General features: G+C 36.7%; 6 protein-coding genes across 11 annotated transcripts in view; 3 read left to right on the top strand and 3 right to left on the bottom strand.

Moving 5' to 3' along the window:
• The first annotated feature begins 8275 nt into the window (after window positions 1-8275).
• On the top strand, window positions 8276-10263 carry LOC127976720 (complement component C1q receptor). The gene has a single exon (XM_052581333.1). The coding sequence runs from the start codon at window positions 8442-8444 to the stop codon at window positions 10116-10118; it is 1677 nt and encodes a 558-aa protein (XP_052437293.1). The 5' UTR covers window positions 8276-8441; the 3' UTR covers window positions 10119-10263.
• A 5809-nt stretch (window positions 10264-16072) lies between these two features.
• On the top strand, window positions 16073-22155 carry susd4 (sushi domain containing 4). Of its 5 annotated transcripts, none has more exons than XM_052581334.1 (9): window positions 16073-16157; window positions 16699-16863; window positions 18130-18333; window positions 19048-19221; window positions 19344-19535; window positions 19952-20143; window positions 20989-21133; window positions 21215-21600; window positions 21716-22155. In XM_052581334.1, exons 2-9 carry the CDS (start codon window positions 16734-16736, stop codon window positions 21751-21753), a joined length of 1461 nt encoding a protein of 486 aa, XP_052437294.1. In that variant the 5' UTR covers window positions 16073-16157; window positions 16699-16733; the 3' UTR covers window positions 21754-22155. The 5 variants fall into 5 exon arrangements, with proteins under 5 accessions (XP_052437294.1, XP_052437296.1, XP_052437295.1 ...); XM_052581336.1 differs by having other exon boundaries at window positions 16078-16157; window positions 16728-16863; XM_052581335.1 differs by having other exon boundaries at window positions 16115-16261.
• Window positions 22156-23438: 1283 nt separating this feature from the next.
• On the top strand, window positions 23439-36365 carry hhipl2 (HHIP-like 2). The gene is made up of 9 exons (XM_052581323.1): window positions 23439-23818; window positions 28953-29605; window positions 30680-30823; window positions 30943-31274; window positions 32441-32567; window positions 32752-32897; window positions 32988-33069; window positions 33974-34056; window positions 34975-36365. The coding sequence occupies exons 1-9, from the start codon at window positions 23465-23467 to the stop codon at window positions 35514-35516; spliced, it is 2463 nt and encodes an 820-aa protein (XP_052437283.1). The 5' UTR covers window positions 23439-23464; the 3' UTR covers window positions 35517-36365.
• A 6494-nt stretch (window positions 36366-42859) lies between these two features.
• marc1 (mitochondrial amidoxime reducing component 1) lies at window positions 42860-48760 on the bottom strand. Its single transcript, XM_052581343.1, has 7 exons — window positions 48417-48760; window positions 47588-47758; window positions 46640-46805; window positions 46149-46289; window positions 46007-46068; window positions 44454-44525; window positions 42860-43145 (listed from the first exon to the last, which is right to left on the bottom strand). The coding sequence occupies exons 1-7, from the start codon at window positions 48665-48667 to the stop codon at window positions 43031-43033; spliced, it is 978 nt and encodes a 325-aa protein (XP_052437303.1). The 5' UTR covers window positions 48668-48760; the 3' UTR covers window positions 42860-43030.
• A 2362-nt stretch (window positions 48761-51122) lies between these two features.
• Window positions 51123-57721, bottom strand: kcnk3b (potassium channel, subfamily K, member 3b). Its single transcript, XM_052581342.1, has 2 exons — window positions 57254-57721; window positions 51123-54022 (listed from the first exon to the last, which is right to left on the bottom strand). The coding sequence occupies exons 1-2, from the start codon at window positions 57534-57536 to the stop codon at window positions 53154-53156; spliced, it is 1152 nt and encodes a 383-aa protein (XP_052437302.1). The 5' UTR covers window positions 57537-57721; the 3' UTR covers window positions 51123-53153.
• Window positions 57722-59120: 1399 nt separating this feature from the next.
• Window positions 59121-68674, bottom strand: part of ezra (ezrin a) — a 14939-nt gene continuing 5385 nt past the window's right edge. Inside the window, exons 3-13 of one of the 2 annotated variants that reach the window (XM_052581330.1) lie at window positions 67470-67565; window positions 66099-66373; window positions 64560-64643; window positions 64328-64474; window positions 63945-64041; window positions 62726-62889; window positions 62365-62495; window positions 61781-61941; window positions 61550-61642; window positions 61168-61431; window positions 59121-59935 (exon numbers count right to left, since the gene is read on the bottom strand). In XM_052581330.1, coding sequence (XP_052437290.1) covers window positions 59771-59935; window positions 61168-61431; window positions 61550-61642; window positions 61781-61941; window positions 62365-62495; window positions 62726-62889; window positions 63945-64041; window positions 64328-64474; window positions 64560-64643; window positions 66099-66373; window positions 67470-67565 — 1677 coding nt within the window. In that variant the 3' untranslated portion in view covers window positions 59121-59770. The remainder of the gene's footprint in view (window positions 59936-61167; window positions 61432-61549; window positions 61643-61780; window positions 61942-62364; window positions 62496-62725; window positions 62890-63944; window positions 64042-64327; window positions 64475-64559; window positions 64644-66098; window positions 66374-67469; window positions 67566-68674) is intronic. The other variant, XM_052581331.1, reaches the window with a different exon arrangement.

Genomic DNA, 68674 nt, shown 5'->3' with positions numbered 1-68674 from the left:
TTAATTTCAGAGCAAAAGGAGCATGTGGAGGTCCAATGCACTTTTCCAGTACTTTGTGCACCTCAATTATATCTTTTTCAGGAATAAGGAGAATCTCTTCCTTAGAATAATTAGAGCTAATAAATGTAGGCGCAGCCCATGGACATGTGCCAGCAACAAGTTTACTCCCTGACTCCACCACAGTCTCTCAAAAGTACAAAGAACTGGCGACTGCTAAGAGAGGGGACATGGTTGAAGAAATCAAGGGGGTCATGTCTTTGATAAATGTGGGCATGACAACTGACATGTGGACGGATGATCACCGTAAAATAAGCTACATATCAATCACATGTCACTATGTCACACCACAATATGACATGAAGGGCAGGGTACTCACCACAACAAGCTTCCCAAATGAGGCCAAAATAGCAGACAATATTCGAAAAGAGTTGCAGCAGCAATTTGTCTCAGTCCTTGGATTTCAAGCCTCAGTGATGAATTGCGATGTCTGGGTAACCGATCAGGGCGCTAATTATGCTGCCACTCTTCGCCCATACCGGCACCTGAACTGTCAAGACCACCTGTACAACACTGCCCTCCAACATGCCCAGAAGTAGCAGAGACCCTGCTAGCCATCAAGGCTTTAGTCTGTTATTTAGGCAGTCAGGTCTGACAAGCCGATTGTCAAAAACTGTCAAACAGATAGCAGAAACCAGATTTAGCACCGTATTTCTCACCCTGGAGTCAATTGAGTCAGTCTATGCAGAGTTACAGGAGATACTTCAGAGCTATGGTGAGAGCCAGCAACTACACGATGTGTCCCGTGATATGCTGGCTTTCCTTGTGCAATTTCTGCGCCCGTTCTACGACGCACAAAGGGAGTTGGAGGGGGATCAATTCCCAACACTGAACCTCGTCGTGCCCTGGCTTCACAAGCTGAAACACCATTTATCCGCCAACGACACCTTGAGTGGATAATAAAGAAAGTCCACATCCAGCCACTTTACAAACTGGCCATATTCTTATAGCCAAAGTTCAGTCAGGGATGAAATCTTTCAGCTGGCCAAACGTCAGGTAGCCTTCTTCAGAGAGGAGGAGACAGCAGTGCAAGATGCGGATCAAGCAGCCGGTGAGTTTTTCTTTTAAGTATGTGTATTATTATTTAATTATTATTATATTTTTGTGATTGTTGAGGACAATAATCCTTGATTTTGCAATTTTATGCAATGAAATTGCATGAACCTCCAAAAACTGTGGTTTGATGAAAAAGAGAAAAAAAGGTGATTCCCTCAACACCCTGTTTCTCACTAGGCTACTACCTTAATGTAAAGAGTAATTTCTGATAAATTCCTATGATAACCAAGCATACTAAATCACAGAATAGTTAAATCCTCGTTGTGTTTTATTTCAGACCTTAATTAACACATGGCTCAAACTCTGTAGCTTTACAAAAGGAATATTCAACCACTTCTGTAAAAATGGACAGATAAAATATAAAAAAAAAATTTAATGTGTGCTTCCTGTTTTACAGAGGTAGCTATACAAAACAGACATCTTCTGGTAAATTACGTGCTTCCAATGCAGAAAGTGCAATCTCTTACTGCAATGTAAATTATGTTAGATACTACTAATATACTTACAACTGTAAGATTTTGGTACTGTTCTGTAACAAAAAAGTGCAATCTTACAACTGTAAAGTTGCATCAACTTCTGAATGAAACTACAACAGTACACTGTGAAAATGAAAATTATAACTGCGTAGCCTCTAACACTGTTAGTAGCATAGTGAGAAAAGGGTGTGGGGGAATCAACTTTTTTCCTCTTTTTCATCAAACTGCAGTTTTCACAAGTTCCCGCAATATAATTTGTAACAAATATAATCTGTAACGAATATAATCATGTAACAAATCAGGAAACTGCTTCGCGCGGTCTTTTGCACTTACTTTTGTCAGCAAAATGAGAATGATTTGCGTGCTTCAGGTTTCACCCTGGTTTCACAGCAGTATTTGCAGATGAAGTGACATTCAGCCAAGAATGGTGACCCATACTCAGAATTTGTGCTCTGCATTTAACCCATCCAAAGTGCACACACACAGAGCAGTGAACACACACCCAGAGCAGTGGGCAGCCATTTATGCTGCGGCGCCCGGGGAGCAGTTGGGGGTTCGGTGCCTTGCTCAAGGGCACCTAAGTCATGGTATTGAGAGAACTGTACATGCCACCCACAATTCCTGCCAGCCTGGGACTCAAACTCACAACCTTTCGATTGGGAGTCCGACTCTCTAACCATTAGGCCACGACTTCCCCAGATGATGTTCACGTCGCGTAATTTCATCACTTAAAAAGGTACCCATGGGGGAAAATAATAGCGCTTTACTTGAGTGAAGTAAACGCAACATTTTTCAACTCTCCGCTAAGATATATGCGAAATACAGGGATTGTGAAATCATGCTTACACCGCATATTTTGCTTGCTGAAATCGGCAATTTATGCGGCGAAAGTGCATTGTATTTGAAAAAATGCAACCCCGCATATATATGCAGTGTTTTTCTGATTATGCATTAAATCATGCGATCGCATAATCGCGTTTTTCTGGAGGGACTGTTATTTTCGTTTAACTGTTGAAAACTACTGATGTTTTTAGTTTGATTGGACTTTATTTTCGTGTAACTGCTGGAAACTAAATGGAAAAAAGAATGGCCATGTTCTGTGGTGCATTTTTGAGGTAAGATAACCTGCAACTTTGTTTTTAATCGTTTAAACATTTGTCTAAATTAACTTAATAAAGAAATGAAAAGAAACATAACTAACAAAACTGACCTATTTTAATGGCTGCAAATAGGGCAGGCTGTCACTGTGTAATAAAAAAAAAAACGGGCTCGTGTCGGACACGGGCTGATAATTCTGATGAGCTAACGGACACGGGTCGGGCTAGGGCCTGAGCGTCTCGGGCCAGGGCCGGGCTCGGGCCTAGATTTGAGGCCCGTTTAGGGCTCTTAAATGTTTGCCACTGCACAGTTCTGACAGCAAGCCAGCCAAGTACAGTAACAAAATAAGTCACACAAAAAATTCTGAATAATTTAAAGAGTGTAATTAGAAAATGTATCAAGTGAGTCATCTGACTGAATTTATGAACTGATAAATCTAGCTTATATGAAGTACAAACAGTAGACTGTATGTTGAGCATTTCTTTTCTTCTTCTTTTTTTTTTTTTTTTTACATATTTTTATTGAAAGACATGGGCCATAACAATAACATTTCCACAAAAAAAACTAAACATTTTATATATATTTTAACTATCTTCCCACTCCCATCCACAGCATCCAAAAAACAAAACAAAACAAAAAAAAACTGTTACACAGGAATAGTTATTATACAAAGGCTTAAGACAGACATGTCCACATATTTTCAAATAAGCACATCATATATACACATTTGCCCTTTATACTGTAGGTTATTCTTTCCAATGGAATACAATGTGACAGATCTTTTAACCAATGATCAATACATGGACCTTCTATGTTCTTCCAGTAAAATGCTACTAAACGTCTTGCAATAACGAGACAAATGTCAATCATTTTAGTGTGATAGCCTGATAATGATAGGCTTACAGGAATTAAACCCAAAGCACACATTTCAGGGGTCATTGGAATTAGTTTTGAAATTATTGAAGAAATTAGTGCTGTCACTTTTTTCCAGAATTTCTTGAACACCTCACATTCCCAGATGCAATGGAAGAGTGTTCTCTTATGTTTTTGCCATTTAAAACAGATATCTGGGATTTCTGGATTAAACCTGTTTAACTTTTCAGGGGTGACATATGTACGCATTACCCAGTTGTATTGAATCAGCCTAAATCTAATGGTAATTGACAAATTCTGGGCTTTAAGACATATCTGGCTCCATTCTGAATCTGGAAGGTCATATTGCAAATCTATACCCCAAGCAATTCTCTTGGAATCAGATGATTCCTTATTTATAAATTTGCAATAAAACAGTGAGATTTGGTTTGTACTAAGTTCCTCATAAAACATAGACTTTTCTCATTCTGTTAGTAGAGGTCTAGATAGTGAATGATTTTGCTTGACATTGAAATAACTGCGAATTTGCAAATATTTAAAAAAGTGTTTCATTGGGATTCCAAATTTTTCATTTAGGACATCAATGTATCTCCCTCAAACAAATCCCCAACCTTACGAATGCCCTTTATTGCCCATTGTTTAAAGCCAGAGTCATTTTCTCCTTGCCTGAAGTCCCTATTGCCCCAAATAGGAGAGAGGTAGGAAAGAGTTGGGACTACTCCCAATGTGTGCTGAACATCATTCCATACTATCAAAGTATTTTTAACAAAGGGATTTTTGGTAGTCTTTTTTAGATTTTTAAACAAGTCAGAGTACAAAAACATATCCATCCCTACACCTTTTGCAGCTATAGATTCTATTTCTACCCAGGGTAATTTTGGCTGTAAGGAGAACCAATAAGTGGCACAAGTCAACTGGGCAGACCAATAGTACCACTGCAAATTGGGTAAACGTAAACCTCCTATGTCATAAGGGAGATATAACAATGTTAGGCAAAGCCTTGCACGTCTATTATTCCAGATGAATTTGGTTAATTTTTTTTTCATATAAGAGAAAAAGCCTAATGGTGGAGAAAGTGGAATAGAACTAAATAAATATAAAAAATTTGGGAAGAATGTTCATTTTTATAATGTTTATACGACCAATTAATGAGATTGGTAGGGAGGACCATCTGTCTACAGTTTCACAGACTTTGGTTATAACTGGGTTGTAATTGGCAGAAACTAACTTGTCAATTGTGGGGGTAATAACTATTCCTAAATATTTGAAGCCATTAATTGCATTTATAAATGGATGTCCAACTGGTGGTTGATGTCTTTCCTGGGTATTTAAAAACAGTATTCATGATTTGGTCTTGTTAATTTTATAGCCAGAGAATTTTCCAAATCTATCAATCAGTTGGAGCAGTGCTGGAACGGATCTTTCAAGCCTTGTTAGAAAAAGAATAGTATATTCTGCATATAGTGCTATTCGGTGATCACGATCTTTAATTTGAATGCCCTTGATGATAGAGTTATTTCTGACTGCAATTGCTAAAGGATCTAATGCAAGAATAAAGAGCATTGGCAACAGTGGGCATCCTTGACGTGTGCCCCTATATATATTAAAAGGTCTTGATACTGTATTATTAGTCCTAACTTCTGCTAATTGTTTCAAATATAAAATATTGACCCATCGTAGAAATGAATCTCCAAAACCAAAACGAGTCAATACTTCATTCATATACAGCCACTCTACCCTGTCAAATGCTTTTTCCGCATCAAGTGATAAGATACATGTGTCATGGGCTTCCCTTTTTTCATACAGAATGTTTAAAATGCGCCTAATATTATGAGTAGCCTGACCATTTTTAATAAATCCATTTTGGTCTAAACCTATTACAGATGGAAGACATTTTTCCAATCTTGACGCCAAGATATTACAGCAACGATCTTTATATCTGTATTAAGTAGAGAGATTGGTCTGTATGACTTGCAATTGGTAGGAGACTTTTCAGGTTTCAAAATGAAAGTAATTAAGGCATTTCTCAAAGTTGGTGGAAAATAACCATTTTGAAATAATTCGGCATACATTTCCTTCAGGGGGCCAACCATTTTATTTTTAAAGAGCTTATATATGTCAATTGGCAGTCCGTCAGGGCCAGCTGATTTGCCATTCTTCAGCTTTGATATAGATTCCATGACTTTCTTCAAATGTACGGTCTAAATCATTTTTATCTTCTTCTGATATAAGTGGAAACTAAACTAGAGATCATTGAGAAACCGAGTTTGGTCTTCAATAAAATGTGCCGATTCATATTTATTTAAATCTTAATAAAACGAAACAAAGGCATTATTAATCTCTAAAGGATTAGATGTTATTTCTCCATTCAACATTTGAATACTATTAATGGCTTTTTCTGTGTCCAGTTTTTTTTTAATCTGCCATGCTAATAATTTCCCTGCTTTTTCTCCATGTTCATAGAAAGATTGTTTCAATCTTATTAAACTGTTTTCAGCTTTGTTATGGAGAGAGTGTTATACTGAGCCCGAAGTTTAAGAAGTTCATGATGTATTGTATTTGAAGTGTCTAAATAAGCCTTTCCCTCTGCAATCTTAATTTCTTTTTCCAATAAATCTAATTCAAATTTTTTCAATTTTTGAGCTTGTAAAACAAATGATCTGACCTCGGATATATGCTTTGAATGCTTCCCACCTTATAGTAGCTGTCGTTTCATTTTTATTCTCTTTGAAAAAATTATCTATATGTTCTCCAATAAATTTGATAAAATCACAATCAAGTAGCCATTTCGGTTGGAGGCGCCATCTGCGAGTTTCTTTCATATCGCATATTGATTTGTAAACTAAAGACACTGGTCCATGATCCTTCTTCTTCTTTTTTAATAAATGCTACAATTATCAACAAATATAAAATTATTAATTACGTACCCCCCCCCAAAAAAAAATGCTGCACGGTGTTTTTTCTTTGCTATAATGAACGTGTTTGAATGATTTACAAACGGATTTACACAAGCCCATGTCTCCAGTTCTCCAGCAGAGGTCACTGACACTAAATCATTGATATTAAATCCCATCATTATCAGATGTAATCGTCATATCTTTATGACAGTATCCTTTAATGTGACAGTATACTTTAACTTTATTATTTTGAATATTTATGAAACATCGAGACTTGCTTGTTTTGTTTTTGTTTTTTGGAATGAACGTTACTTAAAAGTTCCCATTATAAACTGTTACAGAAATCTAACAATAAAGTTGGAATGTAATAGCCTATTTATGCACGCTTATATTTGTACACCATGAATTGTTATATGAGTTTTTTACAAAAATGAAGAGTGTGTGATACTTTTTTGTGCAATCATTTTAAAGAGGTTATGGATCCCTGATAAATAAATAAACACCAAAAAGTAAGGAAACTATTAGACTACTAGAATCAGAGCTCATGGGACAAAAGCAAATGTTTCTTTGCCAATGGAAGATTTCTGTTTTAAAACAGAGAGAGGGAGAGAGAGAGATTTGGGGAGAGATAATGGTTAATCTGTGTTCTAACCCTAAATGTGTACTAATTATGATTATGAGCCTGGACTTCACTGCCATGACTCACTAATAGCATCCACATCCGTCCATCACAGTTTAATATGCGTATAGGCCTATATGCTAACATAGCCAATTCTGTAAAGACAATGCTAGGAAAGCCCACAATTCCCAGTGACTAAGAAAAATAAGCCGATTCTTTCACGTTGACATTGGGTCTAAAGTGCCCACCGGACGGGTGTCTTAGGTCATTTCCTGCCATTCAAACACAGGCGTTGTCCTGCTCAACACAAATACAGGATGTGATAGTTAGCAAGATTTATCAGCAACGGGCAGGCAACAGACATGACATGTTGCATGTTTGTTCCCGTGTGAAATACAGGGAAAAGAAAACATAACTAACTTTTGTGCCATGTAGTCCGTCTTCAATCTCTGTTTGGGGCTACTTGTCACTAGGGCTGTAAATACTAACAATGTTTTTTTATGTTGGTTTCAAACATTTAGTTCATATTTTTGTATGTTATCCTTTTAAATGTCTTTGGTATTTCACAAGTAATTTTGTTTCATATTAGTATAATTTTTAGAGGTTTCTTTGATGTCTTTGGTATACATATTGTTATATGAGATCAGTAAAATAATTCATCAAGAAATATGTGCAATATCGTCATTACAACAGCAATTGTTCCCACTATGTCATAACTTTAATTTGTGAATCATAATCCATGAAAATACATGCTTTTCTACAGGTTTCATCTCTCTTGGTCTTGTTCCAAATGATCCTTGTTATTGTTTAATCTTTATTTAGAATGCTATTAACAGAAGAACATCAATATTTCTTTGTTAAAGACTCATACTTGCCAGCTTTTTAATAGGTTAGACCGGGCACTTACAGTATATGACTTTTAATAATGTCTCTCTGTAGTCTCTATTATATAGTAGGTCATCTCTCATGGTTAATATAATGTGAATATGATTCTTCATGATAAACTTTAGCATTGTGAAACTTGAGTATCGTAAGAGGAGCTACTAAAAGTATCTGTCTGCTCTATAAAATACACTTATCGTAAATCAGATTATCAGTGTGCATCTAAAACTGTACTGATGTGTGTGTGTCACTTCTGAAACATCTGGGGAAGTAGTGAAAACAATAAGCAGCTTGGACAGTTGTTTTTTGGTTAGAACTCCTCTGAGAAGAGACAAATGAAGCCTGCTGCTTAAAATTGATTTCCTCTGGAGGTTATCCACTAAACAGGATGCATCAGTTCGAGTCCTGTTCTGACACGAAGAATTTCTTCTCCATTCTCTGAGATGAACTGAATATTTTCTCCTCAAAGCGAGTAGTTTTGACATGAATGATACTGACGGGATGATGCGCCTACTGTTGGTGATGTTGTCCTGTTATGTCGCTGGCGGGACCGATCGAGTGAGCACAACGTGCACCGAAGAGGCTTGCCTTACGCTGCATTTGGAGGAGAGACGTTTTGATAATGCTTCAGAAGACTGCATCAAAAATGGCGGCAAATTGGTTACTATGAGAAACGAAAATGAACTTCAGAGCATCAAATCGGCTCTTTTGGCAGCAGAGGAATTCAGTATCCTCAGCTCGAAACTTTGGATCGGACTTACGTTGCAGAGAGGACACTGCACTGGTTCCTCTGAGGAGTTACACGGCTTCAGATGGACAACAGAGCCGGCAGATTCCAGATATTCCAACTGGAAAAGGAAACCTTTTAGCACGTGCACAGAAAAAAGGTGTGTGTCGATTTCACTGGAAGATGATCTCAAGTGGTCAGATGGCTCCTGTAGAGACAGCTCGTTTTATATGTGTAAATTTCTCTTTAAAGGCATGTGCAAACCGGTAGTGCTGGAGAAACCAAGAGATGTCAAATACAGAGTTCCGTTCTTATCTAAACCGCTCGATCCTAATGAAAGGTTAGCGATTTTACCACACGGCACAGTGGCTGAAATACAGTGCGGCGGGTCGGAAGATGCAGAATATGTTTTATCAGTTTGTGACAACAAAAACGGTCTTTTCGGCTGGACAAATTCAGAGAGTTTTTGCGCACGAAATAAAACCTGCAAAAACGGAGGCTGTGAACACATATGTTTTGAGACTGCAGAAGGAGGTGTTCGTTGTGACTGTCATGAAGGTTATTACCTGATGGATGATAAAGTGAGTTGTGCGCTCAGAAATAACTGCGAAAATTCACCTTGCGAATCAAAGTGTGTACCGACTGCCACTGGCTTTTTATGCGCATGCGCGGAGGGATTTTATTTGGCTGAAGACGGCGTCAGTTGCGTTGATATCGATGAATGTCAGCAACTTAAACCTATCTGCGGTGAAAACAGGTGTCACAATACGCCAGGAAGCTATTTTTGTAAGTGCAATCCCGGCTTCAGCTTTGTCGCTGGCAAATGTGAAGACGTGGACGAATGCACTGAACTCAGATGTCAACAGGGCTGTCTCAATTCACAGGGTTCTTTCTACTGTTACTGCCACGCAGGTTACAGCCCAGCATTAAACGATACCGATATATGTGTAGATATCGATGAATGTATCAGCAGACCGTGTGAAGACATCTGCGTTAATACCTTGGGTAGTTTTAAATGTTCCTGTAGGGAAAACCTCATTTTGGCTAAAAATGGCATCAGCTGCGTCCCGGATCCCGCTGAGAAACCACAAAACTCTCCATCTTCAGATCACGGAGAAGCGTTCATCACTAAACTGAATCAGTTTCCGGTCACTTTTGGACCGACAACAGTCTACCCCACTCCAGTTGCAAACGCAAAAACGGACTTTAGTAAACGCAAAGAAAGTTTTCTCGGAAGTCCTTGGATTTTGCTGTGCGTCTTGGGTTCGGTTATCCCGTTGACTGTGGTCATTGTGGTAATGTCAGTCTTTGTCGTCTACCGATGGAAACGGTCAAGACAAGCCGCTTTAAAAAAATCCACTGCTGACAACTACTGCTGGGTTTCATCTGGATTGGACAAAGAGCAGAAAAAAATGCAACATTCAACTGAATGATTAAATTAAGCCCAAATATGAATGTTCATTTTCTGTCAGCATCCAATTAAAATGTTATTTTATCCTACTCTAATGCTGTGTTTTCCCGTTGACTTCTAATGTTGGACAGATTAGTGAAAACAATAAAACCACACTTGGATACTAAGTTGTAGACTGTTTGTGTTTATGTAGTCGTTTTTTACCACCATTTCTGTTTTGTAGCCTTTTGTTTGCTGTTAAACCAATTGGTTTGTTTCATAATTATTTAGCTGATAATGTCAAGAGGGGCCCATGTCATATATTATCAGAAAAGGGCAACGTTTGTATAGTAAACATTGTAGCTTATTTCTTTCTGGTAATGGAATAATGGTGGAAGGTTACAGAATGTAGGGGAGTGGGGTAAGATGAGCCCACCCCCTGTATGTTGCCAACACTTCACTTTTATTGTCATGTGACCACATATTTTGAAACCACCCATAATTTCTGCCAGACTATGAAAAAAAGAAACACACAGGAGGCACCCAGTTACTTTATAATAGTTTTTGGCTTGTCGAAGTAAAATTTTAGTATAATGGCTGTTACATGGGATGCCTAAAAAATACCGTAATATAACGGCACATTAAATAACAGTAATTTTCTGTAATTCAAAAATACAATTTTTACTGAGATTTTCTGTATTTTCTTCCATTTTTAATGTTCAATAGGATTTTTTTAACTAAATATCGTGGAAAATTAAGTAAAAACCATTTAATTAACATCAAGTTTGAAAGGTGCTTTAATTCAAATAATCAGCCGTTAGTGACCTATCTGCAAGAATAAACCTTCTTGACTGCAAAAATATACCAATACAGTTTGTTCAGGACTGTAATTTACTAATATTCTTTGTTCAGAACTTCAACGATATTCCAGTAAATAGATTATAGCACAACTGCAACAATATTCCAATAATTTGTCCATAACTGCAATAGTATAAAAAATATTTTCTACAAACGATCGTGACTGCAACAATATACCATTTCAGTTTGTTCATAACTGCAACAGTATATATATATATATATATATATATATATATATATAGAAACATAACTGCAACAACACAAAATTAAAATGAACTGTTCAAAATCCTCACAATATAGAAGTTTGGTAAACAAATTACAAATAATAATTAAATTGTCCTTAAAACTGAACCACATGTGAACAGATTAATTCATCTTGACAGCAGATGAGGCATGACAAAAAAATTATTCAACCATGAAACCAAATAATCAGCAAGTATTTTAAGTCTTTGACACTGCCAAGAATTTCTGCTTGGCAATATAGGGAGATCTGACACTCTGACAACCTTTGGACTGACTGCCGATTTCTTTCTCAAAGTGGACTTCTCCACTTTCGATCCCTTCTCAGGGTTCATCTTAAAAAGGCATCTGTTGAATGGAAAAAAATCCTTCATGGATTGTAACATATGCTGTGAATATATAAAAATATAAGCAGAACAATAAGAAATTGCAAAGGGCATGTTTGTGGTGGACGTTTGCTATAAAGGGAAGTCGTGGCTTAGTGGTCAGAGAGTTTGACTCCTAACCCATGTGGGTTCGAGTCTCGGCAATACCATGACTTAGGTGCCCTTGAGCAAGCCACCGAAACTCCCAACTGCTCCCCGGGCACCGCAGCATAAATGGCTGCCCACTGCTCTGTGTGTGTGTTCACAGTGTGTGTTTGTTCACTGCTGTGTGTGTGCACTTAGGATGGGTTAAATGCAGAGCACGAATTCTGAGAATGGGTCGCCATACTTGGCTGTATGTCATGTCACTTTCACTCTGAAAACGGTGTGCAATGGGGTTTGAGAAGGGCGACATTTTCTCTTGTTCAGTGTATTTGTGTCAAGCATGTCAGCCTAATCAGCAGCAACATGTATATAAACCATGTGGTATTAAAGAGACAGCTTGCACAATGTAATTAACATCAAAACAAATTCACAAGAGCAAGTATATTGTTTGCACGTTTATTTACGTTAAAGGCAAAATTTAGAATAAATGCCAATTTAATTAATTTGTGCCAATCTAAATTTTTGTTGCATTAACCCATCCAAGGTGTACACACACACACACACACACACACACACACACACACACACAACTGGAACAGTGGGGAGCCAATTTACAGTATTCTGTGGCGCTCGGGGAGCAGTTGGGGGTTCAGTGGGTGGAGAGAGCGCTGTACACCCACTAAGACTAAAAATCACAACCAGGGGCGACGGACTGGGGGTAAAACCAGTAGGCTTACCAGGGGGGGGGGGGGGGGGGTGATAATTTGACAGTGAAAGTTAAACTGTTGGGACCACAGTCAACCACTACTATTCACGCGTCCTTTTCGTCGAGATCATTGTGCGTTTCAGAGAACGCGCAGTGCGTGCATCATCAAACTGTCATCAAACTGTACGTGACCAGTCACTCGGGAGTAGTTCTTGGCTCCCTCGCGCGGAGATTCCTGTTTACCTTTATGTCCGGAATGGGGTTTCAAGCTGTAGAAATATTCAAAGCTTTCAACGCCATATCCTCATTCAGTTCAAGTTGATGTAGCTACCACTTAAAAACAAAATATTATGGATTTTCATAAACAAACGATTTTGTGCATCGTGATCATTTCGTCGTGCGTTGGAATGGTATATAGCTGTGCTTGTTCACGAGATCTAAAACACTGTGCAAAAATTTACCAAATGTCAGTGGACTTTCAAACGGCTCAGCAGAATTGCAGACAAGAGGGCGGTCAGTTATTTAAGCATATCCAGTCGAATGCATCAAATGAAGTTGTCAACTATCTCCTTAATAACCTGATCGGACACTTCTGGACCGGACTCCGTCTACCAAGCGACAAGTGTTTAAATAATACGAGCACATTACGCGAAGGCGAACAGATCACGGAATTCACCAACTTGGAGACCGAAGAAACATGGTGCGCCCCACTCTGCGTGTCTGTCTCCAGCGACGGAATGCGGACACCGAGACCATGCACGGACAAACTGGATGGGTTTTTGTGCGAGGACTCTCAAGGAGATCTTTGCGAAGGAAATGCGGTCGTTCTGGATAATGAGCAATGTATGCTTGGACCCTGTGAACATACATGTACTCCTCTAGAATCTGGATACAGGTGTTCGTGTATAGCAAGATTCCGTCCAAATGCACGAGATCCACGCCGCTGTGATTTCTATTGCGCCACGAGAGTTTGTGAAGCGATATGTTATGCTACGTTGATTGGAAACTCGTGTTGGTGCCCGCCTGGTTTCATTAGAAGCCAACAAAACTGCGAAGATATTGATGAATGTGAATCAAATCAAGGCTGCGCACAGATGTGCCTAAATACGATAGGAAGTTATAGCTGTGCTTGCTACGAGCCGTTCATCCTCGTTAATGGAACTGAATGCATTTTTGCTTCTAGTCGATATGATGGTGATGTATTCAGAAAACCGTCACATAATTCTATAGCAAGTGGGACACTGTCGACCCCAGGTGCTGGGCTGATAATATTCATATTAGTGGCTGTTTTTGCTCTAGTAGTACTTGTGAATTATCTGCACAGTCGTAAAGCAACTGTACAGGAATGCAATCCACCAGATTATAAAGAGTTTCAAGAAAGTATACCTAAGGAAATAAAAACTGTTACATAAGTGTTTTCTTAAAATAGATAACTGGTGGTAATGTCTCTGTGTATATATCAATATGTTTGTGACTGTATAGGCCTACATTCTGTGAAGAATTACACTTGTTTTTTAGTATTTACTTGTTTGGTCCCACTTTATATTTGGTGGCCTTAACTACTATGTACTTACATAAAAAATAAGTACAGTGTACTTATTGTGTTCATATTGTATTGTAAAACACTTTTGCTGCTTTTGAGGTGGGATGGGGTAAGGTCAGGGAGAGGGTTGGAGGTATGGGTAAGTTTAAGGGTGGGTTAAGGTGTAAAGTATGGGTCAACAGTGTAATTATAAATGTAATTACAGAAATTAAATACAGATGTAATTACATGTCGTTTTATATATATATATAAGTACAATGTAAAAACATGTATGTACACAATAAGTACATTGTACTAAATTATTAATTAAAATGTAAGTACATATTAGTTAAGGCCACTTAATATAAAGTGGGTCCAATTGTTTATATATTTGTTTATATTTTTGTATTTTCTATGTAATGCCTTATGTTTGTATGGAGTTTGTTATATGATGCTACTACAATACTTTAATTGCCCCTTCTGGATTTTGTATATATAAACTGATCTGGCAGTATTGTGCTCATAATTGAAAATTAATGTATTAATTGATGTATCATTAATGTATTAATGAAAATAAATTATATGATGCTGCTCATTTAGGCCAAATATTTGTGTAGGATGTTGGGTGTTACTAAACACACACACACACATACACACACACACACACACACATACACAAGCAAGTCTTGTTTACATATGTAACCCTTGACTACAAAACCAGTCATAAGTGTAAATTTCTCGAAATTGAGATTTAGAGATGATCTGAAAGCTGAATAAATATACTTTCGATGTATGGTTTGTTAGGGTAGGGCCATAGTTGGCTGAGATAAAACTATTTGAAAAAAAAAAAAAAAAAAAAAAAAAACCTAGCTATTGAGAAAATCATATTTGAAGTTGTCCAGATGAAGTTCTTAGCAATGCATATTACTAATCAAAAATTAGGTTTTGATATATTTACGGTAAGAAATTTACTTAATATCTTTACTTGATATCCCAGTGATTTTTGGCATAATCCATATCTACAAGGTTGTTTTTTTTTTGTTGTTTTTTTTGGGTGGGCTATTTCGAAAAATACCCCGGTGACATAAGACATATGTTCCCATATGTTATCCTACATATTTTTTCTTAAGTTTTTATTCCTTGATATCTGACAAGATTTTTCCAACTGAATAGCTGGTTTAGCTTTGTTTACCTAAATTGTTCTGGAGTACATTACCAAGTTATTGAATTTTAAAGACAATACATTTGAATGGATGAGATAAAAATATATATATATATTTTGCATGGTAAACATCTTTACTAACAGCTGTTTTATATTTTTATAGGATGCCCCCTAAATAAACGAGATGTATTTATTATGGGACATTTTCTTTGCAAACCTTGAAGATTGATCTGCTGCAGAACAATTACGTGTGGTGCCATTAGTTATTTAACTGTCAACAACCTTAATGACGTTACAACTAAACACTGAATGCTTTTTAGTTGTGTGATATATATATAAAGTTCTCTAATAGCCTAAATAATCACAGTATTTATGTTTGCCAGTGATCCATTCTATTTCAGTGGCTAACTATCAGGTGATTTGTCTGTTAATGAAACTGCACCATAAAAGGAATAGGTCTGTATACTTGCGTAAAAAAAAAAAAAAAACCTGAAACTGTCCCTAAGACACTTGGGTGGCAATATAATAACTTAGAACATTAAAGAGACCTTTCTACTGCCTCTGAAAACACCAGAAGAGATGCCTAGGGATTCTGATTACCTTCATGAACATGTCATATTCCTGCTGCAGATGTGGCCAGAGCAACAAAACTGCAGTGTCTGTAATGTAAGAGGCCTCAGACAGTGCTACAGGGATTAGAATTCAACTCTGCAGGAAAGTGGATCTCGTGGTCCAGATTCGAGGATCCCTGTCTCACAGCAAGAAGTGGCAGATCTGGTTCAGTCCATGAGAATGAGATGCACTCTATATGCTACTGTAGCCTACTTTAAACACTGCAACTTTCAATGTGGACTGCTCCAATAGGGACAAAAAGTTCTCAATTGTTGTATATTTTCATACAAATATCTACCTTTTACTTTTTGTGTTGTTATGCTTGCTTTTGGCAGGTACTCCTCTGTCTAAAAACGTTGTTTCCCTGTTACTCATAATAGGCCTACTTCAGTACATTAGTACTTTGACCTGTATAATAATTCATCAACACATCACGAGATAGCCATGCAGCACCAAAGGCGGGATAATTTTGCTTTCAATACTTTCCAGTGAAGAACGGATCTACAACAGAAGTACGCTATTATTCCATTTATTATCAAGATCGGTTTGACTATCTTTTAAGGAAAAAAAGAGCGAGAGAGACGCCGGCAGAACTGATTTTTAATGCACAGCATCAGTGGGTATAGATTTAAGAAGAAATTATGTGTGTGTGTGTGTCTAGAAAACAGCGAGCACTATTTTTAAAACAGCAGCATAGCGTTAGTGGACCTTGGTTTTCAACGGGGAAAGGTAGACCAGTGACGCATATGACGCATTTGACATCATCATCTTGATCATCTTACATTTAGACAGCATCGTTATGTCGCGCGAGCCTTACTCTGATCTGGCTAAGACATTTGAATAATGCTTAATAATGCGTGCTGGATATGTGATACACGCGTTTCCGACAAGACTGTTTTGGTATTTAGGAACTGAAATGGGGATTTACTGCTCATCGTGTTCTGTGCGTCGGCGAGGAGATTCTGCAGGGCTGAAAATCCATGATGCAATCCTAACAGATTTCATATTTTCACGTTTTACATAGCTTTTTTGTCGTTGTCATCATCATTTCAGAGCATTGTGACCCGATGAATTTTATTCAGTGAAAGATGGTTCATCATGGTGATAAAGAAGGCAAGAATTCTGCGTTTGGACATCCTGTCTACATCCAGATTGTTCTCTCGATTATCCTCCTCCTCCTTCCTTTTCTGGTCACCGCCTTTCCTGTAAACACAGTAGGTAAGAGCATAAAAACTGCAACTATTGAATTGATACGAATATGCGGGGCTTAATTCCTTTGTGGTTACACGCTGAAATTGGCTGAAGAACCTGGCCCATCATCTTCATTAGAGGTTCTGTTCCCCATGCCACAACAGTTCCTCCATGACGATGCTGCTTTACAGTAGCTAGGCTATATAGAATAACCTTTGGTCATGACTAAGCAGGACATTTAAAACAAGCGAGAACAACACATGAAATTCCAGACATCATCTATAGGGCACCTCCAGTCTATAATAACATTTTATAAAGGTGATATTTATGTAACACTGAGTAAAACTAACCTCTCAGCAGAAAAGTGTTTTGAGGTAGAATGCAAATGCCATATTGAGTGTGATGTTGGAGAGACTACAGTGACAGTTGTAACACTTTCACCCAACAGAAATGAGCTACGGGTGACATCACTATCATGCGCTCACCACCTCCTGAGGTGATAGTAGTTGCAAGACTGTATGTAAAAATAGAAAGAATAATAATAAAACAAAAAAGAACACATTTCCATATTTATTATGGATTTGATTTTTATTTTCTGATCATAATGCATGTTAAGTTACTGAACTGGTAACTTATCTGAATAAGCAGAATCGCCATGACTGACCAGACAGGTTTTCATACCTTTAGAAGTTCATTAATAATAATAATAATTGACATTTACAATGTTTATTAATTGCTTAAAAATAAATTGAGGATGATGGGTGGCTTAACAATTATTGTGAACAAGTCTCTTTTTTTAAATGCTCCAGAAATATATATCAAATGTTATTTTATTATTAGTATTATTATTTTATTATTATTATTATTATTATTATTATTTGCTGTTTCATTTTTTGTTCTCAAAAATAAGGACTGTCAAACATAAAATAAATAAATAAATAAAAATCAAGACGTCAAGACGTTTTTAATCATTTTAATAAAAAATGACAGAAATGACATAAATGACATAAATATCTGTTATGCTGAATTACAGTGGACCATTATTTCACCATAACATTTTTTTTTTTTACAAACGTTAACATTTAAGTAGACATTTTGCTAGCATTTAATATACTGCCTATGTTTATAAAATCACTCAATTCTATTTAATGCAGTCACCAAAATGGGATGTCTTGTCAATTTAAAGTTTTGAGAGATATGGACCAAAGACTACAGATACCAAGATTTTTAAAATGATATTGACACAAGCTTTGCTTTAAATACATGATTTTGTTCTTCCCCGTGAACTTTTAGTGGAGCAGTTCTGCAAGGATCCCGGTGTTCCTGAGCATGGAACCAGAACTCCAAGCAGTGGTGTGTTCTTTGAAAACTCTGTGGCCAGGTTCTCTTGTGTGGATGGTTATACTTTAAAGGGGCCACCCAAGATTATCTGCACGCGCTTCCATAATGGATCAGTAGGCTGGAAACCAAGCCTTAAACCAGTGTGCCTTTCAGAAGGTGAGGCTACCCCATCTTAACCTTTTAATTATCAGCGTCCTGATAGCGATAAATGGTTCTTTAAATCCTTTTAGCAGGCTCCTACCCCAGTAAATGGTGTCAGGTGTCACATTACCAAATTTGCTACAATATTTTATCATCAAAATATTTTCTAATCTTTTTCAAAACCAATATTGTTGAGTCTCAAGGTTTCATATTTTGGTGCTTAGATGTATGTATTTGTGACAGAAAAAAAAACTGCATCAAAAAATTTAATAAAAACTCTGTGTCTATTTTTGCTTTAATGCCTAAACAATATCAGTTTTTTTTTTTTGTGATGTCAACTTCAAATTTGGAATATAACTTATTAAGACACATGGCTTTGATAGCAATTTTAGATTCCAAAATATTTGTCAAAATATTTATTTTAAATAAAAAAAATAAAAAAACATACCATATAGTACTTTTTTACAGTAAACTTAAACTTTTATAACTTTTTAAACGTATTTTTTTTTAAATATTTGCCTTCAGCAATAATCTGCTGATTGTCTTCTTTAAAAGGAGATTAAGCCTAGGTCTTCCAAAGCATTCACAAACCACAGCGATTTAAGTCTGGATGCATTTTCACAGTTAAGAGGTTATAAATGTTTAAATTCTTTAACTCTTTAATAATTGCTTAACTAATCGAATTACAGTGGCGCAGCATTTTTTATGTAGCTACTCTATCTTTCAAAGATTGTCTTCCTCCATTCATCGAGGATGCTGATGTCACAAATAAGACGTACAGGCCTGGTGACAGCCTCATTATTAGCTGTCATGAGGGATTTCAGATCCGATACCCTGACACAGAAACAATGGAATCAGTCTGCCAGGCAGATGGGACATGGGATAATCAGCCAACCTGTCAAGGTTTGATACAAGCCATTTTTTGCCAATTATGTACTGTGTAACTGACTGTAATTCAATAAACTCCACACTCTTGAGAATAGTTTACATCTGGAGAGGGTTTCATGCACTGTCCTCTGTCTCAGCAGGCTGCCTCCGGCCGCTGATACCTCCACACAGTTATATGAACATCTCGGAAACAGAGTTCTCTGTGCCTGTTGGGACTGTGGTCCACTACCAGTGTTTTCCTGGTTACAAGTTGGAGGGACCCGAACTTCTGGAATGCATGTATAACCTCATCTGGTCGAACACACCACCCCGGTGCCTTGATGTTGAGGGTGAATAGAAGTATCATTTAGCAGCTTTAAGTTAAAGACATAATTTTGTAATTACAATATTTATTTATTTTGGTTTTTAATGTTGTCTATCTTTAATATTATCTTTTATAGATTCATTTTATAATTACAAATCTTTTTACAAATTTTTTATTATTGCACCCTGAAAACTATTAATGGGTTATAGTTTATATACTTTAGTTTTCTCTTAACGAAAGACACGTAAAAAAGCTAAAATTTTGCGTAAACATTGGAAATCTATTTATAAAATCTGCAAAATGTAATGTAAAAAGAATATTACTTAATTATGTTATTTAGGAATGTGTAAACAAGTAAAGGGACGAATATTAAAATGTGGTCTGGGATTCAGGGAAAGGAAATCAATAATCAGATTTTTCTGTGTCTCTGGTGTTTTACAGCATGCTCTTTACCCCCGATGATAGAACATGGAGATTACATGTGCCACCCACAGCCATGTGACCGCTACATTCATGGGACGGTCGTAGAATATTACTGTTATCCTGGCTACTCTTTAGCGAATGACTACAAGTACATCACTTGCCAGTACGGACAATGGTTTCCACAGATGCAGTTATACTGCATCAAAGATGGTAAATTAGCCTGCATTCTTTTCAATAAAAAATGACAAACAATTTTATATCATAATCAGATGAACCTTGCACATTAGCGCAAAGACTGTGCAATGAGAAATAATAATCATTTAGAATGTCGTTAGATTTGAAATTGATACCCCAGTTAAATATGCATAAACTATTTCATTTTATATATATATTAATATTATTTTCTAGTATCCCTTAATGAACCTATAAAAAGTGACCTATTTACTGACCTTATTTAGTTTTATGCACACTCATGGTCTCTCCCTCTCTCTCTCTCTCTCTCTCTCTCTCTCTCTCTCTCTCTCTATATATATATATATATATATATACAGACACAATTAAAAATTAAATATATTTTTTACATTATTACAAAATGTTTATATTTCAAATACTAATTTCTATTCTCTTAAAATCCTGAAAACAATCACAAATACATTCAACTGTTTTTAGCATTGATAAAAAGGTTTCCTGAGCACCAAATCATTATATTGAAATTATTCCTGGTGTAATGGCTGATGAAAATTCAGCTTTGCATCACATAAATATATTACATTATAACATATACTGCATATACAGTTTTTTTATATAATAATTCACAGTATAACTGTTTGTATTTTTTTATTAAATAAATGAAGCATGGTTGAGCATAAAAGACTTTCAAAAACTCTTTAAAATCTTCTATATACATTTTTTTTTTTTCAGAAAATGTGGGGGTCAGTAAGATAAATGTCTAAAATATTTTGATTCCTTCATATTAAAACGAATCGTATCTCCTATCCTAGACAGAATGTTAAACTTAGCTGTACGAGTTAACAAGCAGAGCTTTATTCCCACAGAGACAACCTGGCCTGGTTTTCAAGACTCTCTTCTAACCACATGGAAAGTAGTGGCTTGTACAGCCACTAGTGTGCTGCTAGCTCTGCTCTTAGTGATCACAGGCAAGGTGTTCCACTTCAAATGCAAATCCCAGCAAAGTCCAAGGTACGGCCAACATTAGAAGCATACACTGTAGTTTGATCTACTCTTAACTTAGTCAGTAAAACAAATTTCTTGTTTTTTCAGTGAAGAGCAGGATGAAAGCCGTGATCCTAACATCTTGGTTGTAGATGGTGTTGCTGTGCCACTTCCCTCTTATGAAGAGGCTGTTAGTGGTACCTTCTGTCAGCCCCCAAACGATCTGTCCCCTGCTGGTATGGGGAGCTCACAGCATTCAGAAGAACAAAACCCACCTTCATATCCCGGGCATACAGGGAGTCAGAATAGTGTGCCACTGGACACTGGTGAGGCTGAGACCTGTGATAGCATCTCGGACACATCAGAATGTTTTCAAGGCATACAGCCATCTTCCTCCCATGCTGGTGGACTCAATAACATGTCTGAGAAAACCAATGCCATCACCTCTATGGAGGAGACCGCCTCCACAAGCCCCAGCATCGACATTGCCGATGGTAAGGCTGTAGGCTGCTGCCACCTAGTGGTAGAAACACACACTGATTTATCATATCATTTGTAGCATCTATAAATTCAGAGATCCTTACCAATTGTATTGCTTTGAATTTCCAGAAATTCCTCTCGTGGAGGATGGTGAAGCGGACTGCTGATTGTTACCTTTAACTGAAAATGGGACACTTGAGATTGTTTCACTCCACTGTTGGTTATTTCATTGTTCGTTTCTGATTTTGTTGAACAACAAAAAATTACTGCTCATAAGGAATTATTGCACACTTATATTCAATGAAGAGCACACCAGGGAAGGATAGGCAATAAAAAACATAATAATAATAATCAAAAACTAAATAAATCCCCATTTCCTGCTCATGAAAGAACTATGCATTAGACCATAGCATATTGTTGATTTAACTTTCCCACAATAATGGCATCTAAAGTATTATAAATTATTTTTCTTGTGACTTTCACTTGGCAATCGCGCTGCATTCTGGCCAGCTTTCAAATGGACTGTAACAATGATGACTATTTCTTAAATAAATAATATGTTAACTTTACATCTGGGTTTATTTTGATTTAAGTTCAGTGCATTCATCTAGGTGAACCTTGGATGAACCTAGGTACAAGCCAAAGGCAGGTGCACAGCATACATTACGACAAGCTGACAACATAGCCTGCAACGTTGGACTATATACCTTAATGACAAACATTTAAGCTTATTTACTTTTAACAGACCATAAATATAGCTCAAAGCACAGCCCTAACAAGATGACTTTTTAAAGTAATTTGGGAAAGGAAAAAAGCCCCACTGCTAACATGAGCAGATAAAAGTTACATTTACATTTGCATTTTTAGAGGCAGATGAAATACAGAATGAGAAGTCTCATAGGCGCAGCAGCACATTAGACTCTTTCCAGTTCAAGTGGCTGGATTGCTGCATGGATGGATTATGAGGAATGTCATAAACTGAAACTATATCTTTTACTGTGCCTGTCATTGAAGAGCAGCAGATGGCTTATGCATCTGTGATACAGACTTTCTTCTAAAGACATTAGCCTACACAATAACATTGTGCAGCTTTGAAAGTTAGCCAATTAAGCAAGCAAGAATTTAGACAGCTATCAGTCAAAAAAACTAAACATTTTTTTTACTATGCTCCTTATTTTAAAGATCAAGATGGTGAAATAATGTTAAATAAATATTTGTTTAACGGCTGATATCTATAATAGTCTTTCATAGTTTTTGGCCATATATATATATTTTTTTTTTTTTTACATATTTTATTATACTTAAACTAGACACCTAAATAAATGGTGATTAATTGAATAGTTTTTACAATTATTTATTTATTTATTTATTTTGGACATTACTGCGTATTATTTTTTTGCCACTAGATGTCCCACATGAGTTTGTTTTCAGGGACATAAGCTTCAGTTATTGACATAATTAGTTCTCAACATAATTAGCTCTAAATGTTATATATATGTGTGAAAACAAAATCTATACGATTTATTCTGTTCATGTTTTGTAAATTAGCACGTTTTTTGTTCAGACGCGAGTTTATACAGTAGCCTACCAGAAGTTTATCGAATTTACCCAAAAGAAAAAACTAAAAGAAAAAAATAAACTTGATTGTATTCAAACAATTATTAAACAAAAATATGATAGCTTTATGTACAGTATTAATATTGCATCGTTATATTTTCATATACGGTAAGTACATGGTATCCTGTTATCAAATGTCAAACGCGCTCAATAAATGAAGAGCGGGGCAAACGCGCGCACGAGCGCAAGCACGCACTCACAGTGTATGCTTGCTTAACCAGACACACACGTTTAATAGCAAACACACTCCACTCTAGGCACATGGCAAAAATGCCGAGAGAGCCGGATTCACTCAGTTACCATCGTGCAAAATGCCCTGAGGATAGATTCCTGACCAAGAGGACAGAATGGCTCCAAGGACCCTTCAGATTCCTCATAATAATAATTTACTTCTCTAATTTGAAACATACTTCGGCACATCCTCAATGTCTGGACTACCAGCCACCTTTTAAACCCCCTTACCACCTTGAGTTTTGCAGGCACTATGAAAAGTTTGGTTGCTGTGACCAAAAAGCAGACAACAGTATTGCAATGAGATACTGGGATATAATGGACCTGATTGGTGATGAAGCATATGCAGCGTGCGGTGATTTGGTAAAAGATATTATGTGTCAGGTATGTATGATCCTTTATTAGAAAAATAAGCTGTAGTAAACTGCATTTTTTTTATGTTTGAAATATGTTAGAAGGTATCTGAGAAGTTTCATATTTTCACTTTCATATTTATATTATAATATTACAGAACAACTTGAACAATTAGTAGTCCCCATTGTTCTCTTACATTAAACAGCTTAATACCATATCTAAAATGGAAAGGATGTAATTAGTATTTATTTATTTTTAGTAATATTTTTGAGGAGTTTGCTTTTGACAGCAGAATAGAGTGTAGTCTATATGTCTGATGTTTTAATAGATTTAAATGCTTAAATGATTTCTGTTTTCTCAGTAGCTGTCATTCTCTGATGTTAATACATTTGCAGAAATTCACAGTGTATTATTTTATTAGTGGTAAAATATTCGTCAGTCTTATTTGCACATACATTAGATTATTAGATGACGTGAGAGCTTTTAAAAAACTGTGCTGCAGATTAATGATATCTCAGATCAGGCTCTTTTAAAAGTTGTACAGTTACATTTTGTAGTGATTTTACATGTAGTTTTCACTGGGGAAGATTGAGTAACTTACATTTAAGGATGAACCAGATGCATATTATAGGGCAGGGGTCCTTAATTCTGCACTTGGAGTCATACCTTCTTGGAAAGTTCAGCTCCAGTCATATTTAAACACACCTGAAGTTCTCCCAGGAACACTTGATAATTACAAACAGGTGAAGCAGGGTCAGAACTAGTATTGTTAATCCAGACCAGCTAATTCAAGTCAGAGTTCAGGTTAAATCTGAAAAGGTTGAGTCAGAGTCGGAGAGAAAGTCATATGAGAGTCTGAGTCGAATTATAGACCCAAAGAGCAAGGATGTCTGATTCTGCTCCTGGAGGGTCAACATCCTGCTGAGTTTAGTTCCAGCCAGCTCCAAAACACTTGCCTGGAAGATTTAAGTGAGTCTGAAGACCTCCATTAGCTGATTCGGATGTGTTTAATTAGGGCTGAAGCCAGCTCTTGAAGCGGAAAAGAAGTGCCTGTACACCAACCCACCCAATGTCCCGCAAGGTTGCCAAGTTTTCACAACAAAACCCACCCAATTGCTACTCAAAACTCGCCGCATAAGGATGACCCTCATTAAAAATCTGGGGGGTAAAATACATGTTTTTTGGCAGGATTCCCTGTGTAAAATTTACATTGCAGCAGATAAATATCATGTAATTGGGGTAACTTCAACCTGCGGACTTGAAAAACAACCCGTGCCAACAGTGTTATGCCAACATCGAGGCAATGCACGAAAGTGGCTATGAGAGGATGCCCCCTGTAGTATCTCTCTGTGGGGGAGACGTCCTCTCTTGCTTGCCATCTAAATGGCAGGGCACACGCAGCAGCAGGTCAGGCTTTTGCTTTGTTGCACATGATGGCGGTGCTTCAGGCTTATCAGGCTGATCTGCTGGAGGACCTGGATAAAGGCGAGGGCCTTTTAGCTGATCAGGTAGCCGAGCTGCACCACACCACAGATCTCTCTCTCTGTGCTACCAAGCAGGTCGCTCCGCCATGGCAAGGTCTATGAAGGCCATGGTGGTAACGGAGAGGCATCTGTGGGTGAACCTGGCAGACATCGGGAAGAAAGAAAGGGGCTTTCTTCTCGATGCTCCGGTTTCACCTTTCTGAACTTTTCAGTACCTCAGCTCATACCGTAGTCGAGAAGTTTAGGGAGGTGAAGGCATGCTCAGCTGTCTTCAAACCCTTCATTCCACGAAGGTCCAGGTCCGAGCCTGAACAACATAGGGGTCCTGGCCTGTCTCGATCTGAGGATAAAAGACGGGCACAGAAGGCTAGTGTCGCGATTCGCGCTCCTCCCCCACCTGTGGGTAGGGGTAAGAGGAATGGTGGGTCACGAGAGGGTAGGCAGGACCTAAGGGATGTGATCCAGAAGAGGCAGCGTTCTCGTCTGAATCAGAGTGATACTTAGGTATCTACTCATTCCCTTTGGTTTTTTTTTTACATCTGCTCTTATCCTCCCCTTCCTAATTGCCCTGTAACCACCAGCTCTCCACCTGAGGTTAGGTGGGAACTTCTTCCATAACAGTGTCCTATGCTGGACCGGTGATGTTTTTGGTTGGTTCTATGTTCATAGCAACCACCTTACTGATGGTCCGGACTAAAATGAGGCACCCCTTGAACGGGGCTCCAGCACAGGAACTAGGGTGGGTGAGTATGAAGCCCATTCTATATATACTTATATATGTATTAAATTGCTGGTGGTTATGTGTGTACTAATAACTTTTGTGAGTTTCCTTTGCATTGTTACAGTTACAGTGTTTACTAAACACTCGTCAGAATTATGTCCAGCCGGTATGATTTCCTTCATACCAGCTTCATGTTTCCAGTATCAGGCGGCGAGATCACAGGCACTGCAAGGAATTTCATGGATATCCGGCCAGGACACCCTTAGGGGCTTCCTGGCCGCCTAGTTGTTGTTGTTGCATCAAGGGGGCAGTGGATGTGGCAGTTAGAGAAGTCTTCTTGTATATGCTGCCTCAGGTGATGCTTCCCTTGACAGAGGTTTGTAAATTTGTGCTTGCCTCTCCCGTGCAGTTCAGCGCCTCTGCGATGCTTAGGAACCTATAGTTACAAACGCTAAGCTCTGTGTATTTTCTGAAAACCACATGGTGGTGAGTGTGCACATGAACACTTTGCACACTTTCTAAAATCCACTTAAGTGGTAAGTGTGCAAGCAAGTCTTTGCGCACTTTCTGAAATCTTGTACGGCAAGGGTAACGCACTCAGCTTCATTCCCTTTCTTGAGATAGTTAGACCTTGGTTCCTTGGGCTCCACTCAGCCAGTGTGTATTTATTTATACACTTCAAGCATCGCTTCCCTCAACATGAGGGGCTATTTTGGAGGTTCTCATGGTAGTTTAGCAGTGCTCCCACTTTTCCAAGAAGGGTTGCCTATGAGTGCGCTATTCTCTTTCTGAATTTGAAGTTCTCCTCTCATGTGAGATTGAGTTCTCTGTTCTTTCCCCAGAGCGCTCCAGTATTATTTCCACAGATCGAGTTGATGACTCTCAAACATATTGTTTTGAGGTGCACCATTCCATCTATGAGCTGCTCTATCAGAATTCCATGAGAACCCCCTCCTTACAATAGTATCTTAAATCCATGGTATGGTAAGTGTGCACGTGAAGTCTTTGTGCACTTTTTGAAATCCACACTGTGTTAAGTTTGCACGCTTCCTTCAAAGGAATATTTCTTGATTGCAAGCCTTCAGCTCTACCCTGGGCCGAGGCCCTAACAAGAAAGTTGGGTATGTAGCTGTAAGGGGTATGTCACGGACAGCCATCTAACATCCCAGGGGACACTCCCATGGAAATATTATAGTTGGTACTTAGTGTTCACCATGATTCTGGCCTGCACTCCACTCAGCATGGCGACATGGGTATACTGTTCCCCATAGCAACCCCTCGAGGCCGCAGTTTGAAGTTCCCTTGAAAAGGAACGTATCAGTTTACGAATGTAACCATGGTTCCCTGAGTAGGGAACGAGACACTGCGTCCTCTAGCTCCATGCCTGGCTTCGGAAGCAAGCTTCAGACGAATAAGTTAATGACACGTTTTCGTGGCACCTTATTTAGTTGCACCGGTAGTGACGTCAGGGGCTGTCGCTCGCCATCTCTTTGGTGTTTTTTCAATGTATGCTTCAGACATGGATCACGACAAGGTGTTCCCCATAGAGACCCCTAGACGTTCTATGTGTACATGATAACACTGCAACCATAGTTTTTGAAAATCATCACATCATCAAATCATCACTGGCGAGCATTTTCAAAAATGTTTCAGTGACTTGGTGCTGCGTTTGAGTGTGGATGAATGGCCAAACCGCATAGAAAAAGCTGCAGTTTTAAAAATAACTGCGTTCTTGTATACAGGGCCGTATAGTGTAATTTCTAATTACCCAGACAGTGATGCTTTGACTCTGAGTACTGGCAACATGTCAGAAGTGCTGGTACTAGGGGTGTAACGTTATATGTATTCGAACCGGACCATTTTAGTACAGGGCTTTCAGTACGGTGCACGTGTGCACCGAATGACCGAATGCAATATTTTGTGTGTGGAACATAGGTACATTTTCGTATTTCCACACGAACATATTAAGTGGCGGAAGCCTCCACGTTCAGTGCAAATCCCGCCCTGCAGCTGATTCTAGAGTTTTCAAAAGGCATCACGCGAGTGTGAACATCACTACAACTAGGAAAAAAATTACTATACTTCAAACGCAGCTCCCATCTGCATTTAAACAGACCTTTGCTCTTAATTCCAATTGGGCCAACCCAATATCTGAGCAGGTCTAAAAACTGAAACTGCTGTTGCTGCACTTTACACTTTGGAAAAGTTATATATATAATTTAAGTTAATAAACAACCTGCAGTTTAATGTTTGTATTTCTTTCCCTTACTGTACCGAAAATAAACCGAACTGTGACTTTAAAACCGAGGTACATACCGAACTGTGATTTTTGCGTACTGTTCCACCCTTAGCTGGTACACACAAAAAAGTGGTAGTAAGCTAAAGACTAAAATATAAAACTGGCGGGACGGCATTTGCATTGCTTTGGGGATTGGCAAATCTGGCCCTCGAGATCCATTTTCCTGCTTTGCAGGAGTTTAGCTCCAAACTTAATAAAACACACCTTAACAAGCTAATCAAGACTTGTGTTTTACTTGAAGGTTTAATGAGGGCTAGAGCTATACTCTGCAGGAAAGAAACATCAGGTTGTCCGATCCTAGTCTGAATGATTCAGACAATATAAATATGCTTTTCCTTGGGGTGATGAAGACGGTTTTGCATCAGTGTTACATGAATCTCTGCAGCACACACACAGTGTTGTGGTTGGTAGTCTACAGTGTTTTAGTACTCAAGCCTGGACTCGGTCTTGACTCAGACTCCAGATTCTCCACGAAAATGGTTTTGGAGTCAAGGAGTCCTTGAATACTGGGACTGTTCTACAGTAGGGTAGAACTCCAGGAACAGAACTGGGCCTCGTTATAGACTAGAACATCAGAGACTTGTGAGTTGGGATGTTTGATTGAAACCAGTTAGCTTCAAAAATGTAGTTAATTTTAAGACTTGTTTTGCTCGTTTGCAGGAATGTTCTCCATATGCCGCACACTTGTTTGATGCTGAAGACCCATACACTCCAGTACGTCACTTACCAGGACTGTGCTTCGCTTACTGCTCAGAATTTCACATCAAGTGCCATTCTGTGGTCAAGTATCTAACCAACAGCCAGACACTGCTGGAGACGTGCGAGAAGGACCGCTCTCATTTCTGCAACCTCATTAACCTCGCTGACCAGGACTACTGCTACCCCAACGTCCTGGGGAACAATGACCTGTACAGCAATCTGGGCAAGGTGGTGGAGGACACCAAAGGCTGCCTGCAGTTGTGCTTGACAGAAGTGGCCAATGGGCTGAGGAACCCTGTGCTGATGGTCCACAGCGGAGATGATACCCACCGCATGTTCGTGGCAGAGCAGATTGGCTTCGTATGGGTGTATCTGAAAGATGGCAGCCGCTTAGAGCAGCCCTTCCTGGACATTAGCGGGGAGGTGTTGACCACACAGTGGCTGGGAGATGAAAGAGGTTTCCTGGGTCTCGCCTTCCATCCAAAGTACCGAAACAATGGCCGCTTCTTCATCTACTACTCTATTTTGATCAATGGCAAGCTGGAGAAAATTCGCATCAGCGAGATGAAGGTCTCGGCTCATGACATGAACGTGGCAGACCCCCACTCAGAGAGGTTAATAGGTTTGATCTACTATGTTGTGCACGTGTTGTCAAAAAATATATGTGTTAAAGAAATTGTTCACCTAAAAATGAAAAATTTCTAATCTTCTCCCGTTCCATATTCGGACATTGTTATTTTTTCTGGGAAACTAAAAAGATTCTTTCGTCTAAAAATTGCGTAAAAATATAATTGTCAACATGTCAGTCAATTCCCAAAAATGCTTTAGATTTCAGGATATGTCTTGTCAAGCTGCAAGTAAAACCTGAGACACAATGCATGATTTTCGGCTGTCCCAGACGAAAGATTGGCATCATGAAACAATTGTGGCAATTTATGTGATTCCTAGCTCATAATCGGTGGTCTTGTGTCACACAGTGAGAGAAGTTCAAAGACAGTCGTTGTCACGGTCTTGCGACCAAAGATAGACTATACGATAATTTTCTAACAGTGTCAGAAATTCGGCATGCTCATCGCACAGTGTGTTTGCTGCTACAACCCATGTTTACTGACCACATGAAATCAACGCGACATTGCACTTAAACTTAAAATTACTTTCCTCAAGCTTTATCCCTTCCTCTTTTGCTGCTTTCACTTTTTTCTGCACACATAAAAACAACTTCCAAAGTGCGATTCATCATGCTCTTTTTGTTTCCAGCTAGCGGATGCTGATGCGTTTTATTCTTCTATAGGAACATTCATCGTAACATACTGTATGAATCAATAGGTGTCATCATCTTACAGTTACATGCATGTCTCTACCCAAGTTTATTAGATCCATGTCACACTATGATCTGCAATGATGTTATAGGATTGCTAAAATAGGGCAATGTGTAGAAAATTTTAATGGCATTATCAAACATCACTGTTTTTTTGGAGTCTCATGACCAAATGTTATTGAAGTCCAAACTCATGCCATAGTTGATTTCAGAGAAAACCAACTGTTCTTTACACAAAGCCATCATTTGACTTCGGAACATTTTGGTTGTTGTGGTACTCACTTTGTAATGGTGCTTTTATGGTTTTGAATAGTAGGCTGTTTTATGTGTTTCCTCCTCAATTTCTTCATTTACAAATCTGTATCCACAGAGTTCTTCTTGAGATTGAGGAACCTGCAGCAAACCATAATGGTGGGCAGCTTCTTTTTGGTCTAGACGGATATCTGTACATCTTTACAGGGGATGGAGGAAAAGCAGGAGACCCTTTTGGAAAGTTTGGAAATTCCCAAAACAGGTAAGGACAGTTCCTTATGAGTGTCACAAATTATGCATAGTGCTTTGATAAAACTCCAGTAACTCCCTCTTAGACAGTTTTATCACAAAAGCTTTACCTGCTATGCAAATATGTTTCAGATCAGCATTGTTAGGAAAAGTGCTTCGGATTGATGTGGATGGTAGAAGTATAGATGGGAAACCCTATAAGATTCCTCCAGACAATCCCTTTCTTGGAGAGCCTGATGCAAGGCCAGAGGTCTATGCCTACGGTGTGAGGAATATGTGGCGCTGCTCGGTGGATCGAGGGGATCCACTCACTGGTTACGGGAGAGGGAGAATATTCTGCGGTGATGTGGGTCAAAATCGATATGAGGAGGTTGACATCATTGTGAAAGGGGGAAACTATGGATGGAGAGCCAAAGAAGGATTTGAATGCTTTGATATGAAATTATGCCAGAACTCTTCTCTAGGTGAGCTGGACAGTAGAATAATGACAAACACATTTGGGTCAGAGAAAATGACAGATCAAATGGAGCATTCCAGAAATTTTTACTGCTCAATGAAACTGGTCACTGGAGAACTTCATACCACTGGCCAGTCAATAAATTTGTGCTCCTGATTTCTGGAGATTGTTCATTTTGAGCATTTCAAACGATCTTTAATGAATAGTTACTTTAAAAAGTCATTATTTACTCCCATGCCATTTTTGAGCAGCTTGTGTTTTTCATGTAAAAAAAGTTGATGATTTACACTGCCAATCTCCCAAATGAGAAAAAACATGATATAAAAAAGGAATTTTGAATTTTAATAGATTTTTGATTTCAAGTCTTCTTAATTCCTATGATAGATTTGTTTGAGAAAATCTATTCATACATTAGATATCTTTTCCTCTGCATAGCTCTCTGATCTTATTTAATTCAGCATTTTTGAATCTAGCTAATTTGCAATTGGTCACATGACACAGAAGAAACAATAACATTTGGTGACAATGCAATGAGCCTACATTTAATATAAATAATTAAATAAAAGCAAAAAATGCCTCTAACACTAGTTTGCTCTATTATTTTTCTATTCTATCTGGTTTCGTTTCTTTACTATATAATTAAAAAAAAAATCCTTGCTACGTGAACTGCGTTAAGCTAACTGAGACTTGTTATAGCACTTGCGTATCATTGCCTTTTTGTTGTTTTTGATTGCTTCCATAGTCCTCATCTGTCAGTCGCTTTAAATAAAGGTGTCTGCTAAATGACTAAATGTAAATTCAGTGTAATAATGGCTTAAATTTTTGTCTTTTCCTCAGAGTAAAGCTCCAGTAAGACATAGAATATAATGCACAAGTTACATGGATCACATTTATGATTTTTCTGTCCTTTTTAGAGCTTGCCAGTATCTTAATAAATAGGAATAGGTTGGACATTCTGGATTCATAAAACAATGTAGAATTTTAATTAAAGAAAGAGAATAATTTAGGATCAGAGCAACACAAAGGGTGAGAAACTAATAACAGATGGTTCTTTTAGGATGAAATGTAAAGAAACTGCTAAACTTTAAGTATTTAATGACTGCTATAAGTATTTAATTTAATTTCTGTATACACGTTGTTTTAATTACACAAAAACATTTGTTGTTTTTATAGATGACATTCTGCCAATATTTGCCTATGGACACCATGTTGGGAAATCGGTAACTGGAGGTTACGTGTACAGGGGATGCGAATCACCAAACCTCAGTGGTCTTTATATTTTTGGAGACTTTATGAGTGGGTAAGGACCAACTCTCTTTCATTTTTTAACAACTAAATATAACTGTCTTTCATGCCCAATCAACTCTCAATGAGGAGTATAAAATGTACAGCTCATGAGAGTCATTTTTAGGTCAATCGGTCACTACTTTTTTCTTAAAATATGTCTGGAAACAATGAAAATTCAAGCTTTTGTTCCTATTCAGACGATTAATGGCTCTGGAGGAGGAGAAGAAATCTGGGAGTTGGAAGGAAAAGAATGTGTGCATGGGTGACACTAAAACCTGCTCTTTTCCTGGCCTTATAAATCATCACCACAAGTTCATCATCTCATTTGCAGAGGATGAAGCGGGTGGGCTTGTGCACAGTACACTATAAGGCACAATACATGTATAAATGCAATTGTGCAATTGTGTATATATAATTTTATTTTTTCCTGAAGGAGAACTTTATTTTTTGGCGACCTCCTACCCAAGTGCAATGTCTCCCTTTGGCACGCTCTACAAATTCATGGATCCATCCAGGTAGGTATAGTTTGCTACATTTGGATACATTTTCTTCTGAAACAGTCTTAATATGCACACGCGTGCAGTACAGTAAAAATGAGATGGCAGATGTTTTTTTGCCTAATCTGTCTAAACTGTATAACCAATTATATTTAAATTCCCTATTAAAAAAAAGAGTTCTTAAAATGTAATGGATAAGTGTCAGTTAAGACATCATGCTGGGAGACAGAAGGACTACAGGACGTGTCAGTTTAAGGCATGCGGTCTACAGTATATTCCTTTGGAATCTTGGAATCTGTTGCACATGCTTCCACCAAATGGGTTCCATCCAGACTTCTGGAAATCTGCTATCTATCACAGATCATAAATACTTATCAGCAATAACTCAAAGATGTGTTCATGTTATTCTGCGTGATAGGGGGTCTGATATATTAAAATGTCGATTTTACTATATTTTATTTTATTACAGTGCCTTTAAGATACGTTGAATCTAGGAAAGGATAAATTAATGACTTAAATAGAGACTTAAATAACAATATAAAAAATCCACACATAATCTTTCGGATGTTTTAAACAATCAACCAATAAAAAAATCAAGATTCATCCTGTTGCAATCAGCAAGACTACTGGAGATTATCAGCACATCTGAAATCACTCACTAATAGAAATACCATACATTAGTCCCAGCTGTTCTCGATTCTTTATCCCTCCTTAAATAGCTAAGTGTGGGGGGGGGTAGTGATTCAACACTAATAGGAGCAGTAGAAGGTCATTGTCCTCACAAACACACAGCCTTGTATATACATTTATACTGAAATAATTATTATGCCATTTGAAATAAATTTTTTACCTCATGGCACTAAATGAGTCCTACATTTTTAAGGTTAATGAAGTTATTTTCTCTGTCTCGCTCTATTCACAGGAGGGCACCTCCAGGAAAATGCAAATACAAGCCACTTCCTGTAAAGGTCAGAGGGAAGAAAGTGCCATTCACACCTAGAGAATGTAAGAATATTTTACATCCTTAAAAAAAAAAGACTGGAATACATTTGACAAAAAAATAGTACTTCAGTTGATCTATTTCAAAAGTTCACATTTAATTCAATGTTACTTGCTATTTCTTTGTAATTGTTAATGGAATTTTCTGTTATTTATTTATCTTCATTTTTTTAAGATTACCAAAGAAAATCAATTGCATTATGTAACAGAATTGCCCAAAGACTATATATATATATATATATATATATATATATATATATATATATATATATATATATGTGTGTGTGTGTGTGTGTGTGTGTGAGAGAGAGAGAGCGAGAGAGAGAGAGAGAGAGAGAGAGAGAGAGAGAGAGACCCTGTCTTAAGTCACAGGGGAATATTTGTAGCAATAGCCAAAAAAAAAAAAAAAACACTGTATGGGTCAAAATTATAGATTTTTCTTCTATGTCAAAAATCATTGGGATATTAAGCAAAGATCATGTTCCATGAAGATATTTTGTAAATTTCCTACCTTAAATATATAAAAACGTTATTTTTGATTAATAATATGCATTGCTAAGAATTCATTTGGACAACTTCAAAGACAACTTTCTCAATATTTTTATTTTTATTTTATTATTTCAAATAGTTGCATCTCGGCCAGATATTGTCCTATCCTAGTAAACATACATCAATGGAAAGCTTATTTATTCAGCTTTTAGATGTAAATTTAAAAAAAATTGACACTTAAGACACTTAAGTTTTGGGGTCCAGGGTCAGACACACACACACACACACACACACACACATATACATACATATATATATATATATATATATATATATATATATATATATATATATATATATATATATATATGTGTGTGTGTGTATGAATATGTATGTATGTATGTATGTATATACATTTTTTTTTTTTTTTTTTAGTGACTGTGCTTGACATAAGTGAAACACCTACAAGATCACCACTGGAAAAGATCTTACTCCCCACTAAACCACCAGGCACACGCCAGCCCACAAGGGCCAAACCCACCACATCTGGACCGAAGAAAAAAATCCCGGCCAAAACCACTACAGCAAAGTTGAGCCAAGAAAAGTTAAAGAAGACGACTCAGGCAAACGAGAAGCAAATAAACACGAGCACAAAAACACTAAAGAAGGTTCCTCCTTACAAGAAGTCATTGTTACAAACCAAGAAGGACAAGCAAGCCACAGGGAAGTCATCTCTCAATCCCAAACTGCCCATAAAAGGAGCTCCGGAAAAAAAGAAACCCAAACCTCTCAAACCAACAAAACCTAAAGCTGTGACAAAGCCCAAGGTCTGGCTACAAAAGACTCAAAAGACTAAAAAAGAGGTGAAGAAACCCGTGAAGAACAAACCTAAGGTTACTGTTTCTAAAAAGAATCAAGACAACAGAAAAAAGTCTAAAAATATCCCTTTCACAAAAAAGAAAAAACTGTTTAAATAAGCCATGGGTGTGTGTAGTAATTAGATGGTAGTAATGTAGAGCAATAAAGAGACTTCAAAGAGATCCTGTTCAGACAATGTATCAACTGAATTGCAGTTCTGAGGTCAGTCAGATGTGTGATATGAAAGACCATAGAGAAAACCACAACAGTCCTGCGCCAACAGGATTTTGTTGAGCATGCAACACAGAAGCATTCTTCAAATGTTGGACTTATTTCTGGAATGTGGTGAAGTAATTAGTTTGGGGCGACGATCTCTATTTTAGACCAAAACTAAAATTAAAAGGAGAAATAAAAAAATGCAAAAAGCAAAAATGCTTTTAAAGGACTTTCTTAAACATAACTCTTTGAAACTAAATTACATTGAACTATAAAATGTGCTAATTTTATGACATACCTAAGAAAGTCCAAAATGCACATTTTTGAAATGTAAAGCCAAAGTGGCACGGCTTTTGCTTTAATTGACACAGGCAAAAAGCAAACTTATATATACCTAGTCTTTCTTGGTGCAAGTAAAAATGGTTTATTCAGTAAAGTATTTTGTCGTGCTTACAATAAAATTATTTTTAATGCAGATCCAAGTCTGCATGAGGGTTTAAATGAGGGATTGAATGAAACACCCTTGGTGTTTGTAGCACTAGGTCAACTACAAAAGACGGTTTGTGACTGAAGATTTAAAGGGAACCACAATTGCTGAACAAGTCTTTAGAATTTTTTCTCTTTTTTTAAACTTTTGCTATTGTACATGCACATATTTGCATATTAATCCAAAAGTAAAATGGAATTTGAAAATGGTACAACTTTTAATGCTAAAGAACTGAGCTTTTGCTGTTATTTCACAAAACATTTAATAAAACACACAAGTGAACATGTGATTTGCCCTTTTTTCATGATAAAGTCACCCATAAAGTGCCAAGGAAATACAGTATATATATATATATATATATATATATATATATATATATATTTTTTTTTTTTTTTTTTTTTCAATACATTTTACTTCTGCAACATAAAAGGTGTTGTCTCTAAACTCATCACTACTGTGTGTTATGTCAAAAACTCCAAGCAAGTTATTGCAATCTGCCAGCATTTACCTGACAACATCCTTTCAAAGCAAAAAACAATCCATCATTCAGGATCCTTATTATTTTCAGCCAACAGGCTCTTCATCACAGCATGAAAGCAGAAGCCATTCATTCCAAGGACAATCTGAACTATGCATCTTACATATTTGGTATCAACAATTTTATAAAAATTCACATATTTGTCTATACTGTATTTGCAGTGTTTGCACAATACTGTGATGAATCTAATAATCTTGCATGTATAAGATGAAGGTGATTAAGAAATTAACTATATGGCACTTAAGTATTTAAGGTGAAATGCGACATTTATATCTGAATATGATATGATTAAAAAAAAAAATTAAGTTCCCTTTAAAATAAATAAAATGTACCTTGTATTTTAAGAAGGGGTCCCTACAGGGAATCATATGTGCGTCCTTGACATCAAAATGCCTGAAACGCCTAAAATGCTTATAGTAAAGTAGATATCATATCATTAAAATGTTAATTCTTTAATTCTATACTGGTCATTACTTTGGTCATTTTTAAGTTTGGCAAAAATTTTGTTGCTGGCTGGAGAAAAAGGTAGGTAAATACTGAAAATAAATAATAATTTTTATACCTGTAATGCCTATCCTATATGGTATACATATTATGTAAAAACTTGAAAGCTGCTTTCCAATTTTATGCTATTCATAATATATATAGACTATAAACTTTTTATAGATTGTGTCATTTTCAACTACACTGGAAAATAATTTTGTCATTTTCAGCTACACTGGGATGCTGATGAAGAACTGCAACACGAGGATCACAATTTTTTTTTTTTTTTAACTTTAAAGGTCTATATTCTCACATACAGAGCTCTACTGTATCCTGTAATTAAAGCACAGGTTATGGGCATACCATTACGAATGCTTCGGAGGACATGCTGGAACTAGATTATTTGTATTCATGGCAAGCAGTAACTAATAACTAGGTTTCAAAAAGCCACCGCACGACATGTGTTTGACAGAAATCCTAAGGACTTGTCTAGGAGATTGCCCAAAGGTGATGACTTGTCGGACTGGTAAAAACAGCACTTGTATGCAACTCTTGCACTTAAGATCTTTGTAGTTTTAAAGGGGCCCCCAGATTGTGTCGACCGGTTACAGTGAGTGCCTGAAGCACGCAAGAAAATATTTTCACCTGGTTCTCTGCTACTCTTACATGTCTTTTTAGTCTATATTTTTCTAGCACAAAGCTTGTACTAACATGTATCTTAATTAGGTTGCCTCTCGGGGTACCCATATTTTGTCGTTGCTTCATCTTTATGATAATCTTAAAGAATTTAAAGGTAGATCACACAAGTTGTTTGCTATATATATATGTGCTGTGGCATCATCAGATAATGTGCACCTGTCTCCACTCAAAAATGATGTCTACTGTACAAGAAAACATGGAAACACCAAAACCACTTTAATATGCTATGCATTTTATTAGACAGCAATATAACAGAACTTTCAAATGTATAGTATGATAAAACAGCACTGCTTTACACCGGAAGGGAAGGAGCGGAAGCGGTCTACAGTGGCATAATAAAAGCTCTGCTGCTTTAAGCCATGTGTCACGTTCATTCGGCGAACTTGCTTCGCTTCGACAGCTTTCAGCCTCACCCCGATTCATACTACGACATTAATAAATCATTAGCTTATCCATGAACATGATTTCTGCCCGAGTTGTGTTGGATTGCGTCGGCTGTGGGGATGAAGAAGACAACTCCCATGATTCCACACACTCAGGACGGCGTCATCAAACTACAGCTTTCTTTGTTTGTTTTGAATATGTGCCATCTAGCGGCAAAAACGTACATATTGTGCCTTAAATGCCTTGAATTTTATGCGAGCTAGTGCAAACTGATGAACAGAGGTGGAACATGCCTTTAACGCTTGGGAGCAGCTGTGGCCTAATGGTTAGAGAGTCGGACTTGTAACCCACAGGTTCGAGTCTCAGTGCTGGCAGGAGTTGTAGAAGGGGGAGTGAATGAACAGTGCACTTCCACCCTCAATAGCCATGGCTGAAGGGACTTTGAGCAAGACACTGAATCCCCGATTGCTCCCTGGGTGTTGGAGCAAATAGCTGCCCACTGATCTGGGTGTGTGTTCATGGTGTGTGTGTGTGTGTGTGTGTGTGTGTGTGTGTGTGTGTTCCCTATCACTGCTGTGTGTGTGCACTTGGATGGGTTAAATGCAGAGCACCAGATTCTGTTGACAAAATTTCATGACTTTCACTTTTCTTTTCTTTTCTTTGCTTTTCGACTGCGTTCTGGATTAATTGTAAAGGTTTGACAGAATTGGCTGGAAGACCTGCCAAGAGAGCATTGCAATAGTCCAGCCTGGACAGAACAAGAGCTTGAACAAGGAATGTGCAGCATGTTCAGAAAGAAAGGGCCTGTGAAATGTGAATGTGAACAGACATTTGCTTAATCATTGGCTCTGTGAAGATACCATCGCTTCCTAACATTTGAAACAGGGCAGTCTGAGCTTTGTATGTATAACCCACCACTCGCAGGGGGGGGGGGGGGCATCACATTAGGGAATGATTTTGACAGAGGCACCTTCTGCATTCTGTCTACCAGCTTTGTCAAATCGTACAGAGGAGCACATTTTAGTGTCCACCTGTCTAAAACACTGTACGCTCCTTTTGTATATTGTGAACAGTATTTTAGTTCCATAACTGGTTCAGGCTCAGTGCCAGAGGATGAGCTTAGGGTAGGGACAGTTACGCATTAAAGCACCGATCATAAAGGAAGAGTGCTGTAAAAAGTGGTTTGTCAGTAAGAGAACACAAAGTGTGCATTTTGTGCTTATATGAGGCAGACCATGTTATTTGACAGTGCAATGCTCTTGGGTGAGGAGCGTGCTTTGAGAGTTAGTGGACGCCCGAAGACATCTTATTTTATGCTCCGAGACAGGGTTGCTTACACTGGATGGGAGTGAGAGTGCCCAACATGCTTTGCACATAAGAGGGACGCAGCTGAATCCGGGCTGCATACAGTATAATGCGTGAAAGAGTAAGCAGCTAGAGCTTATTGCACTTACACGTGATAGACTGCTGCTCCAGGCAATCAAAACGGCTTGCTAATTGATATTTGAAAGTGAATTTTGCATCTGATGTCCCCTTTATGGCTAATACATGGGCTTGAACTTAATTACTGGATAAGAAACCTAATGAAATCTGCAAGTTTGTAGTAAACATTTACAAACTTTCTGTTAAATCTTTCTCAACAATTATGGTAACTTTTATTGTGTTGAAACGCAAGTTGTGTGATGTTTCCTCAGACATCTGGACACAGACTCCTCTTTCTGTTTTCTAGATCCATTATTGGTTCTGTTCTTGAGTGTTTGTGGTTTTCCAGGTTTGTGCTGAGTTCCACATATCACAGAAAGTAACAAGCACCAGCAAGATTTCAGAGACCTTGCGTGACATTTTAAATGTTGATGATCTTAAGCGAGTTTTAATTTGTCAACACTTAATACCTCCATCACTATCTATAAAAGAAAGTTAGCTTGCTTGTTTAACATGTTCATGTTTGCTTTGTCATTGAAGGATGTACAGTGTTGCCCTTTGTGCTTCCCTGGTGTGTGAAGAGGACCCACAGTTCTTCAAGACGTGAAATGTGAGGATTCAGTGCATTAACAGAACTGCTAATCAGTAAATGCAATTGTCTAGTTTTAGTCTAGTTATGGTTAATGTTTATTCCAGGTAACAAAGAGGTAGAGCCTGACTTCATCTGCCATTGCTGTCAATGAAAGCAGTAGAAGTCCTGAAAGCACTGCAGCTGTGATGGATGATCTTCCGGTCTGTTTGACATGTTCAGAAGCACTTGTTCAAACACCCACAGTGTTTCAAAAAAAATACAAATAAGACTGAATAAACAAATTATACAGCTGCGGTTAGTTAGTTTTTTTTTTTTTTAAATGCTGAACTTAGCCTCATTAACCTGAGTGAAGCATACAGTAGGTGACTTTTTTTAAGGTAGTATTTGTATTGAAGTACTATTGCATCAAAATGATTGAAATGAAAAATATGTATGGTAAAATAAGTACAGTGCACTTAAAATAACTTGTTTTAAGATAATTGGTTTCCACCAAAGTTTTGAGTATTCTGAACTTTCCAGGTTTTACAGTGTACAGTGATTACATTTCTCTGGGAATAAAGAAACCGCTCAGGACATTATGCTATGACAACTGGTTGAGAGCTCAACAAACCCATGAATTGGCCCTGGTTGTCGAACTCAACAAAAGGCTCAACTAACTTGTCCTTTTAACTATTTACAGAGCATCACTCAAAACAGGTTTTCGGCCCATTGCCTGAAAAACAACAACTACAAAAACAACAGAAGACCAAACAGTATGCAGTTGCATTCAGTGTCAGTGATTATTTGTGAGTCTGTAATTACCTGTCATCTATGCATTTTATCATGTCTTCCGGTACACTAATTACAGAGAAAGCCCATAAAGCAACCTGTCATAGGGCCGCTGTTCAAATTCTAAGGCGCAGGACAACATTTACATTGGAGGGACTCCCTCATCACAGGACATGAGAAAGCGTTCTCGATCATCCCCCGGGGATGGTTCTGCCTGGATGATCATGGATACAATGATGATGGAAGAATATTTATAACTCAGAGTAGTGTTATTTTAACCTAGTAACCTGTTAAGATACACTGCCAGGACTTTAGAACTGCTTAGCTTTTCAAAAACTGTCGAAGGCACTAAATCAAAGTAGAAAAGAAACAACAGACGACTTTGAAATGAACAACAGGAAAATTTTAGACAGAACTGAGTAAAGCCCAAATATGACTGTCATTACCCTGCTCACTGAGTTTGTCACGTTAGTGAGATATTTCACGTGAATGTGCTACACTTCCATCAGGAAGAAAACAATGAACTCTCTTTCCCACTTAATTTATGCATTTATTTTTATGCATTTAGCAGATGCTTTTACAGGGCATTCAGGCTATCAATGCTCTACCAATTGAGCTACAGGAACACAAAACAGACTGTATTAACAAATGACAATGCTCTGATAGAACAGAATGCATTCTAAAATATTAAATAAAATATTTTTGAGAATTCTGTACCTAGAAAACCATTGAAAAGCTCCTCATTAAAATTAATAATTGATTAAAACATCATTTCCCTTATTTTTGCATTATATGTAGCACATAAACACTGTAAATACAGAAAAGCAGAGGGTTAGTTTATGTTTTACTGGATGTTCACAACAAATTCAACTCTTGAAATCACTGAAATGGCACCATCTATTGGATGTTTTCCAAATGAACACTGTACCAGTTAGGTTTCCAAAAGCTTTTTTTCAGTATGACTGGTTTATTTCAGAATCACAGTATTAGTAATTCTGTTCAATAGTTCAGTGTCTGATAGTTGGAATCCTTTTAATATGTTTAGAGAAATGTGACCTGGACCACAAAACCAGTCGAAAGGGTAAATTTTCAGATATTAAGATTTGTCCATCCTCTGAATATATGCACTTTCCATTGATGTATGGTTTGTTAGGACAGAACCATATTTGGCCGAGATACAACTATAAATCTGGAATCTGAGGGTGCAAAAAAATCTAAATACAGAGAAAAATTGCCTTTAAATTTGTCCAAATTACATTTTTAAGAATGCATATTACTAATAAAAATTACATTTTTATATATACAGTAAGAAACTTACTAAATATCTTCATGGAACATGATCTTTACTTAATATTCTCATGATTTTTGGTATAAAAGAAAAATCAATAATTTTGACCCATACAATGTATTTTTGTACTATTGCTACAAATATAACCCAGCAACTAAAGACTCAGGGTCACAAATCAATACTGGGAAAAAAAACAATGTTTTGATGACTGACAGATTCCTTATATGAGTCACAGACTCATGTTTAAATTAAGGTACTGATTTGAGCGGTTACAAACCAGACCATTACTACAATAAAACAGAATTCTCTTCCCAATCCATTGGTAGATTCTGAGGTGTCTAAAATATAGAATAGAGATCACAGAATTCATATCTTCTGATTTCACATTAAAGAATAAGTTCACTCAGAACTTAGAATTGTCATTATTTACTCACCCTTGTGGTGTTTTGTATTCCACAAGAAATGATGAATATTAACACTTTGGGTAAACTATCTTTCAACAGTACTAAAACCTAATGGTTTGGGAATCTGTAAGACATTTCATCTATTCCAATCATAACTCATACAGCAAATATAGAACTCAAACCATTTTTATATCATTTTATTTTTCTTATTCAATGAAAATGTATGAAAAGAACACAGATTCAGACTAACTTTATAAACTGTGTATATAAGCAGTGGCAGGTGGCATGTCCACTTGCAAATTAGTCGCTAGATTTTGAAATAAGGTTCTGGTTTCCGTCCTGTCTGGTCATTTCAATAGGTGATCTTACAAACAGGTTCACCCACATGAAGCACACCTGTTTTCTTCACCGTGTAGTACTGTCCCAATATTGGTGCGGTTTTCTGCATAGGGTCAGTCAGTCGATAGCTATAAAGTAAAAAAAAATATGAAATTAACCTATGCACAGAGGAAGTGCTTCTTACGTGATTAGAGTTTTTGCACTACTGTAAGTAATAATATTTTTTATTTTTTATTTAAACTAAACCATGATTTTCCTATTTATGCAAACATCATCTTGTCACTTGCGCACATCACAAAACCAGTTCCTCATCATTTTGAACAAGTTGCAATTGCTTTTGTACATTCATGCAATAGATAACGCACATTTATCTGCGGTTTCCTACATTATCAGTTGCTAATGTCATGTTGCTCAAAATGTATAGTTATCTGTGCAACAGTCTTACCGTTCAAAACATGTAGTCTTTAGTTCATCATGTAAGTTATTAAAAAAATGGTTAATCCAGTTGTCTTAAACTGCCAAATACACTTTGTATTTTTGTTACAAATTATTATTAGACTTTTTGTACATTTGTCATGAATTGTGCAAGTGAATCTTGACTAATGAAGAGATTGTAGAGCAACAAGTGATAAACCATTTCTCTGAAATAGGTCAAAGGTTAATTTCATGAATCTTCAGTTGGAAAGCTTATACTGTATAGACAGAGGACAACACAAGAGTAACGAATTGTGAAAATGGACTTCATTTTTTTTTTTTTTTTCTCTTTTCTATATCACAATGACATTGTAAAGGTTTTTGTGTTTTTTTTTTTTTGGGTTGGACCACTAGTAAATTTAAATCAATATCCCACATACAGTAATTTGTAAATATGTACTTATGAAGTGGATATATGGCATACATAAGAATATGGCATACTGTTCAATACAGTAACTCATCCAGACTGTGCACTGTTATATCGACAAATTGACTAAGCATTTTGAATATCTTGTTTGTGTACAATGACACAAGGACTTTTCATTCTGATGGCACTGATATGTTTATCGACAGAAATACTTGCTTTTGATAGATGAACTAAAGATTTTGAGTAAGTTACAGGCTTTTGCAGCTCATCCATCATGTGGTGCTGTTTGTACGAATTGTTTTGAGAAATGCACATATTTTTTTGCAAATATTTAGGATGAATCGAGAAATGCACCAAAGCAACTGAGAAAAACTGTAATAATGTGATTCTTTTCCAGATTCTGTAATAATAAACAGCTTTAAGTTTAACATGCCTGATAACACGTAACTTATTAACAAAAGAAAAACAAGCAAAGTTCTTTGGCAAGTAGTACTAGAAAATGTTTAACTGAAAAGCCATGAACCTGTGTGCATGTGCTCAGGATAAATCTTAATTAGTGAAATGAAATGCAATGTTTCTGTCTGTGTGAGCTTACGTTTTGAGAGTGTCCAGTGGTTCTTTCCGGGTGATGATTCCAGTCTCCGGGTCAACCGTGGTAAACAGGCATCTGAATATTAATGCACAGAATTAATTATTTTACATGAATAAATAGTGTTAGAGATCAACAGGGCTTTAAAACAAAACAAAAGTTTACGCCGAGCAGGATCAATTGTAAAAACTTTTTTTTTTTTTTGCCTACAATAGGATAATAATAATAATAATAATAATAATAATAATAATAATAATAATAATAATAATAATAATAATAATAATAAAGTACAGCGTTTTCTTTACTATTTTCTTTAAAAAAAAATACAAATAATCTGGTATTTTATCCCTCTGCGTTTGTCACTGCCAAGACAGCATCATCTTTTCTAGATTTTGGCCAAATGTAGACTACTTAACAAAATAAAAAAATCTATTAACACTTTAAAGACATTAAAGTATTTTTTAATAATAAAGATTTTGTGCATTGTTAAAAAAAAACACTACCTGTATGAAAGATCGCATTTTGAATAATTTAGGCTAAAATGCCAGTAACGCAAAATGTTTACAAACATTCCAAAAAAAGTTATTAGTTTCTCTCCACAACAAATCCTCTAAAGTCATATAAAAACGTAGAGCAAAAAAAAAAAAAAAACGAATTAATTTAAGGTGAAACTGATGTCTACCTCTCTCATTCAGCACAAATCGAAATGTTTACATATTTGCAATGTATCTGGAGGCTATAATATTATTTATTATAGGCTAGGCTTTGTACTTCACTCGCATCAACACGAAACATCATCCTTCAGATCATCCATATCAGCACAGTGAGGTCTTGCTGAACGCAACAGATTGCACAACGGAGAAGATTAACCATTTTATTTACATTCCTGTATTTTATTTTGATAATTAACAGGTTGCAATGTTGCAAAAATATGTTGTGTCTGTGTAAGGCGCCGCTGCGATATGGCCATACAAGCAACAACATCATTCAAATATTTTGCAAAATAAACTAAAATTACTAAAACTGTAAAGCTTTTGTAAAATAAAGAAATCGGTTTTCTGCCATCTAGTTTCTGAGAACTTTGGATCACGTCAATGAACTGAAACTAGCACATTGTTTTCTTTCGTTTTGTTAATCTGTCAATGATCAAGTGAAATATATCTAGTGTATATGCCTATATGTTCTTTTTTATGTGAGCCTATCATTTTCTTCTGTTTTCTCCGTTCACAGAAGTGATGCAGGTGTGTGTGATCTGTTGAATCCATCTTACACTATCTTCAGAAAAACTAACGCCGGATGAGTTCACAGCTGAGCAGAGGCATTTCACTTGTTAGATCTGTCACAGTCACATTTGCAGACCGTACTACTTGAATTCCTGATTGGTTGACAGCAAATTTCAAATATTGAATGGAATGATCAAATAACATTATTAACCGGTTAATGGCCATTTCAAATTTTTGATTCTGTTTGGCACTATAAAAGTTTATTTGTTTCCAATTTTCGTTTTTGTTCCTTGAACCGGTTCAGATGCCTAGAGAACAGCGTATATTCTACCTAACCTTCCACAGCCAACGACTCTCTTCAACTCCACTTGGCCAATCTGAATATGATCCCATGTGTCCTAGTTAAGAAACAACATAGTTTTATTTTATATCATAACACCCCTTACGTTGCATAATACTGTATTATATTTTGTTTTACCTCGGTGAAGGCCTCACAGTCACTGACAACAATACTGGGACGAAACCGAAGGACAGTAACATCCTTATCCAATCGGGTATTCAGGTCCCTAACTGAGGCCTCTGACATTAGCATGATGGGAGCAGCATCAGGATAGGCCACCTGAAAAATTGTGAAATATATTAGATAATAGCAGTGACAGATAAGAAGTAACACAAAGAAAGTCACAGGAGACATAAGATCTCTTCTTTAAAGTCGTGATGGCTATTTACTAAAATTGTGATTCACAAAATAGTTTTGTTTTTGTTTTTTATTTGGTTACTGATTTTTGGGACATTTGACAATGCTAAAAAAGCAAGGAGACTGGAAAAAAATTGTTTAGCTTTCAAGAATCTAAGAAACATTTTAAAATGAGTTAGAAAGAGCTGTGAATAGATAATTTTGTGGTTAAATGTCTTTACTTTTTAATCTTTATTTGTAGTATGAGACGTGTACAGTGCTCTCCATCAAACCTTTTCATCCTTAGGAAAGAGGGGCTCTTTCTCAGAAGGCCTTTGGGCCTTCAGATGAGGTTCAAACTGCACCAGACGAACGGTGCTGTCTGATTCCAGGTATCGTGTAAGCCAGTTAGACACATCGTCCCCACAGTCCCTGCCCTGAACGTCTACACTAAAGACTCTAGGCACACAAGCACATTTATTTTCAATTGTCAGCATGCCACTCCGATTTCAATCAAAAAAGGAAATTATGGCCACACATGCTACTGTGTTACATGGCAAAATACAATACTAGTGGAAGTTAGCAAAGTCAAAAAATGTTATGAGTTTGTTAGATTATAAAACTAATATACATATTAAAACTAATATATGTGTGTGTGTGTGTGTGTGTGTGTGTGTGTGTGTGTGTGTGTGTGTGTGTGTGTGTGTGTGTAAGAGAGCTGACTGAGTACTGTTTAAAAATTAAATACTGAACTAAAAATATTTTTAGAATTGAATTAAATGTAAAAACGTAAAAATGAAATGTTGCTTTGATAATGAATTTAAAATAAGTTTAATACAAAGTTAAAATAAAAAAATCTAAATAAATATGCTAACTAAAAAAACATGACATAGTACAAAAAATGCAATTATGTAAAACGAAAAACTTTCAATATTTTGCTATTATTTATATATATATATATATATATATATATATATATATATATATATATATATATATATATATTATATATATATATATATATATATATATATAATAAAATAGCAAAATAACACTGCTTCATATATCCACTGTAATCATGCTGAAGCCAGTTACACTATGACAAAAGCACAGAAAACTGCTCAAATAAAAAATACACAATAACAATATAGAAATATATAATAAATATTAATAATAAATATTCATACATTATTATGTAAATATAAATACTTACAGTGGCACTTAATGTAAAACCTAAGTACCTGCAGTCCACAACTGCATTATTGGGCTGGTGAAGAGGAACCCTCAGCTCCTCCATCTGGGGTCCCGTGAGACACAGCTGGCCCCCTTCACAGGTCAGAGACACCAGCACCAGACGAGGCTGCTGTCTGCCCGACACCATGTGTCCGTCCTCCGTGATCACCAGCCAGTGCCTGTCACAAACACACACTCCCTGAAGAATTAACTCTACTGCTGATAATACAAAAACTGCCAATGCTAATCTGGACTGTAACGTTACAAAAGTCTAGGCCTAATGTTACGCGCAACATCTTACATGTTAACATGCGTAACGTTACATGTGGGGGTTTAAGGGGCGTCTGAACCCTCTAAATAAGGCTTGAACCCTTTCAAAGAATGTCAGAAACAAAGCCAGACAATAGTACGCATTCTGCTAAATACAACTAATTATATATTTTACGTTTTCAAAGTAGCCACAAAAGTTTTCAGCGCGCTAATAACTTATACAAACTAGCAGCAACAGATCGCTCGCGCGTTTTGAGTTATCAACTTTATCAGACGGTATTTCATCAGAATATAGATACTGCCATTGTCATAGTGTTGTTTGACATTAATATTTTATAAGACATATCAAAAATGTGTAAAAACGACCTAAGACATATTGGCTAACGTTAAGTTACCTGCGTTAGGGGCTCCACAAGACAGTTCGCTTGCACGAGACGTAATGCACAACTTGTGGTTCGTCACATAACGTTACCGAAAATAATAATAATGTTTTAAAGAGTATACCTCTTTTAATTCGCACAGTTTATTTATGAGCGTATACTGATATATTTGCGTTCAGAAACTCACCGATCCCGCAGTTCGCCATATTTGAGCCCCATTCGCAGACACTCTGCCGTCTCCACCGACACTGCTTTCCCGGACTTCATGGGATGCACCAGCAGCTGGGAAACGACTCCTACTTGAGTTAACTTCTTCTCTGGACAAGTATATTTATATACGAGACCGAGTCCAAGCAGAGCAACTGCTGTGCCTGCAGCGCATAATGCTACTTCACGATTCTGGCCCAAGATTTTTGCAAACACCTCTTTGAAGTCCATACTAAATTTTCTTAAAATAATACCTGCCTGAGATTGTAAAGGTCTGAAACGTTTACAGCACTCGGGTTATCTGATGGAGTGTTTTTATTGCAGCCAATGAAAAGGCGCGTTGCTACCGGGTAGTTTTAAAGGAACAGTACTCGCTCTTTTTTAAGTAAACATCAGAAAACGTTCTTTTCCAAAGCACATGTTGGGTTTCATCAAAGAAATAATAACTTGATGACCCTCTGAAACAACTTTTCTTGGCACTGGCAGCTGACATCACTTTTTTCACCCTCTCCGGAAAAAAAAAAAACGCCTGTCATTCAGACTTTTCACCTAATTGAAAAAATAAACAATTAAAGAGAAGAGACATTTACACTCAAAAATGAACATCCTGTCATCATTTACTCGCCCTCAAATTGTGCCAAACCTTTATGAGTTTTCTAATTCTTTTTTTTTTTACCAAACACTTTCTGCTAACCATCAACTTCCATATTATTTCATGTATTTATTTTATTTTATTTTATTATTATTATTATTTTCATATTGTAAAAGCAAATAGGGACCAGCAACTGTTTATTTACCCACACTCTTCAAAATGTATTTTGTGTTCAGTTGGCTGCTGGCTCCGTGTCTTATCTGCTTGAGCAGATGCTTTCCTGGTCTTCCAGCTATCTTCAGGTATGTGAAGGTGTTATGGTACAGTTTAGCATTCCGAAGTGAACCCATGAAAGGGAACATCTTGGTTACACATGTAACCTTGGTTCCCTGAATAGGGAAGGAGATGCTGTGATACAGGCCATTCTGTACCTTCGATAGCGCTTCCTTCATCATGTAAAATCAGATGAAACAATGCGAAGCATGCTGATATAGCATACATTGTATGCACGGGGTGGTGCTAAAGCACTATTGGCCAATGAATTGGCGTGATGGTATAACGATTGTCTACGCTGTTGCATCTTGTTCCCTATTCAGGGAACCAAGGCTACATATCTTTTTACATAAAGTTTTTCTACAAATACCGTGGTTAAACTATAGTTAGTGTAGCAAAGTCATGGTTAATTTGCATGGTTTAATTATAGTTCGCATGTTTTTTTTTTTTGTTTTTTGTTTTGGTTTTTTGGTTAAACTATAGTTAGTGTAGCAAAATCATGGTTAATTTGCATGGTTTAATTATAGTTAGCATGTTTTTTTTTAGTTTTTTTTTTTATTATTTTTTTATTTGTCTTGGAAAAGGGGGTTGCTAACAAATGACTAAGTGTCAAATCGAACAGGTAAATTCATCTAACTACTAGTCCACCACTTTTATTCTAACTCAAACTTTCAAAGAAAATGTTTTTAAAAATCAGTTTGTAAGAGTTGTTTACTGAGGGTGTCAAAGTCATGTGACCTTGGTAGGGATGTAACGATTCACTACACTCATGATTTCACGATTTGATTCAATTCACAATTTTTTTTTAAACAAAATTATGTTTATGACAAATTATGAATTAAATGGGTCCATATATTATTGCTTCTACAAAATGCTGTACATTTCTTTGTGAAGTTTAAACGTAACTATAATAAAATACTAATATAGCACTTGCATATTATTGCTCTTTTGTTGGTTTTGAGTGATTCTATTGTCCTCATGTGTAAGTCACTTTGGATAAAAGCATGTGCTAAATGAAATAAATTTAAATGGAATGTAAATTTAAATAACAAAACTAAGTAGAAATGTAAAAAAAAGCCCCAAATCAAACAAAGTGTTGAGAAACTATACATAAAAATATCTGGATGAAAGAGCAGATGAGCTGAATGAGACGCAGATTCACTCTCTGCCAGCAGGTGGCGCTTAAAGCATATCCTTGGTTTCTGCTGCTGTAAACGAACCAGCGCTGCACTTATGAACTGTAACATGCATTATACAGAGGCAAGATGAAAAGAAAAATACCACATAAAATTTTCCAAAGAGAGTAAGTTCCCTTCAGATATAAACTCCTACCCCTAAATGAATCGCAATTTGTTTAGCATCTCAACCAATTTGAATTGTCATATATATAAATTGATTTTCAACCGGCTCGCGGTTAATAGTTTACGTCCCTAGCTTGCTTTAGTTGATTAATACCCTACATTTAGCTTTTTACTTCTGACTTTTGTATTTTGTGTGAAATTTATCATGATAAACAAAACATGTAAGAATCATAAACGTTTGTTGTATGAAAAGTTTTTGTAATCCAAAAGCCAGGGTGGCCTTCAAAAATATGTCACCAGCAGTCTAGTGCTTTACTAACACAGACAATAGTTTTGACTTGTCATTTCATCTGGCAGAGTAACATACAACACATGCAGAAAGTTATAGTAATTGTGTAAAGTGTTTCTGAAAGGGTTAATTTTGTTTGTTTACAGAAACGGTTTGGAGAATCAAAATTATTTTGCCTGGTAACTGACAGCATGTTACAGATTCTACAATCGAACTTGGAATATATTCCTTATTAAACATTTTACAGTATTACCATTGTGAAAATACATCCCCATGAAGAGTTAGATCGGCATTAGACATGGACAAAAATAAATATTTTATTCTTTTTATATTATTTTTATTAGCATTGTACTCATCATTCTACTTATTTTGCCCTGTTTCCTTTAGTAAGGACAAAAATAGAAATAGAAATGTACATTCTGTCCTGCCCCCACTGACCTGCTGGTCAAAGATATTTTTTACCTTTCACATGGATGTAGATGCCAAACAAGAAAAAAAAATCAAATCTAGAAGCAAAAGCAACAGATGCTGCCGCCGTGGGGAGGCAATACAGGCATTTGTTGTAATGGTGTTCCTTCTGTCACTGTGTCATGCAGGTTTAATAGCTAAAGGCAAAGTCTTGGGCACAGAGTGCTTTCTCCTTGGCAGGATGTGAAGATGACACACACTCCTGTGTGGGCCAAACATAGCCTGAGCAGCAAGGCCTCTCAGAATCATGGAGGATACACAGGACACGATGTCCAGATCAGTGCTGAGAGCACTTGGAGGGTCCGTATGCGATAACTGCTGTTTTTCCTAGAGCTCCAGCTCAGATCAAGGTCATATTTATACTTTATCTTCAAAGGAATTTTATGTGCTAAACATCAAGAGTAATTAAATACCTCTGGTTCAAGAGTCTAATAAACTTGCCGTGCCGAGATGTTGACTCGATATCCCCGTTACATAGACAACTGTGTCCTAGTCATCTGCTGCCAATCTGAATATTGTTTTATCACTCCGTGTGACCTCCATCAGGTTAATTTACTTCAGGAGCTTTCAAAAGGTCAGATTATTCCCTTAACACACTGTACAGAGCTGGGCAGAAAGCAGGAGTCATGTCGGTATGCCATCTGGATCAACAAATACCTGATGGGTGTTTCATTTTGCTGGTTACACTGAAGTCTAGCACGGTGTATTATAAAGGACTCATTACATTAATGGAGTGGCAGTCTGGTAATAATATCAGATCATCGTATTCTTAATAAAGAGTGTCAGATGTGGTTTCTCAACATTGCAACAATGCAAAAACCATTGATCCAACAGGGTTGTGCAAATTGCAGAATTGCAGAGCTGGCTTCTTTTTAAGGAGTTAAATTTGAGTTGAATTGGCCACACCCAAGTTGAATTGATAGGAAGAGGAATGTATTGAATTGTAATTTAAAGAATTTCAATGCATATCATTTATCCGCCAAAGAGATGAGATGTGAGGAAAAATTATTTATTATTTAAAAATTATTTTTAAAAAAATATTTCCATCATCAGTTTAGAGACTGCATGCAAAATTTTGTGAATGAACAGAAATGCACTGCAATATATTTTTTTCCCTTCCATCTCATATTTGTTCCACAGAATGAGATTTTTATCGAACTATCCATTTATTGTGAGTCTGTCTGTTTGTATTTGTATGAATCTTTGTATGAATGTTTGTAATGCTTTAGCTCTACTTTCTTGTGTAAAATTAAGTGAATTTCTTTGAATTTCACTACATTTTAAGCCTACTTCCTTGTACAAATTAAAATTGCAATTATGCATTCAAGTTTGTTATATCATTTCCAATTCAACTCAAATTCAAGAATTGAACTGAAATTTAAAAGCTGTTCTCAGTCTAATTCTGAATAGCACAAAACCCTGAAATGCAAAGCCAAAAATGACTTGAATTAATGAAAGTTAAAAAATTCACACTTCTTATACCATCTGAACAAGATAAAACAGCATTGCAGATCAGACTGTTTTGGTTAGACTTTGTAAAGAACTACTGTCTATTGCACTATATCCAGGTGTAAATGAGTGTTTTGACATAGAAGACCATATGAATTCTCAAAATAGTTATCAAAGTGTTGAATGAGTATAGATGTGTTTATGTAAAAAGACTCCTGGTGGAGCTCTTTCATCAGTCCACCTAATCTTGGGTGGTCCATTCAAGCATCTTTATGTGAATGCTATGAAAATAACACACATGACTCATTAAAGATCTACAGTGACTGTATAAGAAAGTGAGGTGATTCAAACAGAGCTGCGTCTCTTGGAGAAAAGCCTAAACGGTGAGATGTTTCCCAGGTCAGCAGACACAGTGCTAATGGCTGAGCAGCGTTGAGGGTTACACACACAGCCTGTGGAGCCGGGTTCGAAGAAGTGGTGGGGCGATACGTCTCCTTGCTCCATTAGCGCATCAGTGAAGGACATGTCCTGTGGGAGGATCACCATTTTCTCACGGCTTTTGTACCACAGGCAGGAGCACACCGTCTGGAAGTGGAGCACCTCAGCGTAGACGCTCTTCAGCCCCCGCCTTTTATCTCGCCCAACGGCGGATGGGCTCAGAGGGTCCGGACGCCGTGAAACCAGACCTTTTGGTTTATCGTTGGAGAGCAGCGCCCTCTGCTCTGCATCTCTTCTCTCGTCCTCAGTGTTCATCGTCATGAACCGTAGCACCACTAGATTGAGGAAAGCACCAATTACTGTGAGGCCCATCAGGATATAGACAAAACTAAAGGCCACGTAATGAGGGTCGTTCTGGAGAGCGTTGTCCTTCTGTAGAGCTACGTAGTCTCCAAAACCGATGGTGGTGAGGGTTATGAAACAGTAGTAGAAGGCATGGAAAAAGGTCCAGCCTTCGTAGTGGGAGAAGGCAGCTGCTCCTATGCACAAGGTGCTGATGCAGGAAAAGAAGCCGATGATCACCATGTTGGCCATGGAGACTTCCGGCCGCCGCAGGCCCATGCATTTCTTGGCTTTGTGCAACAGGAAGCGGACGAAGGTGTTGATGCGTTCGCCCAGGCTCTGGAACATTACCAGCGTGAGGGGGATGCCCAGAAGCGCATACCCCATGCAGAACGCTTTCCCAGCATCCGTACTGGGGGCAGCATGGCCATAACCTTGGGAAGAAGAGCAGGACAAGATAAGTGTTTCCAAAAAAAACTATGTTTTCATAGATTACTTGATTTGATGTTTTATGCTTTGATGTCTGCAGACCTTAACCCCTTTAGACCCTGCATCAGTTGGAATGGTTTAAACCAAGAGTGCCCCTGTATCTGGAGATCCACATTATTTTAAAGTTCAGCTCCAAACCTAATCAAATGCACCTGAATCAGCTAAGTAAGCTTTTTAGCAACACTTGTGACAAACACTTTGTAAAATAAATGGATGCTTGGATGGATGATTCAGCTGCAGGTGAGATGCAGCAATTAATTTGGTGCGCAATTCTTACAGTGTATTACGGGTATTCTCTCGCCGCTTAGCATACATCAGTTGTACACTCGTTATTGCTGTGCATTGTGGGATTGAATGAGTAAACTTGATAATGTCCACTAAGGTTTCAGAGACCACTAAATATGGCTGTCCCCTCAAAGAGTGCCCTATTTAAGGGTATAAGGGGCGAAAGCTTAAGCAGCTGATTTGTTGCCTCGCTGTCCTTTCCAGCAATGATTTTGCAAGCAATATTTGTGCACAAATGTACCTCCCGAAACTGATTTTGGAGGCAGCATAATAGTGATCTACAATAAGATAGAAAGAGCTTTGGGGATAAATAAGCAAATATTTCATTACTACAATACTAATTTCTTGCTAGAAACAACATCAAAAGTGGAAAAGTTGGTCAAAAACATATATCCACACACAAACTGATCACCAACTGCTACTTTCAGACACCATCTTTATTCATAGAAATAAAGGCAATTGCTTTATAGGCAGCATTTGCGCATGAAATCACCTCACAAAATTCTTCTGAGGCAGCGTAATGGTTTAATGATATATTACACAACAAAATAACATGAGCTTTGGTGATAATCATGAAAATATTTAATTTCTCACTAGAAATAACACCAAAAGTCCAAAACACTGATCGGAAACACATTTACACAAACTGACCACCAAATGCAACTTAAAGACACCATCTTTAATTTTTTAGCTCAATCTTCATGGAATGGAATGCACAGGATTGTGGGATATCAAAGACCTTGAAGGATACATCTATGCTGCCTTCAAAAATTGACCGAATGAAGGCAGCTCAGGAGGCAGGAAGTGAAGCTGACATTGGATTTGGATGTGCCTTTGAATGCATCCTTCAAAGGCAGCATTTTTCAGCTTTCGGATACAGCCTTGATAATTACAGACACGTTTGTTGAAGCAGGGTTGATATGGATTTCTGCAAGAAGGTAGATTGGGATTGGAAATGGGATTGGACACCCGTTTAAACCAATAGAAATGTATATTTTTAATAATTTGAGTAATGCGTCGCCAGCTAGACAGGAAAGCTCCTATTTTACCATTTTATATGCTAATTTATGTTCATGCTAAACACATCAAGTTTTACCTATAATCTTATCATCTTAATAGTATCGAGTCATAAATTAATTTGAAGATCTTTCAGATTTGTAGAACACTGGATAGTCAAGAAGACTATACCAGAGTAAGCTCCCATAAAATGTTAGTAGGTCTTCAGTGTCACTCTGTGTGAGATTTACTGGAATGATTCAGCTGAGTATAGAATTATGTGTGATCTTTGGGGGTGGATGTCATTTTAAACAACCTCTTAATAAGTCTGAATAAAATGTAATGTAAACAAGCCTTTCAATAACACACACACGCTTATTTATAGTAGATGTTCTTTAAAACCCTGTAAATATTATTACAGTCATTCATTACACTTAGCCATACCAATTTTGTTATGATGATGCTGTAAACTCTCCAATGAGGGCAGACTTATAAGGCATTAGCCTGGAGTTTTGTGAAAGCTATGCACATAACTGTCAGTATTGGGATACCAAACTCATGGATCAAGTTTTCAACGAGCAAATTAGGACAATGAAGTTCAAATTATTTAAGAATAATCTACTGTTATGTAGCTAAAACATTACAGAATCACTGTTCTTACTTTTATCCAGACAAAGGCAATGATAATTATCAACCAATACAATGAAGTACCATTATCTTGTGTGTGACAATAAATTTTTTTATGTACACGTCACAAACATGTAAATGAATAATAATCATAATTCCAAAATGAAAATGGTAAAGATCTAAAAATGGTAGCATCAAAATTAACTGGTTCATTCAAGTCAATTGTTTTTTTAATTATAAATAAAAATAATAATAATACATATTAATACCCAAATGGTGCATATCTGTATACCATAAATTGTACATAATATTAGTACCTTTTAAAAGGGAACAGGCCTAGTGACAGCTTTTGTACCTGTTTTAAATCAAATTATGTTTAGTTGTATATAATCACTTGCCCCAAGGTTTTTATTTCTTTATTTATTTTTACTCTTAAAAGCTCTTTTTTGTCTTTGAGGGAAATACAGTTAGTTGTCATTCACACAAGCAATGTAATATCATTGTCTTCAGCTCGTGAAAGCCCAGAGAGAAAACATACATTAGCATTTTGTAGGGTGCTCTTCTAAAAATAACCCATGCAAGACCATATTTGAATGAATTCACCGGAAGCAGTGATCACCATGAACAGTAACACAGGATTAAGCACTTCCACCAAGATTGAATTCGAATCTGACTGAATTACATTTTTATTTTATACACAAAGCACATAGTTAACTGTTAATTCTACGTAAAAAAAAAAGAGAATGAAATAAAAAAATAAAATAAGAAAAAACCTCCAGAACTTACCTACAGTGTTTATGGGGATTTAGGTGACTGTGTCTATATTTTAGAGTTCCTATTATTATAAATATACTAATTAATTTCACCTTTTGTTTTCCATGCTGATAATAACACAGGTGGCGCAATGGAAAACCAAACGATGCATTTAAATTAATCCAAACTGTCCCTCGGCAGATGATAACAATGTCGCCCACACGAAAACAAAACATAAGACACTAAAATTATGCTATACTCTACATAAAAAAATCAAATACATCTAAGTAATTTATGTAACACATCATAAAAGTATACGTTTTGTCTTATTCACACCTTAAGAGAGAAAATTGTAAAACAAAAATGTGCATAAAATTAAACGAAACAAAAGGTTTTCTAAACCTAAAGTTAATTGTATTCGCTTATATGCAAGGGGGAATAAAAGAAAAGAAAAAAACAGGCTAATAACTGTCTTCCTACATTAAGTTCGTCAGAATGAAAAATAAAAAAATTACCTATGGTCGTTATCACAGTGATGGCGAAATAAAAAGACCCGGCGAACTTCCACTGTACTCCAGCTTTGTGAGGCTTCAGAAGCAACACGACCTTTTCAATCTGATCAAAGTCAAGCCTGGTGAGATTATATTTAAGCATAAGTAGAAATTTTCGATAGTCGAGTTTGCCCTTCTGGCTTTTCTCTTGCTTTGACTCGAGAGCGTCGAAGACTCCCGCTCCAATGAGCAAATAGGACAAAGTGCAGATAATTAAGGCGAGTGTCCGCACGTTTTGTCTCTTCATCTTCTCATAGTCGCCTCAAAATATCCCTCAGGTTTCAAAGCTCCGGACCGGCATGTGAACTTTTCTGATTCATGGCTTGTCATAGCTCCCTTGTACCCCTAAACAGCAAGAATCCGGCTGAGGGTCTCCTGAAAATCTGCCACAAGTGACCGCTATTATAAGAAGTCGTGTTTAGTGGAGCTGTTCTTTCAGCACCACCCCCAGAGACTCACACACGCTCCTTATATGGGCATTTGTTCCTTCCAGTAAGCATCACAGATCATTTTACATTGTAATTATTACGTAATCACTAATTGTATGTCACTTTTTGGAGCTGTTTAAAACATTTGGGAAGGCCAATTTTTGATTGAGCGGTTGGCGTACAAATCATTGCTTATAAATATCTTATAGGTTTTATTAGTATTTAATATTGTATTCAATTTATCAACTTGTTTTCATTCAATTAACACAGGTTTTGTATTTCTTTTTGGAACTGATCATTAACCGGCCTGATCTGAATTTATGCATCTCTCTTTTATTTTATATTTTTAAAACATTGTCTAAATTATCTACAAATAATGTTTGTTTGTTTTTTTACTCAAAAAAACTGAGGTGCATGAGCTCAGATCAACAATGAGTATGACCAATCAATATAAAAAAAAATGCAAAGAAAGCAAGATGACAAATAGCTTGAATCCAAAATTTGCCATTAATAAAGCATAATGAGAGATTTAAAAGCAGTTTCAATAAACTAGCCATTTTTGTCCAGAAACTGGATTTTCAGCACATCACATAGGTTAAATCCAGCTCTGCAGATAATTTTTGCTTAAGAGTTTGCTTATGCCTTATTAATGCCGAATTAATATCTACTTACAACATACTGCACAGATTCCTTAATTGAAAAAAAAAATATATAATCTAATAATCAGTCACATAAGGTATCTCCAATAAAAAAAGGATCATAAAAGTCGTCTTATTAATATAATTCACAACATTCTGCACATGCACAGATTCCTGAATGTAATAACTGTATCTAATAACCAGTAAGTAAGTTGGTAATGTCTTACCAATATAATTTGTGGTCACAACACTGCACATGTAGTCTATGGAATATTTTTTATGGGAGGCTTTCAGGGAACTAACCCACTAATTAAGACTGTATCATTTTCCAATGGAACACAGTAATCCTGAACCCGTGCACTGTTAGCTGACCCTTTGCATATTTCAACAAATGGTTTCCAGGCTTCATAAATTGTTGTCTAGCAACACAATTAACGCTCTAGTCCTTGAGTAAATATCAGTGGTCCTTTCAGGCTTTTGCAGGCGCACCCTTTGCATAACAATTTGTCTTTAACAGCTTCTCTGTGCATCACTGCGAATGAAACTGTAGCTCTTTTAATGGTCACAGCATAAGTGGAGGACATCTGGGTAAACAGACAACGCGAACCTTTCTGCTATTCTGAACAATCCCACTGTCAAGACATCGTGCTCCTGTCTTCCTAGATTGCTTTTTTTATTTTATTTGAAAAACAACCTTTTTACCAAAAACCTTAAAAAACAACAACAGCCATACATTTTACATCCCAGAGTAACCAGACAACAGAATTCATCCAAATCAATATATTTATTTTAAAATATTACATAGAAAATATACAAATCTAATTTACTATGTAGCATTTCTTTAATCAGAATTTATTAAAAACCATTGACTTGTTTGTTATGGCCACTATTTGATCACATTCATCTTTTAGATAATTATCTGTAATTCTCTATCATAACATATTTTCACTTTTTGTTTTTGGATTTGTCCTTTTCAGCCGTTTTTAACATAAAACCTCCATCTTGTGAGCGAGTGATGTCAATGTTTCAGGACACAACATAAAGCTGCACCACATTTCGAATGCAAAAGATCTTAAGTTAGCACTAATAAAAAGGTTCCCATATAAGATGACATGATTCCTCAAGCCAAAGCCTTTGGCACAATTAGCATAAATAAGATCTCAAGAGTGTTCTCAAGGCAAACTCGAACAACATACACAAATCATTTTAGTTCCTTGAATAACTGTGTTTTCCATGTTTGTCAGAAAAAAAGAAAAAAGAACCTAGACTACTTGTGTAGTGTGTACAGACTGTGTAAATAATCCAGTCTTTTCAATGACAAGGACAAATGAGGCAATTTGTGGCAATTAGATAAATTCACCTTCGGACAGCAAGTGCTGCTGGTACTCAAGGTTTATTGGAGAATTTATCAGCCATTATAAGGCTTCGAATTCATCTATTCTCTGCTTGGTGTTGCCCATGCGGATCTGACGCAGCGTCTTGTACTTGTCCCTCCCGGCTTGTACATTTTCACTGTGCAGAATGTCGTTCTTAGTCTTCTTCGAGTCATCTCGCGCCTCGGCCAGCTCAGAGCTCAGGGCCTAAAAGCAATTTAAGATACAATTAGTCACAATGTATGTCCCAAATGGGACAACTGAAATAAAAAATTGAGATATGTGACCTGAAAGTGATGATTTGAGGTCAGTCCACTGAGTTATGTTGTTCATTAATGAATCAAATGAATGTCGAGTGTTGTTCATATACACACTGTGCCAATAAACCATGTCTTTTAACAAAGACTAATGTAAGGTTAGTAAGGGTGGAAATTTTAAACAAAATGTAAATCAATGAGAAAAACAAAACACTCAGCTTTCTTAACAAATCTGACTTTATTTTATTTTTTTTATTTATTTTTAGTCGCTGATTTGAGTCACTGAGAACGAAAGGATAATAATGAGTCCTGAAAGACTAATAATGAACGAATCTATGTTTTTGAAGGAATCCCTACCACCGCCTTATAAAAAAAAGACTCATAATGCTAAAAAAAGGGAGAAAAAAAACTCACTGGTTACCACCTATGTGATTAACAATGTAGCCTACAGAAATATAACTAATCTGAACGAATCAGTTTTCAGGTTTTCAAAAAACAACAACAAAAAAATATAATCTCCTGAATGAATGATATAATGACTCAATCTTCAGGAAACGAATTCACTGGATGCCATCCTCTGGTGTAAAAATGTATACTCTCTTGAATGGTTTCTGAATGAATCAGAGAATGAATTTTAGTTTTTCAAAATATTTAACAAATGACTGAGATGAATCAAAATCCCCACTGCAGGTAAGTGTAAAGTGTGTACGTATATGAATGTGAATGAACTTAAAAAGGATCAAATCATGAACACCTCTGTTTTTAAATTAATCTCCCGAATGAATGAAATTACTCAAACTCCTAAAAAAAATTAAATATAACATAACCTCTAGAAATAGTTACCGAACAAATCAGTGAACCAAGCTGGATCTATTTTTAGGTGTTCGAAAGATTCAGTGAATCACAGATATGAATCATAATCCCCAATACAAGTGTTATGTCTGTAACTCAAAATAAGATAAGACCAGTTTTAACTCCGAACGTCTCTCTGTGTTGAACAAATCTCTTGAACGAATTCTAAAATAAATCATAATCCTCAGAAACTGCAGAACCTAATGAATGAATCAGTGAATGAACCTGTATGTGTTTAAGTTGTTTTTCAGAATTCGGTGTATTGGAAAGCATCACAATCCTTGCTACTAATCCGTATTCATGCTTGAGGAAATGTGAAGGGCATGTTACCATGAGCTGTTTCTGCACGCGCTCGTTCTTCTCTGCCTCTGTGAGGCGCTCCTCTTCGTTGCGGTGGTCCTCGATGCCCTCCACCTGCAGCTCAGCACTGTAGGTGCTGTTGTTCTCCTCCTGATCATCATGATCGTTCTCCAGGGGTTCCTCCATCACGGCCCGGGCCATGGGCGCAGCCATGGGGGCAGCAACCACAGGAGACGACATAACATTCTGCAACTCCTCACGGGTCTTTTCCAAATCACCCTGTACCTCTTTAGCCTGAGAGAATTGAAGAGGTCCATTATAAGACGAAAAATCCACTTTTATGAATAGATACATTCTATAAAAAAGAATCTTCATTAACCTACTGTAGTAGTGTATACTGTTCAAAACTCACCCTGTTCTGCCATTCATTGGCTTCTTCCTCCTTGACTCTCCTGGCTTCCTCCAGCAAGGCAATCTTTGCAGTGTATTCTGCCAGGTCTGCCGCCTATGTATTAAGTAAATCAAGCTTCAGTTCACTATAAAAAAAAGAGCTTCCACATTACATTACACAATTGATCACAATATATGCAGAGTGTGACTGTTTAAGGTGTGTTCTGTGTGTGTGAAGGTGTCTCCCGCTCACCAGCTGCTCCTGAGTTTTCATCTGGTCCTCAGCTTGCCTGGCCAGCTCTTCTTTAGCCATCAGCGCCGCCCGTCTCTCAGCCTCCAGACGTGCCGCCTCCTCCTCCACCCGCCGCCTCTCTTCCTCCAGTATCCGGGCCCTCTCAAACTGCTCTCTCAGATCTGAACAATACACAAAATCAACCGTAAGGGGGCAACAGTCATTCAATTACACAACATCGTTTATTGCAAGCATGCACTAGTATATGGTGGTCAATTATAGAATTCTGCAGTGAAACATTTTGTATAAAATATGCAATATACATTTTTAACTATTAAATATAAAAAATTAAATTGTATTAATTATATATTTACATACAATAAAATGTGCAATGTAATAATGCAATCTAAGTATAATTACAAATAATAATTATATTTTTAAATATTAAAAAAAAAATATATATATATATATATATATATATATATATATATATATATATATATATATATACAAACACATATTGGGATTTCAGAGTTAATTTCAAACAAGACCATTTGAGAAAATATGTATTAGCTTTTTAAATAGATCAAATATTACCAACTTACCTCTTTCAACCTTTTTGGTCTGCTCTTCAAACTGAAGAAGCTTCATCATCATCTCCTGCTTCTCTCTTTCTATCCTCTCCTTTTCTCTCTCCGTTGCCTCCCTTTTCTTTTTCTCATTTTCTAGCTGGGCTCTGGGAAGGAAACAGGTAGCAAGGCAGCAAACACATTTAATAATGTAACCTTAATGGGGGGGGGGGGGTCTTAGAGGATCATTCAAAAAGTACAAAATATTTATTTATTTAATTTAGGTATTTATGTATGTTTACTGGCCAATAAAATGAGTGCCCTGACTTAGGGCTGGCTGGCAGCTGGTCATCGCTATATAATGACTCACTCTGGCCAATGAATATTTAGTCCTCACCTCTCCATCTGTCTCTGGTGTTTCTCCTCCCTGGCTTGAGCCTTCATCTGCTGCACCTCAATAGTATCAGGTTTCCTGCGCTGCATGTAAAGTTCATGGTTTCCCATGCACAGCTGCAGGATGCGCTTATTGATGCGCAGACGAGATGCATAGAACACAAAGTCCTGTAAGAACAAGAGAGAGAACAGAATGTGTCATATTTCATAATGCATAAATGTCAAATATATTCCAACCAGCTTTCTTGATTAAAAAAAAAAAGGTCACCGGATGCCCATTTTCCACAAGTTGATATGATTCTTTAGGGTCTTAATGAAATGTCTATAACATGCTTTTGTTAACAGTTCTCATTGGTAGTTTAAAACAACACCCTTTTTATGCTGTCAAAAACCGCTCTGCAGACAGCATGCCATTTTAGTGCATGTTTCTTTAAATGCTAATGAGCTCAGCTGACCACGCCCCTCTCTTCCGTGGGGTGACTATTTGTTCTCTGAGAGACTGTTTACTTTAGCTGCGGAACTTGCTAATTAGCATGTTATTTGGGAAGGCGATTTTACATTTATGTAGATCGGGGGCACATTCCAAAAACAAAAGTAATCCTCTGCTTCTTCAGCGGCTCAGATGTCGGGAGTAAATGACTACTGCTGTATTCATTATTACATCCAACAACAAAACACCTCAATCGCTATAGAGCCATTCTTGTCTACCCCTGCTCCAGCATCGAAACAATGGCAGACTGTGGCGAGCTCACTCAGGACAGGTCTAAGGTAAAACGACAGTGTCAATCAACTATCATGGGAGGGGCTAATAAGCAACTAGTAAAAAGAGAAATTTAGTCCCTATACTGAGGTGTTACCATAAAAATATTATTTAAAATGTTTTGGAAAATAATCCTTAAGATATGTTCACTAACATGTATTCAAGGCGTTAAGAAAATTATTTTTGTTATTTTTTTACCATTGATGGTTACATCACATGACCATTATCATTTAATCATTTAAATTGAACTTTTTACGAAAATGAACAAATAAAAAAAAAAAAATGTAACCATGCAAAACCAGCATGAGTACAAAGAGTTAATTAAAAAATAAACTTCACACATATATTTTAAACTTGATTTATTTTATTTTTTTTAAAGATTCAGTGCTGTTATTTGCCATTGGCCCACATACAATAACTTCAGGTTTGAAAAATACATAAAATCATTCATGCAAAGACTTACGGGAGCTTTCTTGTCAATGGGTTTGATTATGAACTTCTTGTCATTGAATGAGATGTTCCTTATTTCACTCCAAGGAAATCCAATTTTGGGAGTCAACCTGAGTAATAAAGAACAGCCGAAATGTATTTCATGCATCTGACAGTTTTGTCACTCTTTTACTGTAATTGTCAACAAACATCGCAAAAATCACAGACCTTTTGGTCCATTAGTCCTTAGGTGCAACGACCTCCCAATAGTAAGCACTACGTGTTCATGTTGACTTGTTTGGCTTGTTGGGGGTTTGGAGGTCATTAACCCCACAGTCATGACAGCTGACCCCAATATCCCCAACTAGCCTGACACTGTTTCTAAACAATCAGGCCTGGCTCAAAAAAAGTGCTTACCTGTCATCTTTTCCATAGATGTTAAGTCCCAAAGCATCTACGCCTAACCACAGGTCTGTTCCTTTCTTGTTCTTGATGTCGAAATAGTTGACGCCATACATTTCCAAATCCTGTGAGATCTTTAGATACTCCAGCACGGCATCTTCCCTAGTGGCACAAAATTCAAAGAAATGATAAGCTTGTGCAACGACATGAAGACGAGCTGAATGGAGAGTATACAAGTCCGACTCACTTGAGAATGCCTCTGTGCTCCTCGTGCCAAATCTGGATCCTCTCCTCCCATTGCTCTTTAGAGAGTTTGTGCTGGTCAAGCACTCTGAAAACACAGAACATCAAATCAACACACCTTCCGTTTCGAAAATTAACCATAGTTTTACTACAAATAAACAGTGGTCACCATGAATTAACCACAGGTTTGCTACACTAACCATAGTTTAACCATGGTATTTGTAGTAAAACTGTGTTTATACAAATGGTAATCAATCCACCAAAAACCATTGTTACTACTTTTTTACGATAATATAAGCATGATTAGTTTTCATGTGAGTTGTGGTAGACTGACTAAAATGTAGTGACCATATTACATCAATATATTAGAGGGCTAAAATATTATATATTATGAACATGAATTACATTTTCAAGATGTCACATAATAAAAAACTACACAAATTTAGTCTCAGTTTTCTTTATCAGTAATTGAAAGTGGTCAAAACATACCAATGCATTTGCAAATTCTTTGTAGACTTGATAAGATTACTATGCCCCCCCCCCCCCCCCCAAAAAAAAAAAAAAAAAAAAAAAAAAAAATATATATATATATATATATATATATATATATATATATATATATATATATATATATATATATATATATATTTAAATATTTTTAGATATGTTTGAAAGACTTTTATTCAGCTTTATTATTCATTAACATAAACACAAACCTAACCCTGGTCTTGCAAATAATTATACCACATATGACAATTAAACACTTAAAATACATAAAGTTGCATGTTTAACAAGCATATTTATTTATTTATAAAATATATATATATTCATCTTTTTTTAAATAAATAATCTTTTTTTAATAAATAAATATGCTTGTTAAACTTGCAACTTTATGTATTTTAAGTGTTTAATTTAGTTTGTTTAATAGGTTTGTGTTTATGTTAATGAATAATAAAGCTGAATAAAAGTCTTTCAAACATATCTAAAAATACTATTTTAGATTGTTAGAAGTAGCACCAACAGTAAGCATAGATAAGCGTATATCTATATGGTTATTTTTATTTTTACATTAATATATAGCAACAATAGTAAAGTGCTTTCAAAAAAAATCTGAATAAAGTATTTTATTGTAACAAGTTCCCATTAAATCTTGTAAAATTATGTTCAATTCTGATAATTTTGTTTGAGTCAGGTTTGGCATTTGTAATGGAAATATGTTTAGTCAACTTGATTTTAATCTGTGCTGATTTAAAAATATAAAAAGGTTAAAATTCTTCTTTACTTAGTAACCTATTTAAGTGTGGGGTGCTCAATTATATTCCTAGATCTTCAGTAGACATTCCAGCAAAGATCAGCACCAAACCCAATCAAATACATCTAGCCCAGCTAATTGGGATCTTCAAGACCATTTGATAATTACAAACAGGTGTGTGTGTGGAAAGTACAGGAAAGTAGACCTCCAGGAACGTGTAGAAGCACCTCTTATGTGAGTCATTTCAAAAAGGCACTGAATGAATGTTTTTAGAGCAGCTTCCCCACTCACCTCTGAGGCAGAAGCCGCTCGGCCGCTAGGTATCCAGGTTTGTGGGTTTCTGGTGCGTGGTCTCCAAACTTGGCCTGAACAGAATATGAAGCCAGCAGAACGGCTGTCTCTGGAGGGCAGTAGATCTCATCGCTCAAGATGCCTTCCTTCACTTGCAGGAAGAAAAGCTTCTTTGTGATGTCCTGAATCAGCTCCTCAGCCACATCTTCAGGGTAGTACTTGGCCCGAAACTTAAACTGCAGAGGGTTCTCTTGCTTCACCTCTTGAGAAGACACCTATGAATTCACAACGAAGAATTAATCTAGGGCTGTGGCGCACAAAACTACAGTGAATTCAAAACTGGCAATGAAAATAATGTGAGATGGTTGGTAAAAATTCTGTTTTCGTAACTTTTAGGTTCCCCCAAGAAACTATGTGTTTGCTCACCAAAACATTCAAATACAAATTTTCCCCCCATCTGATTATAACATGAACATTTTGTGATATTAATATACAAAATCAAGGACTATATGGCAATGCTCAGTATTATGTTTATTTAGATACTATGATACAATGCAGATATTTTAGTCACAACACATTATATGTATTACTATAGGATGATTCAGTTACAATTAAATATTAGCGAAGAGTGAATTGTAATTAATAATTTAAAGGCAAACCATTTGAAGTTTTAGTGCCCCAACTGCATTACAAGCAGCAATCATAATCTTTTGAAATGTGTCATATGTTGCAAGCATTCAACGAATGCAATCACATTTTAGAAAGAGAGTAGTAAATGTAAGAGTAGTAAATTAACACTAACACCTACATCTCCACCCATAGATAACGTGTTCTTCAAATGTCCCTGTGCTGTTTCTATGGTATTTCGGATGGTTGCTAGGGTGGTTAAATACTGACTCAGGTCAAAAAAGCCCACTCCCACATTAATGATATTTTAGTCTGTAGATATGGTTTGGGTGCCAGTAAGTCTTTGGGATTCTTTTGTCTATTCTTTAGTCACAAATGCAAGCTATATCAATTCCCTCATTAAGCTACATAATGTATGGTATCATTCATGTCAAATGGGTCAAGCATGTTATGCACCAAAGTTTAATACTTAATAATAGTTGTGATAATAATAGTGATGCTTGGTCGCCTTACAAGCGCTACTAATAAAATGCTTATGTGTGTGTCATGTATTATATTAGAAAATGTACCACTTTAGAATCGCCTGTGCATATCATTATTGTTAACACATTATTAACGTGTTATTAACATATTATTAACGTTAATCCAAGCATTGTTAATATTTAGCATTTTTTCTTGTCTAACAATATAGTACAGGATATTTTCAAGTATATAGCTATATACTCTGTACAAAATCAAGAATACCTTTTTTTCCAGTTTCAGCCATGTCAGGAAGCCTTTGGTGTCTGTGTATTGCAGGCCAAAATACCAGATCTCACGCAAACCCACCGTCTTCACCACCTGAATGCATCAACACAGAGGATAAATATCACATATGCATATGCATGCTAAATGTATGAGTGTAAACTGTGATATTGACTATAGCGTACATTGAAAACATTTAGCTTATCACCTCAGCACTTGATAATCATGACGTTATGTTGCAGCTCAAATGACGGGAGTCTCTAGTTTTAGTAGATTAGAAAAGGAACTCTACACTAAAGGTTCGTGCTATCAACAGGGAGGGAAAATACCACCCATCCAGACCTCTTATCAGTTAGGTGTGTGCAAATAAGCAGAGACGGTGTCCTCCACCTTGTATGTCCTGTCATACCATGAGCCTCACCAATCACCATATAACAATGTAGTTTAGCATTACTAATCTCAACAGTATCTGACAAATGATTTACACCCAGTGACTATGAGCATGGATTCGGGTGTGACTTAGGTAAGGAAAATGCTTTTGCAATTAGTTACAAAGTTTCGTTACAGAAGAAGAGAGTTGTATTTCCAAAGAGATACAAGTTGCTACAAGCTGATGAGTCATAGTGATAGAACAAAAGTAGTGCATTTAGATTGCATAGTAGTGCAAAGTAGTAAAAATAGTATGCAATTACTATGCTTATACAAGTGCATACCGCTTGTTAGGAGTTTTTCATAGTTTGGTGAGAATCAACCCTTTACTACCCCTAAACATACCCTTAACCCATTTCTTGTAATATTAAGTACTTTCCAGGGTAAGTACACTGTAAGTATATGTACTGTAAAATAACATTAACAGTTACTTCCAATAAACATCATAATAAGAAATGTTCAAATAATGTTCCACAAAAGCCTGCAGCATCATATTTGATACTCACATGGTTGTTTTCTAAAAATTACTGTATGGATAATTAAGTAAATTTAAAGTTGCTTCAGGCCAGTAAGTGTTCATTTAGAAATATTGCTAAAAGTAATTCTAGTTGTTCCTACATTTCAGTCACACTTCATTTTAAGGTTCTCACCATTAACAAACCATTTGCTACGACCCCAGTAAACTCCAAACTTGCTGCTAGTTAGTTAGTAAGGTAGTTAAGTTAAGTTAAGTTAAGTTAAGTTAAGTTAAGTTAAGTTAAGTTAAGTTAAGGTAA

The sequence above is a fragment of the Carassius gibelio genome, chromosome B17, assembly GCF_023724105.1.
Source record: "Carassius gibelio isolate Cgi1373 ecotype wild population from Czech Republic chromosome B17, carGib1.2-hapl.c, whole genome shotgun sequence".
Lineage (NCBI taxonomy): Eukaryota > Metazoa > Chordata > Actinopteri > Cypriniformes > Cyprinidae > Carassius > Carassius gibelio.
The sequence above is the reverse complement of the archived record's forward strand: the minus strand, read 5'-3'. Positions and strand labels throughout refer to the sequence as shown.

Excerpts from the sequence above, each read along its gene's own strand:
- LOC127976720 (XM_052581333.1), top strand. The coding sequence starts at position 8,442 with ATGAATGATACTGACGGGATGATGCGCCTACTGTTGGTGATGTTGTCC.
- susd4 (XM_052581334.1), top strand. The coding sequence starts at position 16,734 with ATGGTTCATCATGGTGATAAAGAAGGCAAGAATTCTGCGTTTGGACAT. Across the intron at positions 19,536-19,951 it reads CCGGTGCCTTGATGTTGAGG|CATGCTCTTTACCCCCGATG; the intron begins GTGAATAGAAGT and ends GGTGTTTTACAG. Across the intron at positions 21,134-21,214 it reads AAATCCCAGCAAAGTCCAAG|TGAAGAGCAGGATGAAAGCC; the intron begins GTACGGCCAACA and ends TTGTTTTTTCAG.
- hhipl2 (XM_052581323.1), top strand. The coding sequence starts at position 23,465 with ATGGCAAAAATGCCGAGAGAGCCGGATTCACTCAGTTACCATCGTGCA. Across the intron at positions 23,819-28,952 it reads TAAAAGATATTATGTGTCAG|GAATGTTCTCCATATGCCGC; the intron begins GTATGTATGATC and ends GCTCGTTTGCAG. Across the intron at positions 30,824-30,942 it reads TTTGGAAATTCCCAAAACAG|ATCAGCATTGTTAGGAAAAG; the intron begins GTAAGGACAGTT and ends AATATGTTTCAG.
- marc1 (XM_052581343.1), bottom strand. The coding sequence starts at position 48,667 with ATGGACTTCAAAGAGGTGTTTGCAAAAATCTTGGGCCAGAATCGTGAA. Across the intron at positions 47,759-48,416 it reads TATGGCGAACTGCGGGATCG|GCACTGGCTGGTGATCACGG; the intron begins GTGAGTTTCTGA and ends TGTTTGTGACAG. Across the intron at positions 46,806-47,587 it reads AATGCAGTTGTGGACTGCAG|AGTCTTTAGTGTAGACGTTC; the intron begins GTACTTAGGTTT and ends TTGTGTGCCTAG.
- kcnk3b (XM_052581342.1), bottom strand. The coding sequence starts at position 57,536 with ATGAAGAGACAAAACGTGCGGACACTCGCCTTAATTATCTGCACTTTG. Across the intron at positions 54,023-57,253 it reads CACTGTGATAACGACCATAG|GTTATGGCCATGCTGCCCCC; the intron begins GTAATTTTTTTA and ends CTTCTTCCCAAG.